The sequence below is a fragment of the Mya arenaria genome, chromosome 17, assembly GCF_026914265.1.
Source record: "Mya arenaria isolate MELC-2E11 chromosome 17, ASM2691426v1".
NCBI lineage: Eukaryota > Metazoa > Mollusca > Bivalvia > Myida > Myidae > Mya > Mya arenaria.
This window is the reverse complement of record NC_069138.1, coordinates 21316218-21372108: the sequence shown is the minus strand read 5'-3', so window position 1 is coordinate 21372108 and position 55891 is coordinate 21316218. Positions and strand designations below refer to the sequence as shown.

The 55891-nt window shown below is 35.6% G+C and overlaps 2 protein-coding genes across 2 annotated transcripts in view; one reads left to right on the top strand and one right to left on the bottom strand.

Annotated features, from left to right (window-relative positions):
• Positions 1-1499: 1499 nt before the first annotated feature.
• LOC128223643 (uncharacterized) lies at positions 1500-22154 on the bottom strand. Its single transcript, XM_052932918.1, has 12 exons — positions 21973-22154; positions 18168-18209; positions 17091-17263; positions 14617-14800; positions 12247-12344; positions 10251-10319; positions 9079-9256; positions 8087-8158; positions 5124-5291; positions 4547-4687; positions 3465-3605; positions 1500-1812 (listed from the first exon to the last, which is right to left on the bottom strand). Exons 1-12 carry the CDS (start codon positions 21995-21997, stop codon positions 1679-1681), a joined length of 1425 nt encoding a protein of 474 aa, XP_052788878.1. The 5' UTR covers positions 21998-22154; the 3' UTR covers positions 1500-1678.
• Positions 22155-55672: 33518 nt separating this feature from the next.
• LOC128223099 (paired mesoderm homeobox protein 2-like) overlaps positions 55673-55891 on the top strand; it is a 22994-nt gene continuing 22775 nt past the window's right edge. The window contains exon 1 of the mRNA XM_052932350.1: positions 55673-55891. This exon is cut by the window's right edge and continues 514 nt beyond it. The gene's annotated coding sequence lies outside the window, so the exon portion shown is untranslated.

Below are 55891 nucleotides of genomic sequence, written 5' to 3'. Positions count from 1 at the left end.
GGGCTTAACCTAGATTCACGCTCGTGAAATGTACTTGACACAAATTCCGTTTCAACTTCTTGTGAGCCGTGCTAATAAGCTCAGCTTGGCTTTCGGGTGACCGACTCAGCTCTGATATTAAGCAGACAAATATAAAGTCCGTACCTATTCCAACCATGTATTGAAAACAATTTTTAAGTTCTAGCAGTTTTATTGCATCTGGTGAAACATCACTCGAACATTGTACAATTTGTTCATAGAATTATATTATGTATTTATACCAAACTACTCATTAAGGGTCACTTTGTTTCTGCTGGTGCGCACGTTCCGTAAAAATACCGTGTAATAGTATATGTAATATAATGCATTTAATATATTAATCATGAATCTCGCGAAGTTATTTCTGTAGTACAACGTGATTTCAATATTGTTCTGGTAAATGCAATCTGAGCGAGATAACACACATGTCTGTTCTGTTAATGATGTAGGCCTTTATCAATTTTATAAAAATTGAACGTTTGTAAAGTAACTTATAAATGCTTAATTTATACAAGGCCACATAAGTTATATGCTTACTGAGTTATTATATCAAGCAGTTCTATATAATGTTACAATCGTTATTATTTCAGTTCAAACTCTGCTTTATCACTTGATCGAACGTAACGTGGTTCTGCTCTAAACAAATGCTTGACTCAGACTCACTGCCAACGAAAATCGTGGTGCTTTAATACTCGCACAGCAACCTTAGGTTGGCGAAACGCTACAGCCATGAAAAATGGGGGCAATGCCAACCAAAACGTTGGAAGTGTCAACCAAAATGATGGCAGTGACAGCAAAGTGAATGGCGCTCATGTGACCGCCACAAAAAAGAACGTTTAAAGAAATTAATGGCAGTCATCTTAAAAAAATATGCAACTGATAGAAAGAAAGGCTAGCCCTAGGTTTTGGATTGTAAACATAAACAAATCAAAAGGATGAGTCACCTTATACATGACTGTTCTTGACCTTAAAACAGCGGAAGTTGCGCAGACTAACAAAATGGCTGACATTGTGCGAGGTAAGAAAGATTACGATCAATAATGCAAAAAATATGGATATAACGTCGCCCCAGCGGTGAGGAAACCAAATGCATTTTAACAACAACAGTATCGAAATAAGCTAGTATTAGACGTTTAAAATCTTAAAGCATGCATATGTTGAAAAAGTTCACTCAATGCTTACAATTACCGGGTGGGGTAAAATTTATTTAAGTGCACTTTTGACAAATGCAAATCCAGAGTCAGTTCATGATATTTTCCCTCTCCGAATGTCAACATGTGGAATCAATGGAATCGGGTTAGTGTTGAATTAGATCAAATCTAATATAATATGTTACATTTATACTTTTCAGGAATGTTTTAAACGCTTATGTAAATAACAAGAACAATTTTAACCTTAAATGAATGTATCTTGTGTCCAAAGATCTTGGCACAACATTTTTAAATTCAAAACATAAATAAAACACTCATGAGAAGTCATCATTGTCAAGCTTATTATTTTATTTAATATTGTTTCAATACATCTTTGAATACAAGTCAAAACATTTGGTGAAAGTAAACACTAATCAAATCATGTAATTAATGGTAGATTAAATTTTGTATATGTTTCTTGCTTATAACTCATAAGCACGTGTGTATCTGATTAACAGTCTCAGAATCTTTTAAACAACCCCAAACATCACAAGCATGGTCGTAAAGACGACCATTGCCGGAACTGGTGTTTTCATAGCAGTAGGCGATGCATTTCGGACTGAGTAAGCTGTATCGTGGGCCGCTCGACGCATCATAACTGGCTCTGTAACAAAATCTTCTAGTCTAAGGAAGCGTTCCGAATAACATAACGATATATCAGAATGAATTATAAAACTGTAAAATCATGGATTGTCAACTGTTTGCTATTCTTTGGATGTTTTGTTCACTGACGGTATTGTTGAAGAAAAGATTGACTGTTCACGTTTACCAAGAATTTCAGAGAAAAAAAAAACAATTACGTTGTGAACATGTTCCATCCTTATGCGTAATACAGTGTGAAAGGTCTCAAAATTTCACCATGATTTTACAGTTTCAAAAAGTCCATGTAAGCACAGCGTTGGTTAAATATACAGCTAGAGTAAATAATATTGGTTGGATTTAAAAAAAGAAAGATGTGCACTACCTAAATGAACAAAATATGTCGTTCTTAGATCCGTAAATGAGTTTACATGAAACAAATTCAGCGTAATAAATACATAGGTTTGACCATGGTCACGATAGCCTTTAATAAATAAGAGTCAAGATCAGAAAAAAATCTATTTATATAAAAAAAAAGTATCACTCTGGTAGCTCAGTGTATTATTTTATCAATCCAAGTGTATATTTAAGAACACTATAGAATCTGTAATTATATTTACATTTATATTTATACACGATTTACATAACAATAAATAAAGGTCCTTTTAAATTCAAAGACACTTTAAAATAATCGAGTAAATCCAAAGGAATTATATATGTACTAGAAAACACGTATAGGAACGTTATGAATCAGCCATATCTGAAATGCACTTCCAGTTGGAGCAACATTACATTTCGTGGTTATTGTTCCCAAAATTGAGCTATCTTGTTGTTCGTAATGCACCAGTCAAATGTAACCACGGCCCCCAGGTCCGGGGTATACCTGGGATAGTGGGGGAAATGGGCAGTGTTTTACCTTTCAGGTGGCCCCGAAGTGCCGGGTGAATGTGGTGGTTTTGTTTTTGTTCCGAAAATAGCGGGGAATAGGCTTTACATAGGATGTCGCCGGGGAGCGGGATTTTGGCGGGATTTTACCAGCAGTTTGTCCCCGCAGTGCGGGGATTTTACCGGGATTGGCTGGACCGAAAGTCAAAGTCCCCTTTATTCCTTGGACCTGGGCGAGGGGGGGGGGCGTGGTTACACTTGACTAGTGCATAAAATATCAGTACATAACTGTTGTTCTTACTAAATTTCCTTCTAATAAAAAGCCTATTTGCTATTTGCCTATTTAGCTATTAGCTTTGGAACAAGAACCAAGAATATTTTGCTTTGATTTACGCTTTCGTAACTCCTCGGCCATTTTTATCGAAAACCACCTCGAATGTATGCCGGTACATCAGTTGAAGTAGTTCGTATTTTTTTTTAATTATATCATTAATTAAATTTAGTGTTTTAGAATGTATGTATTAATCTTAGTTTAAATCGGTTGCCAGTGAAGTGTATTATTGCAAACATAATTAGGATTTCCAAGAGTTAATTCATTAAGTTTAACTGCTAAATTAACTTACTACGCGTTCTACTTACAGCGGACTTAAACATGCCGATTTCTCAGAATGTAAACAGTCCAAATACATCCGAGGTCGTTTTCGATAAAAATGATCGAGTAGTTCCGAATGTGACTTGCGCTGTTTCCGTTATAGCCGTTAAAATGGAGCCGATAATAAAAACATGACTCACTGTTGTCTTGCCCGCAGTAGCCACAGAATTTCGGACACGTTATTTTCGCCCAGGCTTTATACTCAGCACTGCAGGCGACGTCTTTGCCATACAGGGAGCAATCTTCAAGGTCTTCACATGTGGTATTGGTAGGGGGTGCAGCTGAATGAAAACATTACGAGTTAGTGAACGGTAACATAGCGAGACAAATCATGCTTTAAGTGAACCGCCTTCGTAGCCGAGTGGCTAAGGCGTCGGACTACGGAGCGGGAGGTCCGCGGTTTGAGCCCCACACGTGGCTTGTCCGTATTTGAGACCGTTTGTTAAACGATGAGCTTGTTAAATAATAGATTACCAACTGCTTTCCTGCTAGGTGCCCGGCATATAGGATAGGAATGTAGAGCAACGATTATCATATATCAAGATGTTTCAAGTGTCCAGCAGAATGGTCCTTAATTGAGAGGGGTGACACTTTTATAAAACAACTATTTAAGTTAACTCTAATTTACGTTTGGAAAAGAATCGCGTCTATTTTTGGGAGGGGTTTAAAACAAGTAGTACACTTTTTTAATTGCTTCCAAGTATTTCGTTGTATTCTCGTATTTTCTAATTAAAACTCCATCTGAAGGGGTTTACAGATATTGACTGTTTTAGACATGTTACATATGCATTGGAGCAACAGTTTCATCCTAAGTGGTAAGCAGCTGTGTCCAAAAACAATCTCAAACGATCATTTATTAATAGGTTAAAAATACACACATACTATTAACCTTATTGAATATTTTCAAGTAAGTGAGAATTTCGTAATTTTTGCAACGATTATTATAAATATCCGGTACATTCCAGCATATTCATTCATATGCTTATATTGTTTAGACCATTTTCTTGCTTATTTTCATATTTATGGTGAACCAATATTATTTGTTATTTTTAAAAATTCAAATTAGAATAAAGGCAATTTTTCACTAAGTTGAAAATTATTACTAAGATGCTTTTTGGATACGGCCCCAGGACTGACTCCCAGGGAAAGGACTTGATATTGAGCCAAACAGCACTAGTGTAAACTAAACTATTGCAAGATCAAATCCTACATCCACACTCACTACAATAGCCACAGAATTTCGGACATGTTGTCCTCGCCCACTCCTCATACTGCGAACTGCAGGCGTAGTCGTGGCCATAGACGGAGCAGTCTTCAAGGTCTTCACACGTGGGCGTCACTACTGGTGTGGTAGTTGCAGCGGCTAGAATTGAAGGTGTAAAACATGGACGTATGAACATAGTATCATGTTTCTTGTGTTCTGATCTGACACGCCATTTTACGTGACATGTGCACCACTCAACATTACAAACTCCACACAGTGTAACTTCCATTTTATTAATGACTAAAATCACATTATAGCATTAAAATTTTTGAAGTTTGCTTTTATTTCAAATATGTTTTGATTTTTAGATATAAAGCATGTAGTATTCTTAAGATTTAAACTAACTAGTATGGCTATGAGATACAATTTTTAAAAAGGCCAAAACGAATAGCGTCGGGAGTTCCATATCCTTTATGTGACAGAACGGCAATAACGAAATAAGGGTAAGGTTCCAAAATTAAGTTCGTACGGGAGATCGTAAAAAACTGATTCGCCTAAGTACTTGACCAATGTCACTTCGACAAGACAAACTTACTGCAGTAGCCACAAAACTTCCTACAGTTGACTTTTGCCCAGCTATCGAAATTTCCTGTGCATGCGTAGTCGTAACCGTAGACAGCACAATCTTCCAGGTCCTCGCAAGTAGGTTCCGGTGGTAGAGTCGTAGTCGTAGGTTCTGTAGTGGTGGTCGTAGTTGGTGGTGCTACAAATATACAAAATTGCTGTTCGTAGTTGGTGGTATACAAATGCATGAATTTCGTGGTCGTAGTAAGTGGTATACAAATACATGAATTTCGTGGTCGTAGTTGGTGGTATACAAATGCATGAATTTCGTGGTCGTAGTAAGTGGTATACAAATGCATGAATTTCGTGGTCGTAGTTGGTGGTGTACAAATGCATAAATTTGGTGGTCGTAGAGGGTTGTATACACATACAATACATATAGTCCGGAATTAACATAACTGGGTTTTCCCATGCCGGTACAAATAAAAGGTGAATTTCGAGCTATTGAAATTCATGTAACAGTCCAATGACTCTATTGTATCCAAAGCAACTTGTGTATATTACAACAGTTTAATTTTGTTTGTACCGGAGGACCGGGCTACAACTATTGTTCATGCATCTGGTGTTCGTAGTTGGTGGTATACAAATACACGAATAAGGTGGTTGTAGTTGGTGGTACACAAATACAAAAATCTGGTGGTCGTAGTAGGTTGTATACAAATACACTAAAGTGGCGTTTATATGGTGGTTGTAGTTGGTGGTATACAAATACACTAAATTGGTGGTTGTAGTTGGTGGTATACAAATACACGAATATGGTGGTTGTAGTTGGTGTTATACAAATACACTAAAGTGGTGGTTGTAGTTGGTGGTATACAAATACACGAATATGGTGGTTGTAGTTGGTGGTATACAAATACACTAAAGTGGTGGTTGTAGTTGGTGGTATACAAATACACTAAAGTGGCGGTTGTAGTTGGTGGTATACAAATACACTAAAGTGGTGGTTGTAGTTGGTGGTATACAAATACACGAATATGGTGGTTGTAGTTGGTGGTATACAAATACACGAATATGGTGGTTGTAGTTGGTGGTATACAAATACACGAATATGGCGGTTGTAGTTGGTGGTATTCAAATACACGAATATGGCGGTTGTAGTTGGTGGTATACAAATACACTAAAGTGGCGGTTGTAGTTGGTGGTATACAAATACACTAAAGTGGCGGTTGTAGTTGGTGGTATACAAATACACAAAAGTGGTGGTCGTAGTTGGTGGTATACAAATACACTAAAGTGGTGGTCGTAGTTGGTGGTATACAAATACACTAAAGTGGTGGTCGTAGTTGGTGGTATACAAATACACGAATATGGTGGTTGTAGTTGGTGGTATACAAATACACTAAAGTGGCGGTTGTAGTTGGTGGTATACAAATACACTAAAGTGGTGGTCGTAGTTGGTGGTATACAAATACACTAAAGTGGTGGTCGTAGTTGGTGGTATACAAATACAATAAAGTGGCGGTTGTAGTTGGTGGTATACAAGTACATGAATGTGGTGGTCGTAGTTGTTGGTGGTGCAAAGAACATAAAAGTCGTAGTCGTCGTTGGTGGTTCTATAAAACACATTAAATTGATGGTAGTAGTTGGTGGTACTACAAATACATGAATTTTATGGTTGGTTGTTTGATTAATCGCACAGTTTTAAATTAAGTTTGTGTAGAACCAAATTAACAATGAAGAATTAGTCCGAATAAGAAGGAAAGATAAGAAGTCGGATGAAAATCTCGTAACCGCAGAAGGGGATTCTCTGTGGTAGAATGGTAAAGTTGTTGCCATAGTTGATGCGATGATGGCAAACTATTATTACTATTACTAGTATTGGTATTTACTGGCAGATTTTACAAACACTTTTAGATGCTGACTTTTGATCGAAACCGGTAAAACAATGTACAAATAGTCAAACTTAGAAGAGAAATAGAAACACAAGTCTACTTAGCAAGGTCGCTTCCGCAGGAGAACATTGTTGAGGTTTGGTATACTAACTAGTTCTGCGCGTTACGTAACATTCTATCGCATGTCATGCCTTGGAAAAGGTTTTGGTTATTAGATCACTGGTTTTAACATTAATACTACAAACATCATCGTGCGTATGGGCCTTTACCATATTACTCGATATGCAGGCACCTGGCGATATTCATGCACCTGCCAATATGCAGGCACCTGGCGATATGCAGGCACCTGCCAATATGCAGGCACCTTGCAATATGCAGGCACCTGGCGATATGCTGGCACCTGGCAATATGCAAGCACTTTGTGATATGCAGACACCTGGCAATATGCAAAATGCAGGCACCTGGCGATATGCAGGCACCTGGCGATATGCAGGCACTTGGTGATATGCAGAAACCTCGCAATATGCAATATGCAGGCACCTGGCGATATGCAATATGCAGGCACCTGGCGATATACAGGCACCTGGGGATATTTAGGCACAAGACGATTTGCAGACACATTACGATCATTGGAAACAACATCTAAAGATATATGATCGAACTAGAAGTGGCTTACCGGTCGAATATGCAGGCACCTGGCGATATGCAGGCACCTGGCGATATTCATGCACCTGCCAATATGCAGGCACCTTGCGATATGCAGGCACCTGCCAATATGCAGGCACCTTGCAATATGCAGGCACCTGGCGATATGCTGGCACCTTGCAATATGCAAGCACTTTGTGATATGCAGACACCTGGCAATATGCAAAATGCAGGCACCTGGCGATATGCAGGCACCTGGCGATATGCAGGCACTTGGTGATATGCAGAAACCTGGCAATATGCAATATGCAGGCACCTGGCGATATGCAATATGCTGGCACCTGGCGATATACAGGCACCTGGGGATATTTTTGGGCACAAGACGATTTGCAGACACATTACGATCATTGGAAACAACATCTAAAGATATATGATCGAACTAGAAGTGGCTTACAGGTCGATATCCAAGTGTTGTTGACGCCAAATATTGGACACCGGTATTTATCTGAGTGCATCGAAGGTGGGGCTGCAATATAAAATACTTCTTCATTCATTCAGTGCTTTGATTTATTGCGTCTTTAAAAACACCCTTCCTACACTGCCCATTGCTTTTTTTTCAAGTATATTATTATTAAATTATGATACATTTAAACAGAATTTATCGATTTGCTTCCGTTCTGCATAATTTACATAAATATAGAGTAAAATGAATTTGCCTTGTATCATACAGTGTTGGACAAAGTATAGGTAAGTATATCCCTATATTGTTAGCTGATTTAACCTTTGCAGATCGTTTAAAGTGTGAAAATCCCTATATTGTTAGCTGATTTAACCTTTGCAGATCGTTTAAAGTGTGAAAATCCCTATATTGTTAGCTGATTTAACCTTTGCAGATCGTTTAAAGTGTGAAAATCCCTATATTGTTAGCTGATTTAACCTTTGCAGATCGTTTAAAGTGTGAAACACAATTGCTTTCCTTGTTGAAAAATATGGGTAGTGTTTCATTTCAAATATTCAGGAAATTAAACTGCATTTCTTTAAGATTTTTTTTCTCAAATTGGCTAATATTTGTGTTTCCGAAGTTCAAAAATCTCGTCTATGTGATAAAGGAATAAAAGTAGTAAAACAATACACATTGTGGCGAATCCGTGTTCTAGTGGTTACACACTTGACTGTTATTCTAGGGATCTAAGCTTCATTTCTTTGCCAAAGCAACAAAATATATACAACGTCATCTGGGACGATAAATGGGCGTCCTGTGTGACAGTGTAATACACTGGTGTACGTAAAGAACCAAGGTAACTCTTACCAGAGTTACATTCTGTCTTTGCACTGTGTTCCAAATATCTAAATTGACTAACAATATTCTCTGAGCACTCGCCGAATGGACATTGCCCAAGTGCGAGTATAAATAAAATCAAAGCCAACTGAAATAAATACTTGTACCTTTCAAAAGCGGTAGATGTCCATTACACATATGGTGGTGACAGCACTCGGCATACACTGGGTGATAACTCCTCTTCCTTCTGTGCAGCAGGTCTTGTAAACTTCTATCAGATGATTCTACCTGGATTTCTCGTTTCTTTCGACCTTGGCCATGTATCGTCTCAAGTATTTTACACATCTACAAAAATTCAAAATTATTTTGATAAAGGCGCACATTAAAGGTTAATACAATTTTAATTTCAATGCATTGTCATGTTAAAATAAACTCATTTGACTTTAATATTTAAAACAAACAAAAATGTATATGATTTCTGTACAGATAAAAAAACTCGGGAATTCGTGGCCACAAAGCTATAAATAAAATCATATAAAAGCTAAAACTTTTTTTAATATTTTGTCATCAACCTTTTTTCTGTGCCTTTAAATATGGGTTATGTCAAAGTGTCCTTTGTTTATGATATTTGTAGTCTGATTACAGGTATAGCTGGACAAAAACTATGTCTACAATCTTTTTGTCCATTTGTTTTTTTTTTCATGGACCAAATGGCATTGCGACCATGTCGTGTTTAACTGCAAACAGTACCGTAGGTCTTTTGTTGTAAGTAGCTTATGCTTCAGAGCAATATCTTAAATAATAAATGTACAACTTGTCTTCTGATGTTCAGTGTAAAAATCCGAACGGCATTATTGACACATGTTTTACAACAAACTTTGAGTGATAATGTTTGCCGGGAAAGTGTTCTATTATAATGTCTCACCAGTATATAAATTTTCAAAGTGACACTCTTTTTCAAAATCAATGCATACACATGTATAACAAACATAAATTTTGACTGATTACCCTTTAACTACTTACTAAATAATGCATTTATGGAAAATATTAGCAACTGATAATAAGATTGTAACCGTGAAATTGAAAGCGCAAATATATTAAATGATTGGTGAATGCTAAAAGATTTATTGCGGTCTACTATAGTCTCATTAGGTAGGCATACCGTGTTTTATGCTTATCTCTCAAACTAAACTCGGTATCGTTCATAAGAACCATTGTTTTTTACATAATTCATATATTTTTAATATTTAAACAGTACTATTAATTGTGGTAAATCTGATTTTGGAGTAAAATATTATCATAATAGGCTTTATTGTAACATCCACCTCATGTGGCTTACCTGGTTACTATGGCAACCGACGTTGTATTCAGTGTCCCCATTGAATTGCAGCATCTCATAAAAACAGGTCTGAAAAAAACAATGTTTAATTATGAGTTGACTTGAAACGTGTGCGTAGAACACAGATGCCCCCACTTCCAACCTTCACCACAATGGTAAGGGCCATAATTGATAAAACTGCATCAAAATTACCAGTTGCTTAACGATAGAACAAGGCATAAAAGGATTATAGAACCAAATCAACAAAATTTATGTATCTTTTATGCTTATGTTCGGAGTTCTTTGGTATTTTTATTTATTTTTCCAAATAATTTTGAGTATCTTCAGGGCCGCTACCCTTGGGACGCCCCTCACGCAAAGATTTAACAGCCGATGACTATGCTGTAGATTATATTTCCGGCCCGTGGAAAAATAGTTCTCAATTTTTTTTATAGTTTATCATTTACTCGTATTTTATTCCAAAAAAAATAAGAACATTAAAAAATGAACTTTTATTATTGCATCTATGTCCCAAATAAGAACAGATAATGCACAGAAGTATTTTCAAAATGCACCAGTGAAATATAACCCCCCCCCCCCACCCACACCCCTGGTCCGGAGGTCCGGAGGTATACCGAGGATAGCGGGGAAAATGGGCCGTGCTTTTAACTTCCGTGTGGCCCCGAACTGCCGCGTGAATGCAGTGGTTGTGTTTTCGCGCCGAAAATAGCGGGGAATTGACCTTACCAAGGATGTCTCCGGGGTGCGGGGGCATTTGGCGGGGTTTTTACCAGCCAGCAATTGGCGGGGATTTTACCAGCAGTTTGTCTAGCAGTGCGGGTATTTTACCTTGGATTGGCTGGACTTGTAATCAAAGTCCCGCTATTCTCCGGACCTGGGGGAGGGGGCGTGGTTACAATTGACTGGTTCATAATACGTGACCAAAATTATATTGGTCGTTATTAACTGAATGAAAATTCGGGAAGGTCGAACGTGTAAATAAAACAAATGTGAATACTCATTGGCTTAAAAACAGCTATCCAAAACAGCTATTCAAGTTTTAGAGTTTGTTTTTATGATACATTGGTTTTCAGTCACAAATCACTGTCAGGCGGGTTAGGTTAAAGCTGCACTCTCACAGATTGAACGTTTTGACCACTTTTTTTGTCTTGGAACGAGCCAAATTTTGCAAAAATCCATGGAAACTTGTTATATAAGACTGCTGACCAAAATGTAGATCGCAGATATTTACATTTTTGTTTAACAACTCATGTTTTATGCATTTTTCTTAAACCGTTAGTAACTGTTCTGATCTGAGGTGACCCATATTCACAAATGTTTAAGACAACATGTAGACAAAAATTAATTAATTTTTATGACCGTGGAATTCTTTCTCCTAAGATTTGACCTTGTGACCTAGATTTTGACCGGGGATGACGCAATTAGAAAACATTCAAGATATTATGCAGATAAATAATCTGACCAAGTTTCATAAAGATTTGACAAAAATTGTTGAATTTATTACGTGAAAAGAATTTCCTAAGATGTGACCTAGTGACCTAGAATTTGACCCGGGATGACCCATATTAAAAGATATGCAAGATATAATGCAGACAAGTATTCAGACCATGTTTCATCAAGATTTGATAAAAAAAATGTTGAATTTATTACCGTGAAATATTTCTTCTCAAGATTTGACCTAGTGACCTAGTTTTTGACCTGAGATGACCCATATTCATATATATTTAAGATAACATGCAGACAAATAGTCTGAACAAGTTTGATTACCGGCTAAAAACAGTGTTTCAATTGTTCTTTATAAACATGAAGCATTGAACTACATGTTTATTAAAACAGTCTATATTTTTTTTTTCGTTATGTGTAAGATGTGTATGCTAAACAAAGTCTAGGATTTCATAATATGATACATATGTATTGTGTAAAAAGACTTAATTAAAATTATATTCAAACAGTATAAGTACATTTTTACTGAAAGTATACAATACATAATTCGTACATGATCTGGCTCGCAGTTAATGGCGTTAGTACAGTGGTGTGGATGGCTCACGTGGTTACAGTAAAAACAACGTTGTCCCGGGAGGTGTGTGACGTCATCTGAAAATAATGACGTCATCACTATGCTGGTTGTTTTTAGAGGATCTCTATATAAATCAAGAGGTACACTTTGTTTATTATTTTTACCCATTATGATTGTCACTCATAAAAAAACTGTAAGTATTTTGAAATATGTAATAGCTTAGTGTCAAATGAACGCGACTTGCAATAGTCATTTCAACTAACTATTGGAGATAATATACTTGTATTTGTAATGTATAAAGTTGAGGCAAGGTCATTAGAAAAAGATCGAAAATAATATTGCCACATAATGATATATTTGACATCAGTGTTTGCTGTATGAATAGTCTCCACGTTTATTGTTCTGTACACAATAACAACAGTCACGTATGTATTTCTTCACTTAGCTACAACACAGCTTATGACCGTTTTCATTCATCAGAAGTTTGATAATAATAAATCTAACGCATATAGTACGCATAGCTTCATCACTCTGGTGAACAAGAATGCTTTAAACCAGGTATAAATATATACATATATTATACCTTACATAAATGTGTCCCTTCTTTGTGTATATAAAGTTGGGCGGTCCGTAAATCAATGTATTTTAATAAAATCCAGTTTTTATGACGTCAGCGGTCCATATTATGTTTTTGGAAGGTCCGGACATCGCCAAATTATAATATAGACCGCTGGCGTCACAGAGTACGGACCGCTGACGTCATAAAATTGGTGTGTGCTGCTTGCAATTTTCACAACGACATATTTCCGCAAGTAAACTTTATTAGATTTGTTCAATAAAACACAATAAAGGCGCTTTTAAAATTATTAAATGGTAAAAAGGTGTTCGATATAATATAAGAAATATAACACAACACTTCGGACCATATGGCATTATAAGGACCGGCCAGTCAGCCCCCGAAGGTGAATGGACCGAGACGTTATACACCTTCGGGGGCTGACTGGTGGCCCTTATAAAGTCATATGACCCTCAGTGGTGTGTAATATTTCTTAAATATGCAACCACAAAGTGTGTTTTCTGATCAGTCTAAAAATGAATGTGCAATCAAGGTTAGTTTTCTTCGAAAATACCCTCCGATGTATATGGACGGTTTACAATGGCATGATTCCTTACATTTAACTATACTGCAAGTAGAACGCGTAGTAATTTCAATTCAGCAGTTAAACCTTAGGACATTACTTTTCGGAATCGTTTGGATTTATGCAATAATATACTTTACTGGGTATCAATTTGAATTTAGAAATGCAAGTTACACTATAACTGATTTCACTTTTTATGATTAGTTTTACGAACTGCTTTCACTAAGGCTGTTTTCAATGGACAATGGCCGTGGTGTTCCGATTGTGCATGCCTTTCACGTTTATACCTAACAGTTGTTTGTGCAAACAGGATTGGGTATTACTAAACGTGTATTGCGTTCTTCAAAACTGCGACAAGGAAAGTTAGTTTGAGTTGAGAATACTTTAATCATTAAACAAATGTTTGCATAAAATTGTCGTCCAAAAATGTTATACAGACGATGTATTTACTTTTGTTTCAGTAAATATTTGGATGTTTGTCAAAAAAAGACCCACACAAACACGACAAACATGTTTTACTCATTCCTATTTTATAATACACAACATTGTATTGGTCGTGAAGTGGATGATTAAGCGGGGCTTCAAATCAGCGGGAATTTGATAGATAAACTATTTGTAATCTATGTTGGGATATAATAAAAACCAGTAGAACACCGTGTGACACCAGTAGAACACCGTGTGACACCAGTAGAACACCGTGTGACACCAGTAGAACACCGTGTGAAACCAGTAGAACACCGTGTGAGACCAGTAGAACACCGTGTGACACCAGTAGAACACCGTGTGACACCAGTAGAACACCGTGTGAAACCAGTAGAACACCGTGTGAAACCAGTAGAACACCGTGTGACACCAGTAGAACACCGTGTGAAACCAGTAGAACACCGTGTGAAACCAGTAGAACACCGTGTGAAACCAGTAGAACACCGTGTGAAAGCTAATATTCCCGGCCTGGGCGCATGTGAGTTTGGTTTGTGGTCACTAAGCCGGGGACAAGTGTGTTTCCTCCAGGTACTCCTGTTTCCCCACACAACACACGCCCACACGCTTGCGTAACATCGTGCCAACGAGAGTGAGTAATATTATGTTGTCATGACTTGTTTCACAATCATTGTTAAATTAATGAACTTTTTTTTTTTTAAATCCTCAATTATCAGTGGCCTTCACAAAAATTCAAACATCAAAGGAGATATAACGTAAACAAACTTACATTTATCCGGACAACCATACATATTACAGAATTCCCCATCACAACAATGGTGACATGTAATGTCACGTGTAAGAAAATCAGGCGTTGTCAGCTCTGTAACGTCACGTCTTTGAAGCCTTTGCAAGACGTCACGGCGTTCACGTGTTCCCCCTACTTCATTAAAACAGCCAATTCCATCGCAGTGCTGTAAAATTCAACATTATTTTACTCCAACGTCCTTAGTCTAAAATGCAAGTTCATAAATAATTAAAGTGACACTCTTATTCAAAATCATTACATACACATTTATAACAAACCTCAATTTTGACTGATAAATCTTTAACTACTTACTAAATAATGCATTTATGGAAAATATTTATTACTGATAACATGATTGTAACCGTGAATTTAATAGCAGAAAGCGCAAAACTATTAAATGATTGGTGAATGTTGAAAGATTTACTGTGGTCTACTATAGTCTCATTAGGTAGAAATGCCGTGTTTTATGCTCATTTCTTTCAAAATAAACTCGGTATCATTCACAAGAACCATTGTTTTTAACATTTCTTCATCCGTTTTGGAACATTAAAACAATATTATTTTGTGGTAAATCTTATTTGGGAGTAAGAGTGCATCTTTACTCATTCCAGTCAAATACTAAAAGCTGCACTCTCACAGATATACCGTTTTTCCCTTTTTTATTTTTTGTCTTGGAAAAAGAAAACAAATTGCGTAAATATCTGCAAACCAATGATAAAGGATTGCTGCCAAAGATCAGATCGCAGAGATTCATACTTCCGTTCGAAACTTTTTGTTTTATGGCTTAACTAACGGTTTAAGAAAAATGCATAAAACATCAATTCTTGAACTTAAAGCTGCACTCTCACAGATATACCATTTTTACAACTTCTTTATTTGTTGTCTTGGAAAGAGCAATTTTACGTAAATATCTGCAACTCCTTGACGAAAGATTGCTGACAAAAATTCAAATCGTAGATTTTCATATTTCCGTTCGAAAATTAATGTTTTATGGCCTAAACCTACGGTTTTAAGTATAATGCATAAAACATCAATTTTTGCGATCTAATTTTTTGTCAGCAGTCTTATATAACTTGTTTCCATGGATTGTCGCAAAAATCAGCTCATTCCAAGACAAGAAAAAAAGCAGTTGTCAAAACGTTCAATCTGTGAGAGTGCAGCTTTAAATATACAAATCAATCTGCGATCTATTTTTTGTCAGCAGTCTTATATAACTGGTTTCCATGTATTTTCGCAAAAATGGCCCTTCAAAGACAAAACATATAAAAGTTGTCAAAACGTTCAATCTGTGAGAATGCAACTTAAAAGATCAGTAACAAAATTGGTCTGTGGATTTCTATGAATATAAACATAGAAACAGACACATTGACCTCTGTTATATGTGCGTTCATTCGTTTACGATGTACAGGGGAAGTCCTTGAAAGATAGTGTGTACATGAACAATTTGAACCGGTACGTCGAATATTTTAGTGATCCGGCTGCATGAACATTTCTTTATCAATTTGGTCTCGAAATGTTCTATAGGATGGGGGGGGGGGGGGGGGGGGGGGCGGGGGAGTGTTGAAGACAATTTAGAATAGAGTCATCATTCTAAAGCATTCTGAACGAAATCATTCAGTGGAATTACAACAAACCTGAATCAGTAAATATGTTGGTATTATATACACCCCATTACTTGTATTTCTGAAGGGAATGAGAATTGTTTTGTAAATCAATGATTTGTACCCAGTCACTGTAATATCTTGTCTGAAACGTTAATACCATTCACGTACTAATTGAACATGTATCGCCTCACAGTGTCTGGATACCCTTTGAGCACATTTTAAGCCTATGTAAACATCCAGGAAACAATATAAATACTGTCAATCAAATGCTTTGCATAATTACGTATCTGATCAAAATATAAGTTTAATATGATAAAATCTAGTCATCTGTGTTACTATCAGGTCATACATGCATGATATGAAAACACTATGAATAAAGAAGAGCCAATAATTACCAGTGTGAACTATTTGAAGGGTATTACTAAATTATAAATCGTTGAACGATTATTTATAGATACAATGATACAATGGAAACTACAAGGCCATGTCAATAATGTCGAACCCCGTTAGCTCGAACTCGCTTGGCTCAATTTTCTCATTGGCTCGAACTTGCTTGGCTCAATTTTCTCGTTGGCTCAAACTCGCTTGGCTCAATTTTCTCGTTGGCTCGAACTCGCTTGGCTCAATTTTCTCGTTGGCTCGAACTCGCTTGGCTCAATTTTCTGGTTGGTTCGAACTGGATGTAAAGGGCCGACTTTATTTTCTACTGAATATTAGCATTCCCGCTTGGCTCGAATTACCGAGGTTTGAGGTATTTTCGCCGGCTCTTAGAGGTCGAGCTAACGGGGTTCGACTGTATAACAAATTGCGTCACATACAAAGCACAAATATATCTGTAGATGTTGGCGTTACCTCTTTTAGGCGGCAGCCAGCATTCACAACTGTCTCTCCGCCAATATCTGTCTCCTCCTCCACATAACACACTTCCGTGGCCTTGTTACATACAGCCACTCCAGAACAGTCGGCAATATGGTTCGCCTTATGGCACTGGGCACATTTGAACACCTCGTGGGGTGGGGGTATGTCTGAAATGTGATATGATATGATAATAATTTGTACCATTCTGGAGGGTGTATTCTTTGTTTCGCATTTACAGAACAGAACAGAGCAGAACATAACACACATTTGTTTCATCGTGTAACATTATATATAAACAGTTGTTGCATGGGCATTTGTGTAACAGTCAAAACTGTGGAGGGGATGACATCTATTCTGTTGAAAGGCCGAAAGGAAAACAGTTTAGATATTATAATTTTGTATGTGGTTACGAAGACCCTGGCCATTGAACAATTCTTAATAAATTGTCTGTTCTGTTTTAATCCGTTAATTTGATTGTTTATCATCATTTACGTCGCCACCATAAAATGACGTCATAATATATTTTGATTATATAAGTTATAACTCCAAACTCAACACAGCAGTTACTTCCCTTTGCAATACAGCAATCACTGTCATAACACAAATCACGTGATCATCATAAAAATCATTGAAGGACATTGTTTCTATCTTCTTAAATCGTAAAATTATGAAATTTTAATCGCATACAAACGCTTACACAAACGTAAATAACCGAAATCCAAATATGGTGACTCTTCAAGGAAAATTACTGCGTAGGAGATTGATATAACTAGGGTTATAACATTATGGACGTGACGTCATGAATGGATAGTGTTGTAATTGTATGTGCTTTTTCTATATAATGCGTTAAAAAATGATATTTCACTGTTTCAGCCAGTGAAAATATCAATTTGATAGTTTTCACTGTTGTTAAATTTTAGCCCATTTTCGGTTCTCGTCAGAGCACATAAGGCTGGGACACAATTTTAACGACGTCATTTCCGAAATGACGTTACGTGCGCATACATATTGGCGCATTTTTCTCGAAATGTTATTAAACATATTTTATACGTATAGTGCTAAACAACAGACCTGCTAGGTACAGCTGAACAGATGAAGCTATCCACAGCAAACCTACAAAAGAAGGTGCCGACATAAATACATTGCATAATAGGTCATTACGACACATACATAAGAAATAGTACACACCACTGAGGGCCTCTTTGCATAATAGTGACCGACCAATCAGACATACCGAAGACAACGGCTGGTGTCCATTCATTTTGTATTGGCTATCTGGAATGTCACGGTCCGAAGAGGCCTGCACTATTTTGTATATCAAACCACACTTTATAGTGATAATTTAAAGAGTTTTTTTAATTCACGGAAAGTTATCTTATTCTGTAAAATACTCATGTTTATTATAGACGACAGTCTTGCTTAGGCTGGTAAAAAGTGTCGTTTCGAGTCTACTTAACCGTTACAAACAACTAATCTTAATTCAGCTTTATACAGAAAAGTGACCGGTCACTATTTTTTGTTGGTTTAAACAATATTAATTTCATTAAAAATGTTTAGATAAAGTACATACAACTAAAGCATACTGGATAGCAAAGGGTTAACTGTGGTTGTAATGAACGAAAGTAAAAAGTGGCATATACACAATACAAAATTATCACGAAATAACTGAGAAGGAAGCTTGTAAGCTTAAACTATGCATCGCTTCTGTCACTCAAAGTGCTTGTAATGGTGTAAATGTTGTTATTATTTGTAGAATAGTTTTACATATTGTTATGTGATCAATACGTAATGTGTATGATAAATGTATGGATTAGTGGTAAATATATTGGGAGTGTGGAAACAGACTGAGATGGAGAAACGGACAGAAACAGGGAGATGCGGAGGGCATGGACAGGTCAGGTCATTCGTAAAATCAAGTTTATTCCAATATATATATATATTAGGGAGATCAAAAGTGTGGCTTATATGGTGTGAACGTGGTTGAATATCGTTCAGTATGTCAGGTCCGTGGCTTTTTTGGTTCAAACAGTAGTAGCTGAAGTGACAAATGTCGGATAACAGATAGTTTTGTCTTTGAGCATAATATAGGGGACAAGTGGAGAAGAAATGGTAGGTGTCCTCAATCTCTCCACATCTGCAATAATGGCTATTGTAAATATGTTAGAAAACACACGTTCATTAAGATTACTACAGTGCATCCGCAGCCTTGTTTCGACGGACTGCCATGAGCAGCTTCAATAAAATGTAGTAAGTGTGCTGCCAAAATGTGTGTGATGCGTTATTTCCGCTATTTGAACATTATATATAGGGGAATGTGCCTGTCTGCTTGTTTTACGAGAGATGAGAATTGATTCGGTTGTCGCTGGGTTAATTTATACAAGCCCACACATAGATCTTTTCTATTTCACCATTCAGTTGCTCAGCATAGGGTCATCGACAATGATATATAGATTAGTAAAATTTAGTATCATATCCAAAAAGACATGGATGATTTTATTTCACGAACGATATCATTTATATATGAAAGGAATAGTAAGGGTTCAAGCACTAAACCTTGCGGAACTCAATTTCAGACATAAAACCAACGCATTATTTTCTTTCACTGCGATAATAAGTTTGCCATAATAATAGGAAACCGGTGTGCCACTTTCTCGAAGCTTGCAATTAAGACATGCATGCCATACGCGATCAAATGCTTTCGATATGTCAGGGAATACTGCTCTTACTTCTTCATTTTCATCTAAAGCACGGTAGAACGATTGGCTTTACTTACAAAACAGAATATTGGACGGTAATTACCGACATATTTGGTATCTGACCTTTTACAAATAGCAAAGAAATGAGCTAGTTTCCACTGTTTGAGTATTTTACAGGAACGAAAAGAGTATTTTAAAAGGTCCCTTAAGGACTCTGTGAGTTCAGTTACTTATTCCTTTAAAACATAGCTGTTTACGTAGTCCTTCCCTGTTTTCTTGACAGTTTTCAAAAACTTTACATCAATAACATTTTGACAGGAAATATCAGAGGCATGCAAAGTTGGAACTTCAGAAATAGTTGGGAGAGGAATGTTAGGTACAGTTAGAAGAGTCTGTGATTTTAGAAGTTATTCAGAGGAGTTGACATGTCATTGTCACGGTGCAATCGTTGATTGGAGTGGGAGGTGCTTGGATACCGACGTTGGACTAGTAGAGTTTATAATGTTTTTAAATGTCATTTGAGGAGAATGTATTTTCCCCCAGTTTCGAAGAAAGTTTTTCATAATGTGTTTGCTTGACAGTTCTATGTTTTTTATTGTTCATTTACTTCAAGATCACATATATGACAGATATGTAAGCTTTAATACTGCCAGTGACACATCAACGTTGGTCAGTTTTATGTCTCTTCCAAAGGGAGTTTGACAGGAATAAAATATCAACTCAGAAGATTCAATAACAGGAGTAAGACATGTTTCAGTGAAGTCTTAGATATCAAAGCTACGTAAAGGTGAAATATATGCATATTGTAATGCACTATGCTTTTGTTATCATCATCACTTCACAATATGAAATTGGACTTGGATAATCAGGAAAATCACCAGAAAGGAATGAAACAATAGACAACCAAAATATAAAATGAAAAAGAGTTAAAGGCTTAACACATTTTGCCTGAGTTTGACAATAGCAGAACAAATCGTACCTCATTCGATATGTGTCTATTTAAAAGACATTACAATCATATTATACCAAGATTAAACAGCTTTATGAATGAGAGTATCTTCATACTAACTGACCTGTACCACGGCAAAATAAGGAAAAAGGAAGAAAAAGAAGGAAGAACAGATGTATGTGGGAAGTACTTGAGTAACATAACAAGTTCTTTTAAATGGGAAGTTCCCTTAAAAAGATACGGTTTGTGTATTTTTTGTGATAAGGAAGGTGAACTACATGTAGAAAATTATACTGTTTAAAGACCCACTGTCAGTTATGTAAGTGAAGAATAAGAAGAATTATGTAAAGCATCATAAATGTATATATTTGTGTTATATATTTAGTATATGAAGCCAGGATCTTGATAAACATTTCATACCTCACTATTTTGTGTCAAGAATTAAGAAAAAATACATCATCCCTGAGGTTCAAAGGACATTGTAAGGACCGGCCAGTGAGCTCCCGAAAATGTTTATAGACCGAGGCGTACAGCCGTGGTCCATTGACTTCCGGTGCCTGACTGGCCAATCCTTATAATGCCATATGACCCGAAGAGGTGTGTTTTATATCTTAGGTTATACACATATTTTATATTACCATGACCAGATTCTTTTTATTGAACGTCTAATCATGACTACTTGCGACAATTCTTCGCCGTTGTTAAAACCGTAAAGCCGCACTCAACCGTTTAATGGCGACAGCGGTGCATAAAATTTGAAAATATTTTGATACCTTAAACGTATTATTGAGAATGTGTTCACATTGTACTGTGCACAGCTGAACATTATAATTGGATTGAAACAGTCGAATAAATGATGACTGCAAAATATGATGTTTTGTTTTTGTAACGAATATCATTCCGCTTAATTTCTCAAATGTTCTTCATTTTGCATAAACGATTAACCACTTCTCATAAACGATACATTCTTAAGTCGTCTTTCGTTTGTTGTATTTTTAAACATCATTCTCAAGAGGTCATCTTATTTACATTAGGGCATTATTCTTATCATGGCTGTCCTAAATATAGGATAGTACTTAATGACATAGTATAAACACCTGAACGAAATACTCCTATCGTAAAAAAAAACTCACAAAACTTTTATTACGACCATGTTTGAATATTTCAGAATTTTACTGAAGCAACAATATTAACGTTTGTATGTTTACAATCAGAACATAACTAAACATACCAATCCAACATGTCGAGCCTTTCATTTTAGATCGCTTTCACTAAATCCACTTTCAATTTCAGAATAGTTGTTTCACCGCTGATGTACTGGCAATTTTATATATACCAGATAAGAACAGTGTCAACCAGAGGTAACATTTTTTCCTCCTTCCGCGCTATCATAGAAACGTAACATTGCGCATGTGGTCACTGAGATGTTAATGTAGCTACGACTTAATATATGGAGGAAAATGGACGACACATAGTTTTAAATAACTAATGAGTCATTAAACTAATCGTTTTTTTCTGATCAATCAAGATAAAAATGTAATGAAATATGTATTTATTTTCTCATTTACAGAAGAAATGCATTTAAATACACACAGAACATGAGTCACTCGGAAAGTAAGCAAGTTAAAACAATAAAATAAATGAATTAAACTTAAAGGGATTATACACCAGATTGGCACCAAAATTATTATTTTTTGTAACGAATCTCTGGAAAATTATTTAATAAAATGTTTTACCCTTTGATATCATAATTGTAAAAAAAATACCAAAATGTAAAAAAAAAATCGAGTCGGAGACCGGGTTCGAACCGGTGTCGCCAAAATTGCAGCCCAGTGTTGCATCCAATGTGCTCACTTGGAATATTTAAGCTATAAACCGAACTTGGTAATATCACGTAATAACATCGACTAGCCAATCACGCATAAGGAACGAATTCTACTAGGTAGACATACCTAGTAATCATTTTTAATGGGAAAATACGAAAAAAACTGCGAAAAACTAATTAATTGTAAACTATGTGGTACTTCAGTTGGTAAGTTCCAATGCATTGTACACAGCAATACCAAGTTTATGTCAGTTTTCGACAATTTTCTCTTTTTTTTCGCGGGAGTACAACCCCTTTAACACTGACGGTATAAATAGATTTATTTTGTTTTATATGATCTTGAGTTTTTATACTGATACAAAGCAGCATAAATACAGACAAGTTTCGAGAAAAAAAATGTTGGAATTTGGAGTTCCACAATTGCTTGATATCAACTTCAAAGCTGAACACTCACGGATTAAACTTTAAAACTGAACACTCACGGATTAAACTTTAAAGCTGAAGACTCACGGATTAAAATTTAAAGCTGAACACTCACATATTAAACTTTAAAGCTGAACACTCACAGATTAAACTTTAAAGCTGAACACTCACATATTATACTTTAAAGCTGAACACTCACGGATTAAACTTTAAAGCTGCACACTCACGGATTAAACTTTAAAGCTGCACACTCACGGATTAAACTTTAAAGCTGCACACTCACAGATTAAACTTTAAAGCTGCACACTCACAGATTAAACTTTAAAGCTGCACACTCACGGATTAAACTTTAAAGCTGCACACTCACGGATTAAACTTTAAAGCTGCACACTCACGGATTAAACTTTAAAGCTGCACACTCACGGATTAAACTTTAAAGCTGCACACTCACGGATTAAACTTTAAAGTTGCACACTCACGGATTAAACTTTAAAGCTGCACACTCACGGATTAAACTTTAAAGCTGCACACTCACGGATTAAACTTTAAAGTTGCACACTCACGGATTAAACTTTAAAGCTGCACACTCACGGATTAAACTTTAAAGCTGCACACTCACGGATTAAACTTTAAAGCTGCACACTCACATATTAAACGTTAAAGCTGCACACTCACGGATTAAACTTTAAAGCTGCACACTCACAGATTAAACTTTAAAGCTGCACACTCACGGATTAAACTTTAAAGCTGCACACTCAAAACAAAAAATAAAAAGTTGTTAAAATGGTTAATCTGTGAGAGTGCAGCCTTAAAGTGACACTCTTATTCAAATTCACTGCTTACACATGTATAACAAAAATACAGTTTGAGTGATAAACCTTAAACTACTGACTAATTATGCATTGATGGAAAATGATAATTAATGATTACAAGATTGTAACCGTGAATTTAATTACAGAAAACGCAAAAATATTAACAGATTGGTGAATGCTGAAAGATTTACTGTGATATACTATATTCACAAGGTAGATATAGCGTGTTTTATGTTAATTTCTTTCAAATTAAACTCGGTATAGTTAATAAGAACCATTGGTGTGACATTTATTCATCCGTTTTGGAATATTAAAACAATATCATTAACTGTGGTAAATCTCATTTGGGAGTGCATCTTTAAGCTCATTTTCTTGAGATATTGACGGGCTTTTTGGATTCGAAAGACTTGTTTTCCTTAATAAAGCGCAATTTACATATCAGGAAATGCTTACCAACTTCACTGTCTACACAAACGCTGTATAATAAATACATGGTAAACCAGATTTATCATTTTCTAAATCTGTCCTCTCTTATAAGGTTTTTTATCAGATAAGCAGTTATGTTAAATCGCCTATTTAAATTTGCATTTCCTCTCATATCTTGTTCGAATGCATTAAGGTATCTTAAATAAACACACAAAAACTATGCGCGCCTGATAGATTAATATAATATTGGACATTTTATAAATTGCGAGATGCTGACTCAAGTATCAATATCAGATTCTATTTGTGTTAAGTCAACGTAAATAGAAAATATATTGCTAAAACTTGGATAGCCAGATTAGACCTCAACCCGAAAACATCTCAATTTGTAGCTATATTTGGAGCACTGTAAACCATATAGATTACGGCGCTGTAACGCATATAGTTTACGGCGCTGAAACGCATATAGTTTATGGCGCTGTACGCATATAGTTTATGGCGCTGTAACGCATATAGTTTACGGCGCTGTAACGCTTATAGCTTACCGCGAGCTGTATTTGCGAAACTGTAATGCATACAGCTTACGGTAAGCTATATTCGGGGCACTGAAATCATAAAGCTTATTGTTAAATATATTCAGGGCACTGTAATCATAAAGCTTATTGTTAGATATATTCGGGCCACTGTTATCATAAAGTTTATTGTTAGATATATTCGGGGCACTGTAATGCATATAGCATAAGGTGAGCTATTTTCGGGTCATAACATTCTGTACTCTGTTATGCATTAAGCTTACAGTGAACTGTATTCGGGACACTGTCATGCATTAACCTTACAGTGAGCTATATTCGGGACACTGCCATGCATTTAGCTTACAGGGAGCTATATTCGGGACACTGTCATGCATTAAGCTTACAGGGAGCTGTATTCGGGACACTGCTATGCATTTAGCTTACAGGGAACTGTATTCTGGACACTGTCATGCATTTAGCTTACAGTGAGCTGTATTTGGGACACTGCCATGCATTTAGCTTACAGTGAGCTGTATTCGGGACACTGTCATGATTAAGCTTACAGTGAGCTGTATTCGGGACACTGTCATGCATTAAGCTTACAGTGAGCTGTATTCGGGACACTGCCATGCATTAAGCTTACAGTGAGCTGTATTCGGAACACTGTCGTGCATTTAGCTTACAGGGAGCTGTATTCGGGACACTGTCATGCATTAAGCTTACAGTGAGCTGTATTCGGGACACTGTCATGCATTTAGCTTAAAGTGAGCTATATTCGGGTCATTGTACTGAATTCAGCTTAAGGTGAGCTATATTCGGGATACTGTTATGCATTTAGCTTACAGTGAGCTATATTCGGGACACTGTCATGCATTTAGCTTACAGTGAGCTATATTCGGGACACTGTCATGCATTTAGCTTAAAGTGAGCTAAGCTAAATTCGGGACACCGTCATGCATTTAGCTTACAGGGCGCTATATTCGGGACACTGTCATGCATTTAGCTTACAGTGAGCTATATTCGGGACACTGTGATGCATTAAGCTTACAGTGAGCTATATTTGGCGCAATGAAACCCAATAAGTTTATGGTGAGCTATATTCGGGGCACTTTATGCATTATGCTTACAGTGAGCTATATTCGGGGCACTTTATGCATTTAGCTTACAGTGAGCTATATTCGTGCCACTGTCATGCATTTAGCTTACAGTGAGCTACATTCGGCGCAATGAAATGCAATAAGTTTACGGTGAGCTATATTCGGGGCACTGTTATGCATTTAATTTTCTGTGAGCAGCATTCGGTACACTGTTATGCATTAAGCTTACGGTGTGCTTTATTCGGGACACTGTTATGCAATTAGCTTACGATGAACTGCATTTTTGCCACTGTTATGCATTTAGCTTACGACGAACTGTATTTTTTACACTATAACACATATAGCTTACGGTGAAAAATATGTGGGCTACTGTAATACATATAGCTGACGGTGAGCTATATTCGGGGATTTGTAATGCATTTAGCTTACGGTGAGCTATATTCGGGACACTGTAACGCATACAACTTACGGTGAACAATATTTTGGCTACTGTTAAGCACACGGCATACGGTGACTTGTATTCGCGACACTGCAATACATTTTACTTATGGTTAGCTATATTCACGACCCTGTTATGTATGAAGTTTACGGTGAGCTGTATTCGGGACTCTGTTATGCATTTAGCTTAAAGTGAGCTAGATTCGAGACACTATTATGTATGAAGTTTACGTTAAGCTGTATTTGGGACACTGTTATGCATTTAGCTTAAAGTGAGCTAGATTCGAGACACTGTTGTGTATGAAGCTTACGGTGTGCTGTATTCGGGACACTGTTATGCATTTAGCCTAAAGTGAGCTAGATTCGGGACACATTTATGCATTTAGCTTAAAGTGAGCTGTATTCGGGACACTGTTATGCATTTAGCTTAAAGCGAGATGTATCCGGGACACTGCTATGCATTTTATGCATTTAGCTTAAAGTGAGCTGTATTCGGGACACTGTTATGCATTTAGCTTAAAGTGAGCTAGATTCGGGACACTGTTATGCATTTTATGCATTTAGCTTAAAGTGAGATGTATTCCGGACACTGCTATGCATTTTATGCATTTAGCTTAAAGTGAGCTGTATTCGGGACACTGTTATGCATTTTATGCATTTAGCTTAAAGTGAGCTGTATTCGGGACCCTGCTATGCACTTTATGCAATTAGCTTAAAGTGAGCTGTATTCGGGACACTGTTATGCATTTTATGCATTTAACTTAAAGTGAGCTGTAATCGGGACACTGTTATGCATTTTATGCATTTAGCTTAAAGTGAGCTGTATTCGGGACACTGCTATGCATTTAGCTTAAAGTGAGTTGTATTCTGGACACAGTAACGCATAAAGCTTATGCTTATAGGTGAACAACATGTGAGCCACTGTAATGCACATAGGCTACGGTGAGATACATTCGCTACACTGTTATGCATTTGACTTAATGTGAGCTATATTCAGAGCACTGTTATGTATGAAGCTTACGATGAGCTTTATTCGGGAAACTGTTATGCGTTTAGCTTACTTAGAGTTTTATTCAGGACACAGTTACGCATACAGCTTACGGTGAATAATACGTAGGCCACTGTTATGCATTGATTTGCAACTTATAGCTCAAAATATGCTCATCAACATCAGTAAATGTTTTGCAACTCACAGGTCAAAATATGCAGTTTTGTGCATCATCAATTGTTGCAGTAGCTCGTCAAGCTACAAATGGGTTTCATATCTGTACAACAAAGGGATGGAGGGCTCGAACCACTGAACCCCGGATTATTAGCTCGAAGCCTCTTTGTCGTCTAGACAATCTTGAGGCAAATAATAATTATTAAACTCTGGTTCAATAGAAACATGGGCAACTTCGCATTTTACACCGGCTGCTGTTATTTATTTTTTCATGAATACAAATGTAACTAGAAATTAAAACTATTTAAATGAGCGTTTAAATATTCAGATTTTTTTAGGACAAAACTAGGGCAGCCGAACAACACATGCCAATATATTTCATATTCAAGCAAAACATTTACGTAGGCGTTATGAAACTTATTCATGATATATTAATCATGTTAATAACCCCTTTATCTCAAACACTCGTAGCAACGTTTTGATGATGAAGGATGCTACTTCGCAATGAAAAATCTCCGACATTTACAGAAACGGATAACGCTTGTATTTTGTTTGACTTCAGCACATCGTGTTGACAAATACCTATTTTCACATTCCTGGCTAATCATCTCATTTATAAACAATTATTTTTTGCGCATTCTTATCTCCCTTGCTAGTTGTAGGGGAAATTCCCTCCTTGCTTAGTAAAGAAGGAAATCCCCATTTAACTTCCTACATCAGTAATGTCTGCGGCTTTTGCGAGATTGTTTTGCTGCACTCCACATAAGAAGCCAAGCAGACGATTGTGGTTACGTGTACACGTAACCAAAACCACCTCTACTCGACGTACAAATGCAGCACAGACGGTGCTATTGTTTAATTCCGATGCTGTAATATAAGCTCGGATGTTAAATAATATATGGTAAAAAATATGAAATTACCTCAGACTGGCACTTTTTCTTCATTTTTGTTTTAATCAAAATATACACATAACTCCAAACACCAGAAGACGGAAACTCGCCTTAATTGAACGGTAGCATCGTAGGTGCTGACGCTGTTCTTCGAATAGGAGTGAAAACACGCAGTTAATATTTGACATTAAGCCTAAAATAACAAGAGCTGTCAGAGAAACAGCGTGCTCGACCATTTCCTAGCTTTTAGCCAGGATTACTTAATCGAATGATAAAAATGCAAGATAATTATCTGATGTGACTAGTTTAGTATGTTAGATGGTTCGGATCCCTTGTATAAAGCTTCAATGCAATATAATAATGATTTGCTGAGAAGATTTTGACTTATGCACGCTTGCATGCTAAACCAGAATTTCTAAGTGAAATAAAAAAAGCCATTTAATTGCAAAAAGAGTGATCTTACTTGCTGAATTAAGTAGTTTGGATAGCTTGGGACATATATCTAACGTTACAATGCAATACATGATGTATTTGCTGAGATATTGGCATCAATGTGTTTACGTTACAAATCATCACCATAATGTCTTAGTCAAGACATAAAGGGTCATAATCTGCCTTTTATACAAAAGACAGTAATTTAACTTATTTTATTAAGTAAAATGGATTATTTTGCTTATCTAAATTATCAAAATTGTCAACAACAGAATATACTTTTTATATTAAACAGTGTCTTTGAGTAACACATAGTCAGTGTGTGCATACCACGTGATAAATTGCGTCATAAATGCTACGTCGGAAGGCAATATTTTGCATCGATTGAAGACCTAAAACAATGATAACTTTTCATTTTCTTTATCATTTTAAATGAAACATAGCGCAGTCTATGCAGCTTACGGAGCTCCGCCTTCGGTGTTTTACCAAATTTTGATTGAGAGTTTAGTTTCTTAAAACACTTCCACAAACCTTTTCACAATACGGCCGTCTGACGGAGCACGGTCAAAACATTGTTTGGGAAACAGGTTTGCCGAAGTGTGTGATGAAACTAATCACCTTATCAAACTCCGGTTATAAAACAAAGGTGGGGCTCTTTAAGCTGCATAGACTGGCCTTTGTTTCATTTAAAATGGTGAAGTAAGCGAAAAGTTATCTTTATTTTAAGCAAAATATTGCCTTCCGAAGTAGCATACTAGTATATGACGTAATTTATCACGTGGTATACACACACTGATAGTGGACAAAGAAGAACAACATGAATGTCTCATTCACTTTACAGCCAAAAGGACAGAGTTGCTGGTTTCAGGTAATGCTTCATAACGCCCAGCAAGTCCAATGCGTGCAACGCTACATCAGAACTCAGCTATTGCAGATCTATTGGTAAATGTCATTAACATTTTACAGCACTGCCCAACATAGTTATAAGTCTTAATTAAAATGTATGTCCGTATCTTACTTCTGTCTGAGCCATTTATACTAGATACATGTTTATTACTATTTTTTCCACTGACTGGTATGAGTATTAAACAGAATTTGTCATAAACCATTATAAATCATACGTTTTCTGGAAAAGGCAGTTGTACATGATAGTCATGTAGTCCTAGGGACATCAATTTACCTTTTGTTACAAAAATCTAGTTCTTACACCTTTGGCCACTTTTGCTACATGAGCTCTTGTAACTTAAACATATATACCAATAAACACCGCCCATTTCACCTTGGGCTGCTGCAGTTGGTGTTTCCTAGCCAGTGCCCATATCATTCCTTTATTGTGAACATCATTAATGCAAGACAAATATTTCGTTTCTTATATTAAAGCGTCATATGTATTTATTGAGACAACAAAAGAATTGTATAACTTATAAATTGTAATCACATCAAAGAGGAGGCCCCTGTCATTTTTGAATCGTGCAATGAGAAGAACAATTCTGACCTTTGAACAGAATTAGTCCGAAAAGGTACAATGTTACTAAACGTTAAAGCCATACAGCTGGTTTTGCACCAGCTATTTAAACAATACCCTAAGCTGCAGGTAATTTTTATTATCAGCAGAAAGTAGAATACAAGCCGTTTCATTTACTTTTTCAACACATTTTTGATTTGTTGTAATAGTATAGTCGCTGCTTCCACTATTCCCGATTTTTATCTGTTGCCGGTGCCACGACCTCGACTATGTCCAAGCCCTTTACCACCTGCAAAGGGATCAGGTCTGTCAAAGTGTATTGATTCGTCTTGACACCCATTATAATTATAATTACGCAAAAGAGAGAATCGCGTCTGTCAGATTTAGCACGAAAAAAACAACACCAAGGTGTGACGTCGAATAGTCGAACAAAATACTCGTTATCAGTGTTTAAAAAAAGCATTTTTTGCATGCTTATTTTTATAACACCATAAGTAAAACATGTTGAAACTAGCATGCTATAATTATATGAGAACATGCGTTAAACATGCACTTTGGGTAGCTCTGTCAAAGTTAATCACCAAACCTTGAAGCTAGTTCTTTCTGAAGAACTGTATATCTACATTTTGTCTGTCAGATCAAACGACTATTATATAATGTTTTGCGCTCCGGCACATAATTCAAATGGTTTTCATACCAAATGGTAGCAATTCGAGTTGAACGACTTTGCCTCATATTAGGCCAGGTGAGATTGTTGTTAGTCATGCTATAATAACTCTGTGTTTTATGTAGTATCCCGTCTTATATCTAATAGTTAATTGATAATACCATATACTGTAACACTAACACACTGATGATATTGGTGTGTTTTTCCGTTTAACCTCGTCCTGGTGAATATATTTTTCAACGGACCTTGAACTAACCATCCCATCATCAGACACTCACTTGATATTCATGGACAACAAAGTAACTGGAAAGTTATGAAAACGAAACAGTGATCTCCCTTAGCACATACAGTATAACTTACGGATGCCGTTTTGGGGACAGAAACTTGTTTAATTAAATATGTTATCATCGAAACGTCACTAAATAATAGCTTAATTGTTTTTATATTTCAAAATGAAGACAACAAACGCTATTGACAATTGAATGACTTAAGTTTTTGTTGTACACAGTAATGTTTATATCAGTACATGATGTGTATTTGTACAAGTAAATAAAATTATCCAATTGTGTTCACATTCATGTTCTTTAGTCCCTATATTAACCTCGTCCACAACTAGACGCTATTGTCCAACAATATTTGTTTTGTTATCGGAATATCCTAATTTCACTTTTGATACTACATGTACATTTAATCCTACTTTGACAATATGAAATAGTTAAAAACATATTGGCGCATTAATACTACGAATTATATCACGTGGTCGTAACAGAGCTTCTCATTAGTCATGTAAATCATGTATATCCTGGTACATATAGTAACCCTCGCAGAACACTGTCAGCGCCTTTTCCTTAGTTCCAAGCGTGCGCAAAGGATGGTGTATGCCACTTTATTATTATGGACCAAACGCCGAACCCTTTGAAAAGCTTTGTTGCAGCCTACGATGATAAGTTCGACTGTTTTTGCCTGCTGTACTATATTTTGCAGTAGCGCTCACTTTGACACCTTGATCAGCCAGTTCAGATGCTCACGTTTGTCGATTGTTGCGTTTGTACAGGGACGAGTGGTCAACGGGAAATCAGGAACGACGTTGAATGGACCACAAAATATACAGTGAATCGTTGTGACTTTGATATTACTTTTGGTCAGTTTTTTTTTTTGCTAGGTCATTTGGCATTTCTTATATGGACATGTTGAGCTTTGTTGGGTGTGTAAGTGTATTTACACTCGTACTCGGGCCAGGTCCATTTGGCGAGTGCCCCGATAAGATTGTTAGATATATAAGGTTTCTTGGATCATAGTGCAAATACAGATGGAACGCTGGTTAAAGACCTTGGTTCTTTAAGGTGCATCAGTCTATAGCACTGTCACACGGAACTCCCATTGAACGACGCCCCCGAAATACGATTATTAGTTTATTTTTAGTGGTGCTGCGGGGAATCGAACCTTCATACACACACACCTAGTTGGGCATATTTGTTGGTTTAACCGTTTGGCTCAAATGTCCATAGAGTTTGATTTGTTATCAGGTTAAGAAAAATACCTTTGTGTAGGTTTGAATAGTATTCTATACATAAACGAAGTATAACTTCAGCGTTGTTCATCGCGCTAGGAATTTGTTTTCGTTCAAATGTTCTATAACATATTAAATGTTTGCATTCACGTTATGCGCATTATTCGTTACGCATACGGGTTTGTCGACAGCTAAATAGAAGTGAAGTTTGTATGTTACATGTATTGTGTTATTGATGAGCCATGCCATTTTATGAGCAAACCAAAATAAAACTCATCTTATTTAAAATATACAGTGTTTTGTATTTACTTTTTGACATCCATAGTACAGGAAGGTAGCATAGTTGATTTCCGATAATACCCTTATCTCATTAACCACCGACGACAACTCAAAGTCAAACCAACTTTGTGTGTGATTTCTCACAGAAGGCAGACTGCCAGATGGCGAACCATATTACAAAGAAGCAATGGATAAAATACTTAGAAAACAATCAACATTGCATTCTATAGCAAATATCCGCCATCACATACATCATTTTAACTAAGCCATCTGGGTAGTACCACGTGGTCTTAAAAATACATAAAACGAACAAGATGACAGCAACAGTTGACGCATCGACGGCAGAATAGGTGGTATACTCGTGGTTGCTGATAATATTGCAGAATAGGCAGAGTACCCGCAAAATAACACACAAATTACTTACGTGCCATTCTTTTTACTAAGGTTGTCTTCGTGTTGGCCTGAAACTTGCTATAATGTTTAATTAATTTCGTATATTGTCTCAACAAGTCTTTTATTTGGATATTATCAGCACAATATCCAGTAATATCGCAATAAATCCTATGACAATGACAAAAACGCTTGCGAATGTATTCTTCGTGATATGTTACGAACGCTTTTTGCAATTCATGGACGATTTTATGTTCGCCGCATTTCTCATTAACCGAATATCATAATTTATATTTTGCATATTGTGTCAGCATGTTTGTTAAAATTTTAAGTTATTTGAGTGTAAGGTTTCAGAAAATTTAAGTGTTTAATGTGAAATTATACTCATTCCAACTTTCAAGGTATCTGTTGTGTACTTAGCACGTTAAAAGTATATAGTACACATCATAGTTTGTCAAATGTGAACTTTATAAGCGAGTCAGTCTTTGGTTAGTGTTTGTCGATTAGTGATTCTAGAATATTTATTTTGCTGTTGATTAAGAAAAAAATAACCATCAGAGTCATTTGTCATTTAATTAATATAAGGCCTAATTATGAATAGGTCCATTCTCTGTGATTAATATATTCGATAAAGAAAGGGACTGATTACGTGTCCATGCATATAACCATGTTTAGTGGCAGAATATAAAGTTATCTTAAGAAAAACACTATTACGTTTTATAACACAGTTAGAACGCGTAATGGTCGATGTATATTCTACAATGCTCACAAACATCCATAACATCTCAACTTATAATCATAAAACGGGAAAAGCTATTGTCCCCAGACAAGTGTAAAACTAATACGGTTTCCTATGAAATCACTATTTCTTTATCCGCTCTACAGTAGTACCATTACTTAAAAAAGCTTGCCAAGAAAAAGCTCGTCAGCAATAGTGCTTTTGAACCATCTTACATTTTTTTAGAAATTCAGAAATGTCCTAGAAAAAGTACAAGCACACAAGTACGTTTGTTGTTCATTATACAATAGTCAGCGAGCCAAGTAGTAGAAGTGCGACCACAAAGTAACGAATACATTGATAAAGACTTAACAATAACTGAAGGAGGGATAAACAACGTGCAAACAGGCAGACAAACAAGTACCAATATAGTTTCCTCATGTTCGGGTCAACGCATTTGAACGGTCAGCGAAAAAGTTCAAACCTCCCACCTATCGCCACATGCATAACTTATTGCAAAATGTATTAATAATCCTAATTTTTCAGTTTTAATTTCTCATGTTTAAGTCCCGTGAGCACGCCGTCCGTCCGACCGTCCGTCAACAATGGCTTAAAACCTTCTTTGCTGACACCATTAGTCCAAATTCAATTAAACTTCCTTCACAGAAAGCTTCCTAATATGACCTCCTACAAAAATACAACAAGACTTCTCGATTTACCAAAAACAACAGCAACAACAACATAGCATATTTCCTGGTCTGCTTTTAAAAAAACTTCTCCTAAGAAACTACTATATCAAATTTAATGAGAATTTCCTTTCCAAAAACAAAAGGTACGATATAATTATAAAGATATTTATCATATTTGATCTACATTTCATTAACTGATTCGTAATTTAAGCCTTATTTTTGACGTTACCAAGTATAGTCGGTGCCATCCCGAGAAGCCGAGACGACTTATTACCTACAATGTGTCAATTGGGCGAACAAATGTTTAAAGGCAATGCTTTTCTTCCCATATTCCAGGGCCATCATGGCCATATTATTGCGAATCGTTGGAAAGGTAATTAACTTTCGAATAAACATAAAAATGAACACTCAGATAAACAGTATAACAGCTGGTACGGGCACGTCATTTAATGTAATTTATGTAAATGTATGATATATTTTCAAACTATATTTCAGTAAACGGTCACGTCAATAAATGTAATTTATGTAAATGTATGATATATTTTCGAACTATATTTCAGTAATGAAAGGTCACGTCAATAAATGAGATTTATGTAGATGTTTTATGATTGTTCGAACTATAGTTCAGTAAACTAGAAGCAAAGTTGGACTGACTAGGTATCGTTGTTTTTTACGGAAATTTTATTTATATAATTATGATGTTACTGCTGTCAATTGTTGTTGATTCAAGTTGTTTTTTGTTCTGAAAGTGACGCTCTTATTCAAAATCAACACATACACATGTATTATAAACATAAATTTTGAGTGATAAATCTTGAATTTCTTACTAAATAATACATTTATGGAACTGTTTAATTACTGATAACAAGATTGGAACCGTGTTTTAAATAGCAAAAAACGCAAATATATTAAATGATTGGTGAGTTTAAAAATATTTACTGTGGTCAAGTATTGTCTGTAAGGGTAGAAATACCGTGTTTTTGCACATTTATTTCAAATTAAACTCGATATCCTTCATAAGAACCATTGTTTTCGACATTTACTTACCCTTTTACGTATATTAATTGTAATACAATTGTATTAATTGTGGTACATCTTATTTTGGAAGTTAGAGTGTACCTCCCACAGTGAATAAACACCGAATTCATTAGTTATTTCTTACATGACGAACCATATTTGTTATAAACTCATCAGTATTGCATTTTCTTCATTGCTTGTGCATCCAAACCTACATAATGCAAGCAGATTACTCACCCGCTCTTGGTAAAGTTATATTGGAAACATTTGCTTCGAAAACAATGTTCACTTAGGAATGGTTAGCAGTTGGTCAAGCCTTTGAATGGCAACCTTGAGAAATTGTGCTTAAATGCAAAAGTGTGTGAGGAAGAATGGTCCTAAATTAGTTTAAACCTACAACTAACTTTTGTAAAGCTGACCAATACAAGGCGGTTACCCAACATTTATTAATGAAGATGTTTTAGTACATGTGGAATCATCTGTGTTGTTTTGTGATGTGTTGTTTATATTGTTTGGTCTATGTTGGGTTTAACCCTGTGCCTCTAAACAAGGTATACTTTAAATTGTTGGCAACTTGGCTTGTGTGTGGCTTGGAGCTATGTGAAAAATAAATTTGTTTTATATAATCACCATAAATGTACTTAATGTAACAACATGTTCAAGGTAAGTTTATCGTTTCGCTTTACAGATCATGGGGATTTTGTCAAACATTACCTCCTAGTGATGTGCTGGGTCACTGCTACCTCGGCTCATATACATTGCCCCAAGGGAAACAACGAGATGCCCGGGGGTGTGGTCGGACTGCCCGTCCCTCCTGAAGAATGCCTTGTTCCTTGGAAGGATTTCGAGAAAAATGTAATTAACTGGTTACAGTAACATATATTGTTTTCAGTTTGTTTTGCTATACATTAAATCATTTGTGTAATCTTAGGCCGCTTTCTTTATAAAAAAAAGATGTATTTTATCGGTTTTCCAAATATAAGGGAGGGGAGCTTGCATTTTTGGAACTGTTTACGTTATACTGTTTATGGATTCATATTTTGAAATACATGAAGAAACAACAAATATACTCAAGGGTCTGAGACTGTTACCATTTCCTATACTCAAAGTATTTATCGATCTTGTCATTCTGATTTCTGGATGAAGATAATTCTAATTAATTTTTATTATTCCTGTGTCTGATCGCCGATCTCCAACATTTAAACAAAGCGTTGATATGTGCATGATATACTTCAGCAGATTTTGTCTTTGTGATTGGAGTTGTTACGAATAAAGGGCGAAAGTTGAGTGTTCTTTCCATTGTCGCCGCAACAACAAAAAAAATAAACATCTGTTCCTTCTGGTTCTCAAACTTAATGCCAAAAACAAACGACAATTTAGCATCCAAACGTAATAATGAAACTGGCAAACATCAACAATCATATTTTAAATTTCCTTCTAACATTTACAGGCTGCGAACCGGTCGTACGTTGCTGCCTACAAGATCGACACCACTGGGAAAGTCACCGACGATGCAATCAGATATCAAATTGACAGCTTGCCGGACGGAAAAATAAGGATTAAACTTGCAGCGTGGTATGTTCATGATAATCACAACTAAGTTAAGGTTATGTGCATTCACTCATTCATCGACCTTAAACACCACTTTGGCTAATGTTGGGGTAGAGACTCATAACAGCAGAGCTTTATAAATTAACTGCAAATTAAGCTATAATAGCACAAGGGAAACTACAGACTACACACCCAGTAGTCATACTTTTAACACCGATTATTTTTTCAGGGACAGTGTTTGAACGAACATGAACATTCTCTGAAAGCCTGAACATATAACCGGCATAGGATACTGTTTACATAATTTATCATGCAATGGAAGTCTGTGCCGGTTTTTGTGCTTAAGAGTGATCACTATTTTTTTTAGTTTATGATTGATAAAATTTACAGGAGGGAAAACGGCTGCGATTTACTGGACACAGTGTATCCTAAGATCTGTGGTGATGCAACAAGGATTCCACTGACAAACGGTATAGAGAAAAGACAGGATTCTGCAATCGGAATTCCCGGCCATTTTCTTCATCGAAAACAGCCTCGGATTTACATGGACGGTTTACACTGTCGGGGTTCTTTACATTTAACTACGCTGCAAGTAGATCGGGTAGTAATTTCAATTTTGCAATTGAAATAAGGACTTTACCTTTAGGAATGTTAATTATTTACTTCACTAGAAATCAATTTAAACTTAGTAATACAAATTTCACGTTTAAACACGAGAAACATCCGAGTTTGTTTTCGATGGAAAATGGCAGAGGATTGAAGATGATGAGGACATAATAAAGAATTAAACTATCGAAACTAAATAACTTAAATGAGTTTAAAAAAGATAAACCAATTAGACCTTACACGAACCGACATTTATTTAATGTGATCAGACCATATCTATGTCATCATTCTGATATTAAGAATAATAACTACATGTATATAACAATTCTTATTTTTTCAAGAAGGGGAAACAATTTACGATAAGTACCGGCGGGAACTACCTATTGCGATGGTGGTAATAACTTATGACGATTGTTTTCTTCTGGTTGGGATTATTCATAACGTTTTTTTTTTCTGAGGCTTATCTAATACAATTTTCATACTCTATCAGGTGGGGACAATCGCCCCTTCTTGCAGCGTGATCTTTGAAATCGGATGTTTGTGATACTGAGCTGCTCACCAGAGGATTATATCATAACTTATGTGTGTACGAATGCTACAGAGATCGAGTGTGGAAAATGCCCTGACGTGTACACCGCTATATTGGTCCGCGTAAGAATATTGTAGCATTTGATAATCGATATAAACATGCATATGATCCAATGTATAAGGTTGGTGCAAGGCAATGCCACGCACAAATAGGTTGCTTATTTTACTGATCACTCAGTGTGTGCATACCACGTGATAAATTAAGTCATATATGCTACGTAGGAAGGCGACAGTTTGCTTAAAATAAAGAATAAAATCAAAGATAACTTTGCTTTTCTACACCATTTTAAACAAAACAAAGGGCAGTCTATGCCGCGTAAAGAAGTTTGATAAGATGATTAGTTTCATCAAACACTGTTTCCAAAATGATGTTTAGACAGTGCTCCGTCAGACGGCCGTACTGTGAAAAAGGTTTGTCGAAGTATTGAATTAACTAAACGCTCAATCAAATGCTGGTGAAAGACCGTAGACGGAACTCTGTATGCGGCGTAGACTGTGCTATGTTCATTTAAAATGCTGAAGAAATAGTGCATTTATTTTCGTTTAAAGTCTTCGTTCGAAGCAAAATATGGCCATTGTCGTAGCATTATGACGCAATTTATCACGTGGTATAAACACACTGCGCTGTACAGTTAACAGTATTGAATAGTGTTCACCTAAACAAATAGGACCGACGCATTGATGCTGACGGAGACGGCCTTCCGGACGAGGAGCCGGATTTTACCGGCGTCCCATGGGGCCGTATTGAGAGGTTCACTCAGCACTGTCTAGGAGAGGGATTTGAGAACAATGACGCTCTAGGATGGGAGTGGAAGGGCAGGAAGCTTCCTGAAGGTAAGATGAGTTTAGTTGACTTTGCGCGATGAAGATAACGAACCAGGCCCCAATTTCTCGAAACTTCTTAAGTCCCTTATAATAGGATTAAGCTAATCTCACTATTTTTGTTGTTCTATTAAATGTGTTATATTTACTTCTTCAATTTTTTGTAGAAATTATGTAGGAATAATCTGTATGATTATCAGAATAAACCATTTTTCATTTGTTAAAATCCATTTTCAGTATGTATTTTGGCTTATTGAAATAAGCGACTTAAGCCTGTTAAGCTTAAGAAGTTTCGAGAAATTAGGGCCAGGCTTAAGTCCATTACGTTGCATAAAACATGTATGGGTATCCATGCCATGAGAAAGCGCCTCGATGTCACGACCTCTTTAGAAATAGGTAGACGCCTTCAATTGATAAATGAGATTATTGCCAATACTAAAATGTAAACAGAGAAATTACAATCGCCTAACCCAATTGCAAAATATAAAGTAATATACTACAGAATCATATCCAAACTTTTCAACGGTTATTTCATTGATTGGTCGTAAACCGAAGTTTCTGAATGTTTCCCATTTAATAACCATTGGTCATTGACTTTACCACCATCTTTTACTGAATATTTGTGCATTTCTGTTTTATAGAATGTCCGTTGGAATAGGTCGATTAAAATTATTTGTGCTGAAGACCACGATGTGCCAGGCCTTACTACAACAATAGCTTGTTTTCAACTGTGAAAATCATCCAAGTACATTCTCTGAAATGGAAAATGAATTATGTCGATTTGAATAAAAAGCTAATGGACTGATTTTTTTTGAAACTTATTATAATTTAATATTATATAAAAAGGGCAGATCGGTATTTGTAATCTGTATACTAACCTGAGATCTAAATATAACCTGAATCGATCGTTCAACACAATAAATAATTTTGTGATTTTCAGGTCAATGATCTTTTGGTAAAATACATGTTCTGTTATGATAATGTCAGTATATCAATAATGTTGAAATTATTGCTATGGTCTATAATGAGACCATCATGATGGGGAGTGAAACAGATGGCACCTTACCCATAATCCACATAACAGTTAAGATTCTAAATGCCAGAGACAGAAAGCATATGTGTAATAATGGCATAACGCAAATGACTATTGAGTTATATGGAATGTTTGATTCAACAATTGTAAAATTATTATAGCTCTCTTAGAAGGCGAGGTGTTTCTTTAAGACAATTACAAGAATGCAGACTCCATCAAATCTAGCAATATTAATGCTTAAAAAAAGTAAATTTATCAAGCATAATATATGTTCTTCTACTAACATCTTGTACTGAAAAGATACCATAAGACATCAGAATATGATACATGTATGTAACACGAATGTCCCATTGACGTGTGAACAAAATAAATGTCATTGACCGAAAGACAATCCATGAATGTGAATTACTAGTGGTATTTAAAAACAATCAGATTAAGCAGCTGTGAATAATGTGCTCATTATAAAAGCCACGTTTTGACTTAATTTCACTCATAATTCATGTTGATGGTTTCTATCATTTAAATCGATCAAAAATGTAGAGGTTAAGTATCAAAGTGAACGAATTCTGTTCAAAAACTGCTACAAGAACAGAACTTAAATACACCATGCAACCAGCGTTACCTGTCCAAAGCTGATAGGCCCACCACATCCAACAGCGTTCAAATATGCTTGATAAAAATCGAAGTTGTCTCGATACTCTTAGGTCGTGTTCTTCTTAGATTGGTATAACTTGTGAAGGTTATCGATCATACTTTCCATATACAATATCGTGTTTTCCTGAATGATTGGAGAAACGGTGACATTATTAAGAAGAACAAAACATACGTGGATTCAATAAGGATTAGAACACCTTGCTAAATCCTTTTGAATTTGTTTTTTCAATGACTTAATTACTCGAATGAAACTTTCTTAACTCAACTCTTGTCTACCACTACAAACCTGCGTTATTCCACAACTAGCCAGCATTACTTACACCATCCGACTCGTAACGATAGGACAATGTGAGAATGGCTTGACCTACTACAATCGGCCATTATCTAACAGAAATTACCTCGGATGTTATACAGGTCTTTAAAAATAGTCCATCATGGCGGCACTCATATTGAAAACGTGTTGGTTTTGTTTTCAACCGTCAAGCGGCATATTAAATGTTTGAGGGAGGAGAAATATTGCCACAATACATTTCTTTTATGGGTCGATTTCAAGTTTCTCCAATGCATGATTAAGACAAAATCATTCTAGCACATTGTTAACGTTATCAGAAAGGTCTACTTAGCGCAATGATAATTGAGTTAATCGGCGGCGGATATCGTAAATCTTAATGAATGTTTTCGAGTCACTCCCCATGCATGCCGAAAAAGACCGAGTTGTTACGGTTGGATCTACTGCTAGCCAACGACATTTAGATGATCAAGAGTGATCCGCAGTCCTGAAGTTCTGGATGTTCAAGACCACGCTGTGAATTTAAATACTACTTTTCTGCCAGATAACACACCGCCATCAACCATAATATACATAATGTACTCATTGTTATTGAAACATATGCTGACTTTTGTGAAATGTATCAAAGACTGTAGTCTACGACTGTTACATTGACTTTGACGTAGGTGCCAGTGTTGCATTTTATACATTTCAGGGGCGTTCCTGGTGCCGTTTGAATTGTATTCCAAAATACTTGAGAGCTGTGGAAATGTGAATATCTTTCATAATTTTGGTGTCGCTAAATATAATATGGGATGAGAGCGTGACGATACAGTAGTTTGTGTTTGAAGAACACAATAATGAACCGTTTTCAAGCATTCTGAACGCCAACCTGAATTTTAACGTGAAAAACGCTGTTTGTGTATACAACTCATTAGTCTTCAGTTTTGAGCTCAGAGTTGGAGATATAAGCACATGGCTGATATGAGAACCCAAAACTGAATTATACGCCCGAGCGTATTGGTGTATGCCTAGGTACGCCCCTGCATTTAATGGTAGCTATCCCCGTTGTTAATTCAAGGATATTAAACTGAACAAGACATAGTTTAAAATCCAGTAAGAATACCTGTAAAGATACATTAAACAGTATGGGTGGACTGATATTGCTTCTAATATATTCTTGATTCGCAACAAATATCTTTTTTTAAAAAGCTATATAAAATAACGTCAATAGCTATTATTATTTTACCACGCTAATGCTGTTCCTAAAACTGTTCATTATTCTGCTGAAAAGGCTTCCAGATGTTACACTATTAAATTCCCTATTAATATACACTGTCATTAAATCCAATATTGATGTTAGGTTAAACAGCTCTAACTGGTGTGGAACATATGGAAGAAAAAATGGGATGTTCTGTTAGCAGTCAAAGGACCATATCATAATTATTTTACAGATGAACTCTTACTCCTAAATAAGATTTACCACAATTAATACAATTGTTTTAGTATACCAAAAAGGATAAATAAATGTCGAAAAAATAGATCTTATGAAGGATACCGTGTTGAATTTGAAAGAAATGTGCATAAAAACGGTATTTCTGCTTAATGAGTCGAAAGTAGATAACAGTAAATCTTTAAGAATTCACCAATTACTTAATATATTTGCGTTTTCAGTATTAAATACACGGGTACAATCTTGTATCCTGTAGACTGTTGGGTCGACGTAACGATTGTTTTGGGTGGAACTATAAAAGGTTTTTAGGCTGTATGCGTCGACCTGTTCAATATGACGAACGCAAAAAAGGTTTTCGCGTTAATTTGTTATCAATGTCAGATTTGATATTGCGGTTTCTATGAATAAGTTATTTTTAATTTTTGCTGTTCCCATATTTATCGAACAGATATATTGAGCATTTTTAAAAGGCATATTCTTTACACAAAGCGAGAGTTGCGAGACAAAATGCAAAACACCAAAGCCCCGATTGATTTATTTCCTTTTTTATATACATATTAGGCTATTAGCTTATGTGGTCAAATTTGACTATAGTCATTTATTGAACGCCAAACTCGATGACAGCCAAATTCCATTGCACGCCATTGATAACAGGTTCACACAAGGCGATGTATTAGCAATGCTAGTACTATGCCTCTATTTTAATGTTACTTGGTACATTATTTTACACATTCTGAGTAAATTGTCAATTTATACTCAGATGAAACTGTTGAATCACACAAGAAAATAGAAAAGGAGATAATATTAAGATATTTGGAGTTACTGCGTATAAATACCCGATCCTAGGCAAAACATTCAATAAAACAAAGGAAAGTACTGGGGCAGACCTAGTGGACTATATTTCAGCAAGATCCTGTCTGCATGCTTAAGAATCAAGACAAAAAGTGTATGTAAGTTTATTTGTACTCGCACTCGGGCCTTGGCCATTTGGCGAGTGTTCCGATAAGATTGTTAGTCATATTATTTATTTATTTTTTTGGTGTGCACAGACAGAATGTAACCCTGGTAAAAGCTACCCATTAGCTGATTAAGCGAGGGCGCACCCGGCGCGAGCCCCCCTCTAAAATTGTCCAAGTTTAATTTTTATGTCAATAATTGAGGAAAAAAAAATAATATACGTTCATTATGCATCATATCCGACTAAAAGATGTTAAATAAAATTGATTGCGTATCCCCGAATCCCCATGCAAACAGTTAATGCATATAATGTATCACGTGATATACACACACTGTACAAACAATGTAGTTAAAAACTGTTATTTCTTTGATTTGAATGAAGTAAGCAAAATGTTTATTGATTGGTCTGAGACGGTCGGCAGCAGGAATCGAGCCCGGGCTTTGTGGACCATTTCCATAACAGCGAGGTATACAGTCACACTGAATGAGCCGGCAGCAGGATTCGAACGCGGATACTGTGGTTCCGCTGCAGTGGAGACCATATCCAACATATTCATGATAATTGTTTCTGTCGGCACCTTTTGCTATACGACAGTTGGTTAGAGAACTAGTCTGACTCGTTTGTACCTTCCGAATTTTGGTCGTTTCGTACCCTTTAGATAGTCATTTCATACGCCACTGCCCAGGAATACACACAGAACTTCACACGTCTTGATTATTTTAAACCCGCTCAAATCAAAGATGTTAAGCACCTCGATTAGCACTTCATTAAAGAATCTACTAACGAAATCAGAAGTCTGAAGACTTGTATCAGAAATGTATACATTGTTTTCATATGTATGTTAACTAATTAAGTCTATATTCACTCCATTATTATTTATCATATGGAAAAATAACATAATATAAATAAAATATAGAGTAAGAAATGACTTTAGGTCGGGTACGAAATGACTATCTAAAGGGTACGTATTGACTAAAACTCGGAGGGTACGAAATGGTCAGGTGCGAAAAAGTCAGGTTACGAAATGGTCATGGTACGAAGTGGTCGGGGTACGAAATGCTCATGGTACGAAATGAGTATAAACCGTTAGATACTGAGAAGCCTTCACGAGGTTTTATTCAACCCTATACTCAATACTAAATATACACAATTAAAGCAGAGCATGGCACTTAAACACTAATAACATTTTTAAATTATTAATTTCTGAAAAGGTTGGAATCCGTTTTGATGCGTGATATTTACTTTTAGTTGAAAGAAATTTCATGAGGGAGCTTCGTGATTGTATTATCAGAGGATCTACATTTTACTTATTACAATGCACATGTGTCACTTCGATGTAATATCAATGCTGTTAGGACATATTTGACACTTTTACAGTTATTTGAAATATAAACAAGAAAGTAAAAATAGAAACAAAGTCCAGCTCATTTAAACTTCATTCAAGAGATATACGATATGCCGTTGACATGCATGTAGCCCGAAGCAAATAGAAGAGTGGGCCCGGAACGGAATATAGTCTTGGGAATGCGTTTATGCCGCCCGCACAGTGAACATTTTGTGCCAATATGATAGAGGCACTATACATTATTTAAACCAAATACACCATTAAACACTAAAATTAGCCTAGTGCTGGACCCCCAACCCCCCTTACCGTGTTGAGAGCACTTTAGGGCGGTTCCTGCACGAGGTGCGCCTTTAAAATGAGATCGTGGATTCACTCCTGAGTATAGTTTCACCGAATGTGACAAAAAAAATGCTTATAACGCACAGTATTACATAAAGCCGATTGGACTTTTTATGACATTTTAAATAATTTAACATGGAATATCTACGCCATAACACACACACAATAAATAAGTCCTATGTCTGAGCCTATACAGCGATGGAGTACCTTTATAACAGAACGTTGAAACTGGGAGACTCTGTTATTTCCCGGTGGTACGTTTACCCAACATCGGGGCGGAACGTTAACTTTCATTGTTGCCATTCCAGCGTTCTACTTGCCGTTATGCCGGTGATATATCGTCGTAAACCGGTTAATAGCGACAATAAGACGCGTGCCGACTGTGCGCCGTAATGAGCCTAATGGAAAAATGCCAATTAAAAGCCATAGTTGTTGCGGTTTTAAGTTTTTTCTTCATTTTATGCAAGTACAACATAAACGTCATGCATATCTGGTGTGTTATTTTTTACTTCTGTATTTTTATTTTTATAACAGTACTTGCAGCATTATTTTGTCAAACAAGTTACATTGATAAAGGGAGTTAATTCACGTATACAAATCAAAATAATCACAAAGTTGATTTGCCTCCCTTTCAAAACAGGTTAAACGATCACAGATTTTGTGGCAAATTCTCTTTACTAAAAATACAATCGGTTTTAGTATTCTCCTTATCGTTTCCCCTCTTATTTATATTGTCAACTGCTTACAAGAATGTGCCATCATATGTAAGTTTTAAAGAAAAGAAACTACCATGCCAGGCAATGAAAAATACCGATAGAATATGTGAATACAATGGAAAGAGGTGGCGGCACTACCTCGAGAGTTTTAGATAATGTTTAAAATTGTCCCTATCGCATCAAGTAAGTTAGGTTCTTTTTACTACGGTATCGATGTTTAACATTCATATTTAAAACAGGAGAATTGTTACGACCATGGTCATGGTTCGTCTGGAAACACATGTATATGGTTCCTGAAATGAAATAAGACTGAAGAGCATGAACACATATTCAACGGTGAAACAGTAATTTAATAAAAATAAATGCACCCACCCCCCTCCTTCAGCCCCCATTTTAAACGAAATTAAGATGAAATTCTAGCAATTAATTTGAATTGGACACAGGTGTAGCTTATAATTTGAACTGTGTAATGAAGTAAGAACTTTAGTCAATAAATAACAAAATACAATGTCTTGCCAATATATTAACTTATAACACGTCTATTTAATATCGCCAAATTTATGAACGGCTTTTAGTTGTAAAGAAGTCTGACTGAGCATTGCAAATTGTTAATAAAACAGTGCGTACCCAGTTATATGAAAATTCCTAAGCCAAGATATTGTTATATCGAGACAGATAAAACAGAAACCAAGTTGTGCTTAAACTTCAATTGTTGTCACTAGAATAAGGTTATTGTTTCACGTAACGAACCATATTGCATTTGCTGTAGCCTGATTGGTATTGAAGATGAGTTTCAGTTTGTGAGCAATGCCCATGTCATAAAATTATAAGGCAGAAAGACTTACCATTTTACTATTATGTACGCCTCCTTGTGTTTGAACACCACAAACTTTTAAACTCCATTAATAAATATGTGATGATTAAGCTCTGCTATTATGTTAAAGAATCACTTTGTATTCGTTATGCTATTCTTAATAATTATTCTTAATATTGTTCATTCTCTGTTACCATACTGTTTCCAATATGGCGACATTGTTATGTTTGAAACATACATCTATATATACCTTAAACAACAGTACTGTACTAAATATCTTCTTAATTTAATAATAGGTATGCTTATTTTTTGCACTTTTCGTGTACATTAACTTGGCACATATTTAATTTCCATGTGTTTAGACGATGAACTTATGTAAAATTCTCAATACCTGCTCTGTTCTAATCTGTTCTGTTCTGTTGAAGATTCTGTTTCCTGTTCAATTGTACCAAACTGTATAATGGGCTGATTGTTCAGAACTTTGTTAAAGTTAACAACGTTGTTAACGTCATCGTTGTTAACTTTCAAATCGTAACTGCTATGGAACTTAAATAAATACTCTTGTGATCTGCCGTATTTCTAAGAAACTTTGAGACAACTGTTTAAGCTGTACTTTTCATATTTAAATATGTGATCTCATCTTCAAATAGTTTACATTCAAAAGAAAACAACGATGCCGTTAATCATATTGTTGACCTTAACACAGTTCTAAACAAGCGGTTGTCAAGATGTAATACAACAAATGAGCTTTAAAGTTAATTTATCTGAATCAAGCACACATACCAAGCGCAGACTACATTCAAATTGGTGGTTTTTAAGAATACAGACGTGTTTCTTATCGTGTGGGATTTGCAACAAAGCAAGTTCTGGTTCGCATGATATTTACCATTTAACAGAACCTTTTAGGTAACTGGACATTCGACACCACGGTAATTCGGCCTAGTCAATTCGGCGCCAACATACTCGGCACTTTTGAAGGACCCTCGTATGTTCGACCTTACAACGAACGGACAAGCAACAAATTAGATAATCGGAAAATGTTGCTGGTCCCAATTATGTTAACAGAAATTGTCTTATATTATGCTATCTGTTGAACATCTTATCGGCTACGATGGTGTTGCTGTTTGCATTAAAGCCAAGAAAATATCATACAGGGGGGTTATTAGTACAACGTTTTCATCAAAATTGTTTCATTCGAATACGACATTCCGGATCAAAACGCAGTTCATATTATTCTTTTACTATATAACTTACTGGTTATAACACTAACAAGACACGTGACTTTGTAATAACTGTCATTTTAATGACGCACTAATTTGATTTACTAAATTACGTCATTTTACCACGCGCTATGATATTTTATGACTTTACGACAGCGAAGTGGAAAACGGCCTTGGAGTACGGACTTGTAACCGTATTTTGAGATATGTTTTTGCGTGTGGATTATGATTGGTATATTATTAAAACGTATACTATGATCTTTTTTTCATAGATTATTCATTATGAACTGAAACGAAACCATACGTGGATGTGATATATAGTCAAATAATATATTCAAGTTTGAATTATACAATGAAAAGTACAGGGACATGCCTCGTAAAATAAACACTGTTAAGGGCCACAAGGCAAGGGCCCAAATTAAAACGAACTAAAAACACAAACATAAATATTGACATCACATACACAAATACAAACACCCAAAACATACTTACACTGCATACACAAATAAAAACACGACAAACAAACCATACCCTCATCAAAATTGCTTTACCGTTATATGATGGGATTACCGCCTTGGGACGGTCATTGAAACAAGAGTTCACTGGAACTCGAGTCTACTGAGTGAAGTCACGTACTAACCAAAATACCTACTCTGATATATGCAACGAAACTTGGTCTAGTATCAAAATAAAACAAGAGAAACTACAGGGCGGACAAAGAAGTCCAGTAGCCTTAAACACATCCAATTACATGTACCAAGACAAAACAAACGTCAAACAAGAAACACAGTGGTACAATGCAACAAGCAACATGTCGTCGTTAACCGCTTTGTACCAAACTAGTTTCAGTTTTGGTTTCAAGGGTGTTGGCGGTTTAAAAACCTGTCTCGAAAGTTCTGCTTTGTGCATGCAAGGTTTTGTGTACAGTTTCAACATGGCTGAGCTTCTGCATGTTGCCATTATTTCTGAATTACCTTGAAGCAATGATACCGCAGATGGCATTTTGCCTGTTTTAACTAAATAGCGTTCCAACACACGTGATGGATCACTGTCCGATATTTTGTTGTTTTGTTCTAAGTGAACTAGTTTCCGGATGGAACGGACCGACGGTACCGTAAGAACTCACCTAGGGTTACACCAGTTTGTGATCGCCCAACTTCATACTAGTTCCAACATTTATCATTGACATGTTATATGGTATGGGTATTGTCTAACATCGATATTAGAGGATTATTTACGGAATGAATTGCGGGATTGATGTCATTATCGGGGTATGACCGCAATTGGACTGGTCAAAGAGTGTGGAGTCCAAAGGAGTTCACGCGCAATTTGACCAGCCCAATTGCGTTCATATCCCCGATAATGACATCAATCTTGCAATTCATTACTTGTATTCACACCAATAGTTCATTATTTCATTTAAGAATTGTTAAAAAATAGTTCATTTCATTTAAGAAAACCTTTCAGTAATCCTTCTTCACCCATTCTGTAAATAGAACGACCCAGTTGTAACCGGAAACATAGTATCAAATGACGTCACAATAACGCGGGAAAATATCAACCACTTCAAATCACTTTTAAACGTAAAATTGAAACACTTCTATGGCAACAATACATTTATCATATGATATATTAACACTTTCTTAAATGTTGATTTATATTTTACGGGACCTGTTGATACAATACAAACACTAACAAGATCAACAATATTCATGTTTAATGCTTTGCGATGAATTGAGATCCGAACATATCCGAAGATGTTGCGTTCATCGGATGATAACTGCCATTGCCGAAAGGCAGTTCATTTAAGGAATGGAAGTTGAGGTGTCAATAATTAAATAACGAATGCAAAACAAACTTCAAAATGCAAACATGTGGTAGAGTTGAAACAAATAAATCATACCATATAAGAGTATAAATGAAAAACGGTATGCCTTCACTATGGGTGAATTAGGGGTTCTGTAACTCTTAATAGAAATTGTTGTCATAAAATGTATTCAATGGTATTTCTCGCTATTATTGTTACATGTTTTATCGCACGACCTCGATCGATCGCCAGTCCTCGAACGAAAGATCGCCTACTCGAACGATCGCAGTTTACTGTTAAACAGCACTATAGTAGTCGGCATATGACTGATGCAGATTATTTAGTGGTTACAGTACATCGACACACAAGCTGAAATTCCTGCAGTTAAGCAAAGATACTATTTGTAGTTTAACATAGATCATGTTTGTACTGTTATAAGGATCTTGTTTGTAGTTTAACTAAGATCATGTTTGTACTGTTATAAGGATCGTGTTTGTAATTTAACTAAGATCATGTTTGTACTGTTATAAGGATCGTGTTTGTAGTTTGACTAAGATCATGTTTGTACTGTTATAAGGATCGTGTTTGTAGTTTAACTAAGATCATATTTGTACTGTTATAAGGATCGTGTTTGTAGTTTAACTAAAATCATGTTTGTACTGTTATAAGGATCGTGTTTGTAGTTTAACTAAGATCATGTTTGTACTGTTATAAGGATCGTGTTTGTAGTTTAACTAAGATCATGTTTGTACTGTTATAAGGATCGTGTTTGTAAATTAACTAAGATCATGTTTGTAGTAAAACAAAGATCCTGTTTGTAATTTAACAAATACCCTGTTTTTAAAATGACAAAGATCATGTGTGTAGCTTAAAAAATATACTGTGTGTAGCTCAACAAATATACAGTGTTTGTAGTTTAACAAAGATGATGTGTGTAGCTTAAAAGATATACTGTATGTAGCTTAACAAATATACAGTGTTTGTAGTTTAACAAAGATGATGTTTTCAACCCCAAGACTTTTCAACCACTTGGTCATTTGTGAAATCAAAGACTTTTCAACCCCTTTGTCATTTCAACCCCTAAAAGTGCTAAGACTTTTCACCCACCCTTAAAACAAAGGCTTTTAAACCCCTAATAAACAAAGACTTTTCAACCCCTTGTCATTTCAACCCTAAAAGTTCTTTTCAACCCCCTCTTAAAACAAAGACTTTTCAACCCCTTATTGTCTCACCTTTTATTTTATAATAAGTACAAAATAAGCAATAGATTTTGAAATTTATTTTAAAAAATTAATAATATATTAAGGAAATATTTTAACAAACCCTAAAAATATAAATTCTTGAAACAAACGATAAGTTGAAAAATCTTTGAAATAGGGGTTGAAAAGTCTAAGGGTTGAAAAGTCTTCGTTTTTAGAAGGGGTTGAAAAGTCTTGGGGTTGAAAAGTCCTGCTCCCGTTGAAACAAATGAAAAAATAACATTTAACAGTATGTAGGAATAACGCAAAACGATACATATTTTGAAATAATGTTCAACATATGTACCAGTAGGGTTTACGGCATAAAAAACACAGATGAAATAAACTTGTTCATCCTATGTAACATGCAGATGGCTCTTTCTGCACAAAAGAGACCCTTCTTAAAACATAAAGCATAGGGGTTGGAATACAAGTGAAATGGGTGAATTTATACTGGTATGCGGTACATCATAACGTATCCATAAATACGGGATTTTACTGTGTTTGTCGTAAACACGCAACAGAAACTTGCACTATGTTCCTTAACAGTAGGACAACAATTAAATATGGAGATACTGACAAACACATATTATATTTCAATATAAAGCTCATATTGATAAAAGAGAGGCCAGGTTGTCTCTAATCATTTCCAACCCCATCCTCAAGATAACCCCGGGGTTTCGGAACGGGGTTTGAGATTTTTAATAGGGCGAAACCCGTTTTTATGGCTGATTAGCAAAGGACTATCAGTTTGTTTATGGGGTTGGTTCTCGGTCCACGACTGGTGTTCAAACTCACGGTATTCACTGATATGGTAAAGCAGCTGATGGTTTAACTGATGAACCAAAGGTGGACGAATCGTCTATTAATTCATTAATTAAAATATTTATAATTATCTTCAATTCAATAATCTATTTGTTAATTCATTTTTCTATCTACTCTATTTATTTTTTATATATTTTTATTCATTTATTCGTTAGTTCGTTCGTTCGTTCGTTCGCGCATTTATTCATTCATTCATTCATTCATTCATTCATTCATTCATTCATTCATTCATTCATTCATTCATTCATTCATTCATTCATTTGTTCATTCATTTATTTATTAATAAATTTATTTATTTTATTTATTTTTAATGAATTCATTTATTTATTTATTAATAAGTTTATTTTATTTATTTTTAATGAATTTATTTATTTATTTATTTATTTATTTATTTATTTATTTAATTATTTATTTTTTTAATTTACTAAAAAAAAATCGACATCGAATGATTTGTTTATTCCTGTTATTTTCTATAGTTTTTATTGTTATTTTAAATCGTGATATTTTTTGTTATACTACATTAAAAAAATAATGTCTTCAAGCTAGCACTATAATTCGAATTTTCATAACAATGATTAAAATTATGTGATGAAATATATTAATTGCAATAATATACATTCTAGGCATTTCTATAATACTTGAATAGTATACAAACCCACTCCCTGACTCACTCATTCTCCGAGTCCCGCTGTTAAAGCACCAAGTTAAAATCTATCAACCATTTGATATGCAACAGATAAGAGCGTCTGTGACAAGATATAATATTCTGTGATCTAACAGTTGGTCACCGGCATCGTGGGGTCAAGTTCCAGCTACTGCGGACAGCGCAGCGGGCTTATCAGTAGATAATCGAAGAGACCCTTCTGTGTAAAAAGGCATGCCATTTATTTTTGCACCCATGATTTGTTCGGCTTGTAATGTTATGGGTTTCTGAATGCAAATGTTTCGTATTTCTTCTCACAACATTAACAAGTAGATGTATTGACAATATGCAATATGTACATCGTATACATTTCAAAACAAAAGTTCATTTTAGATAAGTGTATTTCAACCAACAAACTCGTTTTCTTCGTTAATAATTAGTTTTGATTATTTTAGTAAATCATTTTTTTTATAAAAACAGCAAACATTTCCCTTCAATCTCTAATATTTCTTAAATAGATAAATAGTTTTACTTATTACGAGGAATTTATGAAGTTCATAGATGGTGATTGGCCACTTTTAAAACGAAAATACTCTAATTAGACGAAATTAATATCTGTGTTTCAGTTCAAGGGCAAATACCACCTATTCGAAAATGCCTGCTCATTGTACCATGTCGTATTTCTTTAAATTAACACTTGACAGTAGTTCAAAGTTTTTTACCTTCTCAGATCATCGGCTACTTTCCATCTTTATCGGCGTTGAAGCTAAATGGTTTATGATTTTAAAATTAGACTGAACATGCTGGTTCTACTTGCCCTACTTTTTTTGTTTACATTTTCACAGCATTGTTTGTACTAGTACACCGCATAAGTCATTTTACCAAATACGCAGTGGTTACGTTCAACTAATTTTATATTTCTTACGAGAAACGTACCCTTTTACATTTTTAACCGTTGTTTAATTTCTACTTCACAATTGGAGCTCACTCCCCATAAATGGAATTTGTGGTCGCGAAGGACTTGAAATCAGTGTTATCCTGCCTGTAAAACTGGTCAGTTGCCTCTTGTATAGTATATGAAATGTAGCATGTCTGACCCGTAGCATTGAGAGAAACCATGTCTTTTGGTGTTGAGCAGTCGACCCGGGCTTATCGGAGAAGGCAGAATTGCGGGTTATAAATTGACCATAAATCTTCTCACTAATGAGATGACGGACCTTAATAATCACCGGTCATAATACTGGGACGTCAGCCGCGCACCTTGTGAGAAATGGACCGAGAAACGGTTTGACCAAAAGACGGTGACGTTCTAATATTGACCAGGCCCCGATTTATCAAACAATCTTGCGCATAGTGGTCATGATCAGAAATTGGCTCAGAGCTGAATTTTCAACCTTCTGTACCCTGTACGTAGGAGTGTAAAGTCCATTATAACATGACTAGTTTGGTAGAAGTTGCGTTATATTATCCTGTTTCGTTTAAGTCAAATATGATTTATTTTTCACACTATTTTACGCTTGTTAACAGTATTATTTTTTCAATTACATACTTGGTTTTATCACCCAAAACGGGTTGCTTGCATATTAAATTCGATTCGAGTGTTTAATTTTCAACACCCAAAATATCATATTTCTTGTTTCGGTAGCCAAATGAAAAGAAAAGATAAATCGAGTTTACGTATAAAGCCGGAAAAAAACAGGCGGAGATTTCTGCCAGTCACGTGGTATGCATAAATTATATCTTTTAATAGTCACAAGAAACAGCATAATCAACGTTTAATGTGGCGTTTGCACAAAACCAAACTTATCGATGACATTTTCTGGCAGCTTGTTCCTTCTGTATTCGAAATTTTTGTTTGCTTTGTCCACTCTCGGTAATGAAAACGAGGTACCTATACGTTCGGGATTGTTCGGGATTGTTCGGAAATGTACGGAAATGTACGGAAATTATCGTTTGATGAAGATCATGAAAACGAATGCGAAAGGCGGTAATGTTTTTGGCCATAAGTCGTCCGTGTAAAGCTTTATTTGTAACTAATATGACGGAGAACGTCTTCTTTAAGTTTATTCTACTGTGTTTTTGTCTACAAATAACGCCTATGTTCCATTATGGCCGATTCTATAAAAGATAAACCGCATAGGCCTTTACGGCGTCTGTGGGCTTCTTAAGGCAATTATTCCAAAGACTTTCACGAAAAGCTATTTTTTTGTTCGGTAAATTCAAGTTCTAGTATGTAATTTAGGTACTTTATCCATTTACATTGTAGATTTGTTAAAGAAATTAAGCCCGATGTTTATTTTGAGGAATGAAACTGGTGTTTTCTTGTAAGAATTTCCGAATGGAGAATGTTGATCAAAGTTGCTGTTGCGTTATTCAAGTATTTTGATATCGTTCAGTAAAAATCTGATTACTGTTGTACGTAATTGCCTTCCATTGTTTCATGAAATAGTTTTGATTACATGTAATCGAAGCCGTAATCGAATTTACCTGTCGGAATATTTCCGATAATTGTGTATGGCTTTCTCCTTATTTCTACAACTCAGAAGATAATTCTTATTTTTATAAACAATTTCTTGATAAAATGCAACATTAAAATAATGTGACTCTTGTGTAAATATTTAAGTAACACCTTTTTTTCGCGCCCTTTGTTTTTTTTGTGATATCTATTTTACTAGTTTCCCTTTATAACCCAATAAGATATATATTTATATGAATCGATTTTTACACGTATCTTTGTTTGTACTACTCTGGAAAGTATAGCTTCTTTCCATTTCAAAATGGAAAATGTCGAATGTCAATTTCAGTTTGCGATCAATTTCAAAATTGATTGGTAATTTGTATATCAAACATTGTACTATAATCAGCGGTAACCTTTATAAAACATATTTTAAATTTTAAAATCGACAACGTTTAAGATAAAAAAAATTAATACTTCCATTAATTCGCATATTCGTACGACAAAAGTATTACTGTCTATCAAAAACTTATACCTAAACAAATGACATTTCATAATAGACTTTAAAGAATTAACAAAAGAGATTGGTAATTTATTTCAACAAAACTTAATCTTACAAATTGTAAAAGACGATTCTCGGCTTATCATATGCTCCGCCTGCTTTCCCCCAGGCGGTTAGATCATTGGCTGATAAGCAATTATCCCAGAATCCCCCGTCATCCAATCAGATCGCGCCTTGTTGAGTCTGTTTACCTGGCCACCCAATCATCTTGCACCCATCAACATCAGCAACATTCACTTTCTACACTTGGTTTATTTAGAAATTTGTTATTACAAGCAACTGAGACGTAGCAATAAGGGAATTTAATATTCATTAGAAACATTAGTTTAATCAAGATAACCATTTCTTGACATAATTTGCAAGAATTAAGTAAACATCGACTTGATGACAACAGTCGGAGGATACAAAAGAGAGTTTACTTGGAAAGAAAGTAGAACTGTTACCGGCTAAAGTGTTTGAACTTGCTTTCCTTTCCGTGGAATATCTGCTATGGTGAAAAGTGAG

Bases quoted from the DNA above. Each gene is read 5' to 3' on its own strand.
- LOC128223643 (XM_052932918.1), bottom strand. From the start codon at position 21,997: ATGAAAGGCTCGACATGTTGGATTG. The intron at 17,264-18,167 runs GTCTGTTGTTTA...ATCACATTTCAG, and splicing joins TGTTCAGCTGTACCTAGCAG to ACATACCCCCACCCCACGAG. The intron at 3,606-4,546 runs GTGAGTGTGGAT...GTTTTCATTCAG, and splicing joins GAAATTCTGTGGCTATTGTA to CTGCACCCCCTACCAATACC.